Genomic DNA, 72,089 nt, shown 5'->3' on the forward strand with positions numbered 1-72,089 from the left:
TATGATACTTTTTACGCATGTGTCCTTTTCAAATCTAATGTGATCTTGTTTGTCGTTTTCCGGAGATCCGTGAATAAGACCGCGTCCTTGTCAGTGCATTATCTGCTCATCGAGCATGTTGCAGTGAGTCCCGCCACAATCGAGACCTGGTTCGAAGACGCTGTAGTGAGTCCCGGCTCTATTGAATCCAACAGATCGATGCGGTGAGATTTTAATCTAAATATTTTAATATTCGTCTGTTCTATATAAGGACTGACATGAAGTGATTTTATTGATTAGATTTATATATGATTTAACATCAATTTTTATTCTAAAATCATCTTTTCAAAATTGCAGTTTCCCACTGAAATAGGCCGCTGGACTCAGTGAACAGCCCAAGTGCTGGTTATGCCATGTTAATGGTCTTGGTAGCGAGATGCATTATTTACTAGAGTGTCCTTTCTTCAGTGAAAATGGGTCAAAGCTTATCCCAAAAAGATTCTATCAAAGGTATGATATTGTAAAATTTATAGCTCGTCTATCATGTACGTTCGGAACTACTTTAAAAAAATCTGGCCTCTTGATTGAACATTTCAAAAGATAAAAGGAATTTTCGTGTAAGTTAAATTATTTTCTTTTCTCAATGGCGTACAGACAGTCATGGCTAAAGTTTTGTTCTTGTTTTTATCATGAATGAAATAACAATGCGACGCAAATCATGATTTTTGTTATTCCATGAAATCACGCGGCTGTAATTCACATCAAAAGGCAATTTTAATGCGAATCTCTATACTTGTTTTCTTATGCTTTTTAATATTTGACAAAACTATTTACTGCAATACCCATATAACAAAAATATCTTTAAAGTTTATTTGTATTACATAATATTACTGTCGTTTTATCATATCCATTTGATTTGCACTTATTTACCGACTGACTTTGCTCACATGTTATTACATTATACTTGTAATCTGTGTCATTCCATAAAGTATATGTTCTGTTCTGTAGCTTTATTCATCAACAATTTTTGTTGTAAACAGTGTGCGCTTATTTAAAAAAATGTTCATTTGGACGGAGTCCGTCTGTTATTAGTTGGACTTCCTGTAAAATTAACAGGGAAGGACTGAAAACAAAAAGAATTTTCATTGGTTATTTTATAATTGCGAATCTCATTGGCCATTCTTAAAATAAAATGTTAAGGATAAATCTTACAAGTTAAAAATAAAATTTTGAGGATAGGTCTAAAATGAAACGTAAGGGATAGTTTTTTCTTCTATAAAACAAAATGTAAAGGAAAGTTTTATAATATAATGCACCAAATGAGGATAGTTCTTTATCTTTTTGGTGAATTTGTAATTAATTACAAAATTCAAAAGTCAAACGTAAAACAAGTTAAAGAGACACCTTAATAGAAGTTGTCCTACTTTGAAAAATTATCAATACTTATTAATATGCTATAATTTAATTTCAATGTTTACAAAATGGGCATTTTCTTAGCTACCAGAAACAATTATTATGTCATTGTTATGCAAGCACTGCTTACATTTCTTTTTGTAAAGAAAACTAAAATTACATAATTGAACGTGCTAACCAGTTTTACTTCGGTCGAGTATCTTCTTTAAAGATACTTCTTGTTTTTACTACATCCTAATATACAAGCTGCAAGTAAAGTAAATGTGGTAAGATTTAAAACGTTAACTATTACGAAACATTTCATTTTATCGAAGTAGGAAGGCACCTTAGGCCAGAGTAATGAATGCAATTTTTCCGAAGGCCGGTCTGTTTTCAGTTTGACTTCCTGTAAAATTTACAGAGTTATTAGAGTTTATTTTACACAAGATCTGGGTTGTTGATTTTATCAAAATAATGAGCATAATATCATGTACCCTATGTTTATGATTTACCATAAATGTCTAATATATTATATGATTACTGATGTGTTCAACTGATAAAATGTTTATATTTTTTATATATTTTTGCATGTTAATCAAGTTTTTTTATAAATTAATTGCCTTAAAAACTGCAAAAAACTGGGGGGCTATTGGACTGTGATGTTTGGCTGATCACTGCTCCACAAAAACAATCAAATGCATTAAATAGTGATGGATTATGAACAATTTTAGGCACAAAATGATAAATAATATGTTTTGAAGCTGTAGTAAAATTGTTAATTTAAAAAACTCTTTGGTTGGTTTAAACAATATTTTATTTCAGCAAATATATATATATATATATATATATATATATATATATATATATATATATATATATATATATATATATATATATATATATATATATATATATATATATATATATATACACACAATATATTACAATAAAATGCAAAAAAGGATTGAGTAGAAAGCTCTTTGGTTGCTGAATTATTATAGGAAATTGTATCTCAAAAAAGTGTTTTTTCTTTGTGTGGATTAATTTTTTATTGGATTTAGATATCTTCAGACAGTTTTGAGACATTCCCTAACCTGGAGTACTGTAAATGTGAAATTTAGTTCAATAAGTGTTATATAATCTGACAATCATAACATACATATATACATAAGTTTGATTATAACTAAAAAAGGACAATGAGCAGGAGTAGATCTAACAGTAAAGGGGTTACTGGTAAAAAGGACTTAGTTACATTCAGACACAGCTTGAGGGGTTGAATGTAAAAATGAACAATCTCAGGGGAGATCTCAAAGCTATGTTAAAAAGAAGAAATTGAAGTTTTAATCAAAAGTACCTTAACTGATATTATGTCAACTTTGAAAGAAAAACTCAAGGTCTACATACAAAATGCATTGACTCTTAAAACGAAACATCTTCATGACAAAATTGATAGCCTTGAATTTGAAAAGAAGGAACTTAAGGAAAAGCTGGTGAGTGTTGAGACAAATACCTTCAGAAAATCAAGAGCATGGAAGAGACTGTAATGAAAAATCATGATATCAGTAGAGATGCCAACAAGAGAGCAAACTTCAATGAGCAGTACTCTAGAAAGAATAATGTCAAGGTCATGGTGATCCCTGAGATCAGAGGAGAAACTGAGCAACAACTTACCAATTCAGTGAGAGATAAATTCAAAATGCAGGGAGTCTCACTTGAGGAAAAGGACATTATTGCCATTCACAGACTGCCCTCCAAAAAAATTCAATCAGGCCAGTTATCCTTAAACTCAAAAATAATAACATTAAAGCAACATTATTTAGAAAACGCAAGGAGATGAGAAATGCAGGCTATAAACTTGTTGATGATGTGACAATTTTGAATCAAGGACTTATAAGCAGACTGCTACTTCATCCAAACATAAAGAGTGCTTGGTTTTGTAATGGTTCCGTTTACGGACTCACTCATCATGAAGAAAGAATCAGGTTTGACATTTACGATAACATTGACACTATAATCCGTGACTTCCGTGAGAGGCGCAAATCCAAACAGTAATTGTGACCCGACACCCCGCAAGCAGAATGGTATGAATGGGAAAAATTAATTAATTTACTTGAAATGTAATTTGTTACCTCTTGTTTATGCATAGTATATTTTTATCATGAATTATGCATTACATATTACATAAGACACAGTAATTATTAAAGAGTGAATACCTTTCATTTGTTTTAAGTCACATTGAAATGCTTTCTTAAATTTTTGTCTTGCAAGATTACATACAAAATTAGTTAACCCTATTAAAAAGTATGTTTCCCTCCCCCAGGTAATAATGTAAATGTTAGATATCTTGCAAATTATTGACATATTTTATTACATTCAAGTCAAGTTGGATACATTTTTATATTTAGTAAATGGGATGCTAATATATGTATCTTCCTAAACTTAATCTTATGTTACAGTACATTGAGACATAAAAGTGAAAGTTCTTCACATGATTTGTTTTAATGCATTGACAAATGATACACTTTGCTATTTGAAACAAGTTAGAATTTGTGGGATTAATGTTTATATTTTGGAAATCCTATATATAGGTGCTTGGAATAAATATGAGGAATATACCTGTCTCTACGGTCAATGGAATGTTAACATTAGATGTGCTAAAGGCTGTTTTTATAAAAGTGACATATAAATTACATACATAATATATTATAAAACGGTTGTCTGAATAGTATGTGAAAGATAATGTAAACTTATGTATATGATTGTATGTGAATGTATTGGTGTGTATATGATTGTATTGATGTGTATATGGTTGAATTGACATGTACAGGATGTGTCTATGATTGTATTGATGTGTATATGATTGAATTGATAGGTCTGTGATTGTATTGATGTGTATATGATTGAATTGGTATGTCTATGATTCTATTGATGTGTATATGATTGAACTGATGTGTGTATGATTGAATTAACGTATATGATTGAAATGTTGTGACTATAATTGTATTGATGTGTATATGATTGATTTGATGTGTATATTATTTAAATAATGTGTCTATAATTGTATTGAAGTGTATATGATTGAAATAATGTGTCTATAATTGTATTGATGTATATGATTGAAATAATGTGTCTATAATTGTATTGATGTGTACAAGATTGAATTGATGTGTATATGATTGAAATAATGTGTCTATAATTGTATTGATTGTAATTGATTGTATTGTTGTAAATTATTGTTCTCATATATGATGGTATTGTTACGAACCTTGCCACATAATGCAACGTTTTTGTTTTCTTTTTTCATGTTTATTTTTTTCTTTTGTACAATAAATGTGTATTCATGTACTACATGTATTTTGTCTGCATTCTATGATTACAAATATAACATAAAGAACATAAAAATATTTTTAGGGCCAGTTTCTCATCTTATAATTAAAATGATATGTTATATTTATTATACAAATGACTGATGTAAAGTTCATTTCATACAATTGTCGAGGCCTAAATGATAACAAGAAAAGAGCAGATTTTTTTCAGTTTCTTAAAGAAAGAGATGCTAATATATATTGTTTGCAAGATGTTCACTTAGTTTCCAGTATGCAAAAAAATTTATATTTATTATGGAATGCTGAATGTTATTTTAGTTTTTTTTACATCAAATGCTCGAGGAGTAGCTATTCTTTTTAAAAGAAATCTAGATATTTTGGTTCATCAGAAATGCATTGATAGTGAAGGGAATTACATAGTTTTGGATCTTACAGTTAATTCTAAACGGTTCACTTTGATAAACATCTATGGTCTTAACTCAGATCAACCTGTGTTTTATGAAAATATTTTCAAAATTATTGATAGAGTTGGAAATGATTCACTTATATGGTGTGGAGATTTCAACTTGGTATTAAATACATAATTATATTATTTTAACTACAAATCAACGGCAAACAATAAAAATCAAGAAAAGTTCTTATAGATTACATTTCTAGTCAACATTTGTATGACCCATTCATGGGTGATTTTTAGAAAATTTTCATGGAGAAGAGCGAATCCTGTTCAACAAGCTCGATTAGATTTTTTCTTAGTTACTTCAGACGTATTGCCTCAAGTTAAGCTTTGTAATATTAGTCTTAGTTATAGATCAGACCATTCAATGGTCTTGTTAAATGTTGACTTTAGTAATACAACCCATGGTAAAGGACTATGGAAGTTTAATAACTCTCTTTGAAATGTATAAATGAAATGATTGAAGATGTAAAAGCACAATATTGCATGTCTACCTGTTTATAATCTCTAGAAACTTTGTCTAATACATGTATAAATAACGATGAAATTCAGTTTGTTATTAATGATCAACTATTCTTGGAAACTTTATTAATAGAAATAAGAGGTAAAACAATATCATATTCTAGTTATAAAAATAAACAAAAAAAAGTCTAAGGAAGATTTATTAATCACACAGATTGAAATTTAGAAAGTAGATCTTATGAAACAGAAAAAGAAACATTATTAAAACTGCAAGAAGAATTGACTAATTTAAGGCAAGATAAAATGAAAGGTCATTTTATAAGATCTAGAGCTAAGTGGATTGATTGTGGTGAAAAGCCAACCAACTATTTCTGTAATTTAGAAAAATTTCATTATACAAGTAAAATTATACCTTTTTTACAGAAAAATGATGGGTCAATAATAAATAATCAGAGAGATATTTTACAGGAGGCAGAGTCTTATTACAAGCAATTATATACAAAAGTAAAAATGACAGAGAACTATACAATACAAAACTTTCTTGAAAATAATACTGATATTCCTAAGTTAAGTACTGAGATTTCAGACTCTCTTGAAGGCCTAGTTACCTATAATGAAATTAGAGATACTTTAAATAATATGAAAAATGATAAAAGTCCTGGATCTGATGGTTTTTTTTTGCATTTTTTTAAAGATTTCTGGAATAAAATTGGTCATTTTATTGTTCTATCTATAAACTATGCATTTAATGAAGGTAATCTTTCAAAAACGCAAAATCAAGGAATCATTACTTGCATTCCAAAAGATAAAAAACCTAAACAGTTCTTAAAAAATTGGCGACCTATTTCACTCTTAAATACTATTTATAAACTAGCTTCTGGTTCTATAGCAAAAAGGTTGAAATCTATTTTAGATATTTTAATAAACAAGAATCAGACGGGTTTATAGGGGAAAATACACGTCTTTTAAATGATATTTAGAATTATACAGATGTAAACAAAATACCTGGTCTTCTTATGATGATTGACTTTGAAAAGGCATTTGACACTTTATCATCACAAACTTTTAGATTTTTTAAATTTTGGACCAATGATAATAAAATGGATTGAACTGTTTTATAAAGATGCTAAGACAGCTGTCCAGATGAATGGGTTTTTGTCAGATTTTTTTAGAATTAAACGCGGCTGTCGTCAAGGCGACCCAGTCAGTCCTTACATTTTTATACTATGTGCAGGGATCCTAGCTATAAAAATTAGAAATAACCCAGATGTAAAAGGTATTTGTATTAATGGTACTGAGTATAAAATATCACAATTTGCCGATGACACTTCATTATTGTTAGATGGCTCAGAAAAATCATTGCATAGTGCTTTGAAAATTTTGGAACATTTTGCTGTATTATCTGGTCTAAAAGTTAATTTTGAGAAAACACATGTTGTTTGGATAGGTTCTTTAAAGTACAGCATAAGGTCCATCAAAACAAAATGGAAATTGAACTGAGGCAGTACACAATTCAAACTACTTGGATTATATTTTGATGTTAACTTGGATGCAATGATATCTTTAAACTTTGATAAAAAACTTGAAAACATTAAAAATTGTATACAATATTGGAAAAAGAGAGAACTGACACCATTAGGACGTATAACTTTAATTAAGTCTTTATTATTGCCCATGTTAACTCAGTTATTTATATCTCTTCCTAACCCAAATAGTCACTGGATAAATAATATAAATAAAATGCTTTTTGACTTCATATGGAATGGTCCATCTAAAATAAACAATAGCATTGTCATTAAGTATAATACAGAAGGTGGTTTGAAAATGACTGATGTATTATCATATATGAATAGTTTAAAACTGACCTGGCTTAGAAGGCTTTTAATAGGAGGTGATAATAAATGTTATGCATTAGCTAATGTTATTATAAATACTGAAAAATTGTTCAATTGTGGAAGATTGTATGCAGAAATAGTATATAGAAACTTAAACTGGAAAGATGTTGTTAAATGTTAACATTTCCCAATTGATAGTATGGACAAATTCTGTAGTATGCCATTGTTTTATAATCATAACTTTATAATGGATCATAAACATGTGTTCTTTAAGGATTTGTATGTAAAGGGGATTAGATATGTCAGAGATTTATTAGATGCTAGCGGTAATTTTATAACAAAGAATGAATTTGATATAAAAACTGATTTAAATACAAATTTCTTACAATTTGAAGGATTCATTAGAAGCATCAAATACTTTTTAAAAGGCAGAACAGAATTAATCAGTGACAAATCTATTCCCCACCTCCCCTTGATACAAAGTTATTTTAAACCTATATTACTATGTAAACAAGGTACTTCTATTATTTACAATATGTTAACAACCAATGATGAAAAGCCTACCTCCCAAGCTGCATGGTGTAGTGTTTTTGATATAGCTCCTTTGGAGTGGAAACATTTATACAGTTGGATTTTTAAACTAATAAATGAAACTTATTTGAAATGGTTTCTAACTAGGCTTTTGCATAGAATTTTAGCTACAAATATTTCGTTAAAAAAATGAATATAGTGACTGATGAAAAATGTTTTTTTCTGAACAAGTGAGAATGAAACACTGCTTCACTTGTTTTGAGAATGTGATAAAATAAAATCATTTATAGCAGATATTACTAAACATGTCAAAACATTCAATGTAAACTTTAAGATAGATTGCAAAACTTTTATTTTGGGAAAGCACAGGAAAAATTTTGAAAGTTATAACATATTTTGCCTAGAAATCAAAATATATTTTTATTTATGTAAGAGAAAATGTATTGTTTCAAATCTGAATGTGCTGAAAGGAAGCATTAAAGTAGCCTTATCAATTGTTAAAAATACAAACATTTTGGAAAACAAACTGTCGAATTGGTCCATGGTAAATTTACTATGTGAAATATAATTATAATTACCAATGATTTGCTTATGATTAAATTTAAGATTGTTCAAAGTGGATTGGTCTACAATTCTGAATTGGCACATATTATTATTATTTTTCTTAAATAAATATTTAAAAACTTTAAAAAAAAACAACAGTATAACACAAAAAACACTAGAAATGTATCATTTGGATATTCTTATAAAGTATTGCTAGAAGTTAATAAAATACAAATTGATTCAGAATGAACATTTAAATATTTAAATATGTTGTATTTCATTGTAAGCCAATTCACTTAAAAAATACAAAATGATGTTGCAGTATTTGTATATTAAAATTGTTCTGTTAAATTGCATTGCAGTAACAACTTTTTTCTGAATTGTACAATACATTGACGTTACATGTATATGGCATGCATTTGTAAATTTGTAATAAAACAAAAATAAACTAGAAATGTGTCCATAGGACACGGATGCCCCCACACATCACTGTTCTGTCAATCTTATAACTCTAGGTCAAATATTTTTTGGACTACATGTGCCACAAGTTGAAAACTAAAAATCAACAAAAGGCCATAATTCTGTTAAATTTGGTCGCAGCAAAAATTCCTTCCTTAACTACCATCTACACATTAAGGTTGTTAATCCCTGGAAGTTTAAGCAAAATCTGCCATCCGGTTTAAGAGGAGTTGCGTTCACAAAATTTCTACATAGTATATAATGAAAAAATCAACAAAGGGCCATAATTCTGTTAAATTTGGTTGCAGCAAAAATTCCTTCCTTTACTGCCATCTACACATTAAGGTTGTTCATCCCTGGAAGTTTAAGCAAAATCTGCCATCCGGTTTAAGAGGAGTTGCGTTCACAAAATTTCTACATAGTATATAGTGAAACTAGAAATGTGTCCATAGGACACGGATGCCCCCACACGCCACTGTTCTGTCAATCTTATGACTCTAGGTCAAATATTTTTTGGACTACATGTGCCACAAGTTGAAAACTAAAAATCAACAAAGGGCCATAATTCTGTTAAATTTGGTCGCAGCAAAAATTCCTTCCTTTACTGCCATCTACACATTAAGGTTGTTCATCCCTGGAAGTTTAAGCAAAATCTGCCATCCGGTTTAAGAGGAGTTGCGTTCACAAAATTTCTACATAGTATATAGTGAAAAAATCAACAAAGGGCCATAATTCTGTTAAATTTGGTCGCAGCAAAAATTCCTTCCTTTACTGCCATCTACACATTAAGGTTGTTCATCCCTGAAAGTTTAAGCAAAATCTGCCATCCGGTTTAAGAGGAGTTGCGTTCACAAAATTTCTACATAGTATATAGTGAAAAATCAACAAAGGGCCATAATTCTGTTAAATTTGGTTGCCGCAAAAATTCCTTCCTTTACTACCATCTACACAGTAAGGTTGTTCATCCCTGTAAGTTTAAGCAAAATCTGCCATCCGGTTTAAGAGGAGTTGCGTTCACAAAATTTCTACATAGTATCTAGTGAAAAAATCAACAAAGGGCCATAATTCTGTTAAATTTGGTCGCAGCGAAAATTCCTTCCTTTACTACCATCTACACATTAAGGTTGTTCATCCCTGTAAGTTTAAGCAAAATCTGCCATACGGTTTAAGAGGAGTTGCGTTCACAAGATTTCGGGACTGACGGACGGACTGACGGACGGACGGACTGACGGACGGACGGACAAGTGCAACGCTATATGCACCCACATTGTGGGGGCATAAAAAATTGCTTTACCGACTGCGTACATCTATGCTGGTGTTAGAAATTGGGAACACTTACCTAAACATGACAGGCTTGTTAAGGAACACATGCATCTTAAAGTGTTCCATTTTTCAAGAATAATAACCCTACAAGAAATAATGATGCCATTACTATGCACGATATGCTAAAATGTCTAAATGACTTTGCATGGAAAACTTACAACTAACATATGCAAGTAAACCAGTTTTTCTTTTGGCCGAGTATAAAGAAGTCGATTTATAAGTCTTACAGCTTTATTGACTACTGGCAGTTTCTTGTGAAGTATTCAGCAATGGTTTTTACTATATGCATATAGGGAAAATCATTGACCCCCTGGGGCGGGGCCAATTTTGACCCCAGGGCTTTTATTTGAACAAACTTGGTAGACACCCATAAGAAGATGTTTCATGCTAAATATCTTAGCTCTAGCTCTTTGGGTTCTTTAAAAGAAATTTTTTTAAGTTTTTACTAAATGCATATAGGGAAAATCAATGACCCCCAGGGGCGGGGCCAATTTTGACCCCAGGGCTTTTATTTGAACAATCTTGGTAGACACTCACTAGAAGATGTTTCATGCCAAATATCTAAGCTCTAGCTCTTTGGGTTTCTTAGAAGAAGATGTTTAAAGTGTTTTCTTTTGGTTGCCATGGCAACCAGAGTTCTGCATGGAATGGAATTCTTTGAAAAACTTTGTTAAGGCTTCACACAAGGAACATCCCTGTGAAGTTTCATTATGATCTGCCTTATGGTTTCAGAGGAGATGTCGTTTGAAAAGTGTGAACGGACAACGGACGACGTACGACGGACGACGTACGACGGACGAAGAGTGATCCTAAAAGCTCACCCTGAGCATATGCTCAGATGAGCTAAAAACCAAACAAAACACCATCCTACAGTATGATCTTTTACAGTCGTATGATGATATCTACATTTGTTTCAGAAATATTTCAATAAAAAAACCAGAAATAGTTCAATAATGAACCTTACCATATTTTAATCGCAAACCAATTTGCAACTTTTTCAAATTGACCAATATTTAGTTGTTATATCAAAAAAGAAAAACAAGTTTGAAAAAGACCTATCACAGTTTGATTTTGGTTGACGCAATTTGATATTATTGTCTCAGCTAGTGAACAAACAAACAAACTGTGATATACGTGAGTATATTGTTGAATATATTACTCCTATTATATAAAGAGTGCAACCACCTGACAATTTATTCCGGAAATTACTATAGATTGTAAATGCTACCTTTAGTATATCAAAATAAAGAAAACACATGTTTTTAACAATATTAGAGTTGATAGGATTTTTTTTCATAATTTGAGCCCAGGGGAACGGCACAAACTGGTTAATCACTACAGGCGATTTCTAGGAAACACTATAAACCAATGAGCTAATGCATTTCTGTATTTACATACATGTATGTTATTAAGTTACAAGGTTTATTGAACGTTTGTTGCGTTCATTGAACGACGCATTTCCTTGTTGATCATGTTTATCATATCTTAATTGAACCCGATATTTTATTCTTACAAATAATTTCACGTTTTCTACGCTTTCCTAACACCCCAGTTACACAGAGTCATCGGTGATTGATCGGTAGTTTTTTTAGCCAAATTATGGAGTGAACCGATGACAACGTATTTAACACCGATATCACCTATTGGTCACCTGTTTTCCACCTATCAACTGCTATTGGGGAAAGATAAGTTCCATCGGTGAAAAATTACCGATTGGGATTTTTAAACATGTTTAAAATTCTCGATCGGTGAAAATATTTTACAAATAACCCGCAGCAACCTATATCACGAGATATGCAAGCTCTTAATCACCGATATCGCCGATAGGACAATGATAACCAAATATGAATCAGCGGCCATATCTGACGGAAAGTGCTTGACCACTGATGACTAGCTATCAAACACCGATTAATCAGCGTTACGCCCGATTTAGCTCCGATTTACAAACACGATAAAAACCGATAGTATTTCAGCATTCTGATCACCGACCCAACCCCGTTTGAGTTTCCTTTCTGTTACCGATGACCGTTTACACAGAAAACCTGAAATAAAATCACGTATGACAACCGATCATAACAGCGAATAAATTTAAAATTAAATGACCGATTGGGGACCGACCGTCTGTGTAACTGGCCCCTAATTAAGAGTGTAGTTAAATTTGACTGCGATAACGTCATAATACTACTCAGTTGTAGTATAAAGATTCATTCTGTTCAGTTCTGTTCATTAAAAATATATTATGCTCAAGTTTGATTAGAAAATATTGATTGTTGCTACACAGTCTCTTTGTAAATATAAAATAAAAATGTTTTGACTTCACACAAAGTAGATATATTATGTTAAAAATTTTACATACCATAGGTGGTCACAATATGAATATATAGTGTCATGAAAAATCTGGCAGTTTTTTTTTGTTTTTTTAATATAGACCGCATCTTCCCGAACATAGATTATTTAAATTAGACATATTCAGAAAGAATTTTATAGATTTCAAAAAATTTCTGTGATTAAAATGTTTAAATGTAGGATGAGCGTAGTACATCTTTAAAAAAGAAGAACTAAATTGAGGTAACTTATCAATTTTATCGTTCAAATACTTAGAAATAACCCTATTTAAAAACGGCAACTGGAATAGATAACAAAAACACATAGCAAAAGACTCTCTATATGCACTTCATAACTAATTTATTATATATAACCAATTAAATCTCAATACAAAAAAATGCAACTTATTCGATAGTCTTGTAGTATCAATTTTGAATTATGGCTCAGAACTATCTGAATACCATAGTGCAAATGATATAGAAGTGATTCATAATAAATTCATATGGTGAACTAGGAAGGTATCCTATGATGATACAGCGTAAAATAAATTTAATTAGATTTTAGATACAAATATTAAAATCAGATGATAATGCATTAATTAAAATGACATACAATATGCTAAAAGATGATTTTAATAAAGGTAATAACTATTATGGTCTTAATTGGGTCGGACATGTTCAACAAAATTTCGATGAAATAGGTATGTCAAACATTTGCTATCCCAAAATGCTGACTTCGTATCTTTACAAACTATTAAACAAAGAATAATTGATATATATATAAACAATCATGGGATGCTAGTAAATTTAGAATAGCCCTGACAAGATTCCGACTATCGTCTCATGATCTAATGATTGAAAATTGAAGACATTTAAATATTCCCAGAAATGAAAGAATATGTTCAAATTGTAATATGAATGTTATAGAAAACGAGTACCACTTTCTTTTAGTATGCCCAAAATATACTTAAGAAAAACCTACTTCATTCCATATTTTTGCCATTGGCCTATTAAGCCAAAATTTATCACACTTATGAATTTAGACTCTGTTAAAAGTATTATTAATGTCAGCAAATTTATATACAAAGCTATCCATATGCAATAATTCTTCTTTATTCCAAAACGAATTTCATTACATTAACCTGATTTTCACTGTCTTGTTCTCTTTTCATCTTTGTAAGTATTTTAAGTTAATATAAATACAATGAAATTGATCTCCAACCGATCCATATTTGAATTGTTTGTATTCAATGAACACAAATATTGCTCGTATATATGCATATTCTTTGTAATATGTTTTAATATAGATATAACACAACAGATAAATGATAATAATGATGAGAAACATTGTTAAGGAATGACTTTAAAAATCAATCATGTTCATTTTTTTTTAAGATTAATTTGTAAAAATAATTTGTATAATTCTCTGTTAACCATGTACTAAATGTATTAAATATGTTTGTATTATAGACTGAAATGGCTATAAATGCTGTAACATTTAATGCTGAATAAATATTACGTTATGTTATTTATTATTTCATTTTAAAAGGTTGTGTCAAAAGCGCTTATTACCAGCATAACTAATGTCAATATTTGCAAGGTCGATGCTGACAAGAAAAAATGAAATATCCAGATCCGAATATCCGCTACCTTATCTGTGTTGCTATGCTGATAAACGTATTATACACGTCTTATACGTTAGCAAAGTTATGAAGTGGTTGATTGTCTTTGACATAGCACTTACATTTCAAACCCGCAAGAAATTATTTTTATTTTAGAATTATTCAAAAGTTCTAATTATGTAGATGATTGGCTTGTTTTAAATGGGGGTGAAAGAGAATGTACTGACATGTGTAACTAACTGTAAAATAGCTACAGTTAATAGAACAAACCCTTCAGATGAAAGGGTTATTAATGGTTTAATTGGTTTCGTTAAAAAATCATGAATTGGTCTATTTAAAAAAGGTGATCTTCAAAAATATAAAACATGACACAGAAAGTAATTAAGAAAGAGACTGTAATATTAGCCTAAAACTTTTCCTGGAATCTTTATATTTGTTCTTAGATCTGAAACATTTAAATATAAAGTGTAGAAAGAAAAATAAACATTCTAAATAAAAAAGATGAATAACAAAATACTCACACCTTAGAATACAATATTCGCTTCTTAGAAAAATATATCGGGAAACGCCCCCCTAGCAAATTACTTTTGCAAGCATCAAAATTTTGTTATTAGGATAAATGATAAGTATGACATTTATTTATTGTTTTGCTGTTGTAAAATTATTTTACAATTTGTCTGTAGTACAAAGAAACCAAATCAAATGATGGACATTTAACATGCTGAAATTTTGTAATTGGTTTGTCAAACCTTTGTTTTTGGAACAGTCAATTATATAGATGGCAATTCAAATTTAAAAGTTAGTGTGCCCTGGTTACCCAGCATGATTGCTCCAGCTGACACTTTATACCGGTGGCAATGGCTCATCACTTTCCAACAGGTTAAGGGTGAAACTGAGCTGTTTTGTCAAGTAAAACTTATTTGCTTGTGTCAATAAGTGGTAAATGCTTTCACTTTCCTTTTCCAACCTTTTTTTTGTTATTATTCCAGAATTTATTTAACTCTGTCAAACTAATGGCATTTATGTTTCATCTAATGAATTTCAGCTGAGCTGTGTTGATTATAATTTTTAAGGTTTTGTTGTTTTCTTTCTTTTTTTCCATTAGTAGAAGTAGGAATTTTGTCTAATCGGTCTTCTTTAGCAGATTTTCCAAAGGTTAAATTTTGACATGTTTTAAGAGGAGGTTTAAAACGAAATTAAAAATTAGAAGTAAATATTTTGATTCAGGTATAAGCTCATAAAGATATTTCTTCAACATATATATTTTAGGAGAACGAATGTATATCTACTTTAACCTGTTCCTTAGCTTAGGGCACAGAATAAAACAAATCACGCTTTAAAAAATCAAGTATTAGGAGTAATATTACGATCTTAAAAACAGAAAGTAACTAATGAATTAATTACGAAATTTGTATTGAAAACAACGTTAAAATAAGAAAAAGGACAAATATGTACTTTTCAAAAATAATTATTGTGAAAAATGATATTTAAACAATTGAAATGTTCTTATATATAAACATTATTGGAGAAAATTATTTTTAATAGAGTGCCAGTGATTCTCAAATACTGTTGTAAACAGTTTAAAATTTAATTACTATGCAACATAATGATAACTAGCTAGAAAGAAAATATATAGAATACGTTCTTGTATAAATTAGGTCAGTTTTCAGATGACTCACAACTTCGTTTAGATACAATCTTCGGCTAAAATCATTTTTGGCATCTGTATAAGTGGCATCTGAGACAAAATCATTTTTGTCCCAGATGGAACTGAGAAATATGTTAACCAACATAAGTCAAAGTAAAAAACAACAACATTTATTTCTCTCATTTTATGTAACAACATGACAAAAAAATGAGGTGAAAAACATGAATTAAAGTACAGTTGGGCTCAAATAGCAGTTAATTATCATAAAGTAAGGTGATACTAACGGCAAGCTATAGTTTTAAATAATTTGATATAAGATGTAAGGTTTGTATACTCACAAGCATCAACTACGGAGCCAAAACTATATTTATAAACATATGTGTAAAACTATATTCCCCAGATAACAAGAATTTGTAACAGAGTTACCAACGTCCCCCGCCGCAGGGAAGTTTTATATGAAGCATAAACTTGTGCTATTTCAAAAGATTGAGGTATGGATCTCAGGACGACTATCAGTACAAAATCATGATCAATGCTAGATCTGCAAATGCAACAATAAATTTATTAAAGAAATAAAATGAAATACGGAATTTAAAAATCTATAATGTTAACTTTTGACCTCTAAGTGTTACCTTGACCTTGTAGGTAGGGGTGCAGGCGTTGTGCATGATATATCGTCTTATTATTGTAACTATTTGTGCCAAGTATTTTCAAAATCCCTTGAACTACGAAGAAATTATAGATCGGACACAAAATATACCGTATAACAGACTACTAGTATGTTAATCTTTGACCTGTAAGTGTGACCTTGGAGGTAGGGACCTATGTTTTCCGCCTGACATATTGTCTTATTACTGTGACTATTTGTGCAAAGTATTTTTTTAAAATCCCTTGATCTTTGATAAAGTTATGGACTGGACACAAAATATATCCTATAACAGACTTTGTAAATCTTTGACCTCTAAGTGTGACCTTGACCTTTGAGGTAGGGACACAGGTGTTACACATGACATATCATCTTATTATTGTGACTATTTGTGCCAAGTATTTTCAAAAGCCCTTGATCAGTGAGGAAGTTATGGAAGGGACACAAAATATACCATAAAATAGACTCTGTTAACCTTTGACCTCTAAATGTGACATTGACCTTGAAGGTAGGGGTGCAGGTGTTTTACTCGAGATATTGTCTTATTATTGTGACTATTTGTGCCAAGCTATTTCAAAATCCCTTGAACTACGAAGAAGTTCTAGATCGGACACAAAATATACACCATAACCGACTATGTTAATTTTTGACCTCCAAGTGTGACCTTGACCTTGGAGGTAGGTGACCGGTTGTTGCGCATGACACATTGTCTCATTACAAAATCCCTTCAAAGATAAAAAAGTAATGGACCGGACACGACATAGACCCTCAAATAGACAATGCTGACCTTGAATGAGCAAGTGCGACCTTAACCCTGGAGGTAGGGGTCTGGTTGTTGACACATTACCTTATTACACATCGTCTTATTATTACACACATTTGTTCCAATTTATTTCAAATTCCTTTGATAAATGACAAAGTTATGGACCGGACACGAAAGTGTGACGGACGGACGGACGGACGTTCCTACTGGGTTGACATTATGGGTTTTTTCTTTGATCTTCTTTGATCTCTAAAACCCCATAAGCAACGTATTTGCACCCCATAAGCACCCTTTTTCCCCACAAGTACCGTCTGTACGGAATGAACATGGATATTCACCAAATAACGTCACTTGAGGTCGTACGGACAGACGGATGGACAGACGGACGGAGGTACTTATAAAACGGTACTTAACTGACTTTTTAAAAATCTTTTTAGCCATTTTTAGTCACACAAGCCTTAATAAAAGACACACAAGTAAAAACGGAATGAATAGGATCAAAGAGAATCTACTTTTACTTATTGTTCTCCAAGTCACACAAGTGCCTCTAGGTTTGTCCGGATAGACGGACGGACAGACGGACGGAGCCTAAGATACGAAATGTGGAGTTGATAATTCAGTTGTGAGTTAAAATCGCTTGCCAAATAGATGATTCCGAATTTGCCATAATATGAGCCATGTTAAAGATGGAAAATAAGAAAGTTGCCACAACGGTTTTCCCTGTTTATATCGCTTCCAGAGTAACAAAGATAAATAATTATTTCCTTTATTGCACTCTTTTAATTATTTCTATCCGAAAGTAAACATTTTAGTCAGCAGAATATTGTACTCATTAAAAGATAACAAATACACGTTACATCACTTAATAAACCCCAGGAAATCGTTCTAAATGGAAGTACGAGTTGTTCGGATTCGATTATGTTTAGTTTAGTTAATAATGCAAATTCCATAAGGCCACATGGCCTTAGAGGATATACAATACAATATACATATATGGCAAGGCAGTGTGCAAAAATAAATTTCAAATTTTTTTTAAACAACAACGGAGAAGGTTTACATTAATTTGCATGTTGAAATATCATAGCATTAATAATCCATTTCTAATAATATCTAAATGTTTACAAAATTATGTATGTGGTGTATTCTATAAACTACCCTGCTCTTCCTTGTCACAAAATAACTATGTGGGTTAGATATATGAGTCTTTACATAATAGTCGTTTCCTGATCTTGTCAAAACGAAACACAAGACCAACATATGATTCTTTAACATTTAAGGTAGGAATTTGCATACTATAAGTATCCTGATCTTATTGAAAAGAAAACACAAAAACAAACAAATATCCTCTATATCTTAATCAGCTAATTTCTGTGAAAAAAATACAACATTTTTGTTCACTTTCGTTTCTTTGTGCAATATCTTACACAATAAAATGTGCAAGTCATTGTCAAGAACCGAAATATTCTACATTGTATTTCGGAAATGACACAGTCTCCTTTCTGATGATATTACGAAATTAATGGAAGAATCCATTATTGAATGGAGAAATCAACTTCACTGTAGCTCTCAAATTTGTGCTATTCTGATTGACTCTGTTTTGAATAAACATTCACATTCAACAACCTTTTCATCTTTCTAAAGCTTTAGCAGAAAAATCTTCATAACAATGAGACAAAATATTCAAGATACACTATCTCAATTTATCCCTACAAAGAAAGTCTATATAACCTTGCAATAAAAAAACCTTTAACCCCAAAAACAGAGACTAATTTTCAACTCTAGACCATAATTTCAATATACTTTGTAGAAACCAACAAGCTAATGCCTTGTGAGAAATATCTAAGCTCTAGCCCTTTCCATTTTGAAGTATAAGAACTTTTAAGATTTTTCTTTAAGTTGCCATAGCAACCAGAGTTAAGCATGGAATGGCATTCTTTGAACAATATTGATAGAGCTTCATACAAAGAGTATTCCTGCCAAATTTCATTAATATTCGCCAAGTGGTATTATAGAAGATGTTGTTTGAATAAAATGTGGACGGACGCCGGTCGACGGACGCATTTGATTAGCCATCCTAAAAGCGCACCTGCACTAAGTGCAAGGTGAGCTAAAAACATTTAAAAGATTATTATACGCCCTAAGAGCTTGCTCATGTAGTGCTTTTACTGCATTTAAAAGAGTACCAGTATAAGTAAACTTGATTCCAAGATAACAAAATTGTCAACAATTTCAATATTTTCGTTATCTATATAGAAGTCAGGATATACAGTTTTTTTTTTCTTTTCACATATTTTAGTTTTATTCACATTTATTTTCAAACCCCATTTCTTAGAATAATGTTGCACAGTATAAATTTAAGCATGTAGGCTATTTGGATATGTTGTAAATGATACAATATCATCAGCAAATAAAATCATATACCTAGACAAAAGTTCAAAGTCCTTTTCGGTCAAAGCATTAAAGTCCAAATTGTCAGTAATATCATTGATGAAAAGTAGAAAAAGTAGAGGAGACAAAAGTTCTCCCTGCTTTAATCCTATTGTTACATTAAAGAAGTATGACTGACAATTTCACACAAGCTTGAACCTTTAACCCTTTCACTGCCATAGGGACGGCTTATGCCGTCCTTGTTATTTTCGGCGTATTTGCCATATGGACGGCTTTTGCTGTTTCTATAATAATAATAATAATATTATTATTATAATAATAATAATAAATTAATAATAATATTAACAAGAGCTGTCGGTAGGACAGCAACGCTCGACTATTCTTAGTGCTTGATAGTAAAAAAAATGCTTGATAGAGTTACCTCCTCCTGTTTACAGGTTGGGGTCATGATGGTGAACAAGTGTGCAAAGTTTCAAAGCCATATGTCAATGGACTTTGAAAATATTTGAAACTATTACAAAAACTTTAACGTAAATTCTAAGTCGAAAAAGGGGCATAATTCTGTCAAAATGCTTGATAGAGTTACCTCCACCTGTTTCCAGGTTGGGTCATGATGGTGAACAAGTGTGCAAAGTTTCAAAGCCATATGTCAATGGACTTTAAAAATATTTGAACTATTACAAAAACTTTAACGTAAATTCTAAGTCGAAAAAGGGGCATAATTCTGTCAAAATGCTTGATAGAGTTACCTCCTCCTGTTTACAGGTTGGGGTCATGATGGTGAACAAGTGTGCAAAGTTTCAAAGCCATATGTCAATGGACTTTGAAAATATTTGAACTATTACAAAAACTTTAACGTAAATTCTAAGTCGAAAAAGGGGCATAATTCTGTCAAAATGCTTAATAGAGTTACCTCCTCCTGTTTACAGGTTGGGGTCATGATGGTGAACAAGTGTGCAAAGTTTCAAAGCCATATGTCAATGGACTTTGAAAATATTTGAACTATTACAAAAACTTTAACGTAAATTCTAAGTCGAAAAAGGGGCATAATTCTGTCAAAATGCTTGATAGAGTTACCTCCACCTGTTTCCAGGTTGGGGTCATGATGGTGAACAAGTGTGCAAAGTTTCAAAGCCATATGTCAATGGACTTTGAAAATATTTGAACTATTACAAAAACTTTAACGTAAATTCTAAGTCGAAAAAGGGGTATAATTCTGTCAAAATGCTTGATAGAGTTACCTTCTCCTGTTTACAGGTTGGGGTCATGATGTTGAACAAGTGTGCAAAGTTTCAAAGCCATATGTCAATGGACTTTGAAAATATTTGAACTATTACAAAAACTTTAACGTAAATTCTAAGTCGAAAAAGGGGCATAATTCTGTCAAAATGCTTGATAGATAAAGTTACCTCCTCCTGTCTACAGGTTGGGGTCATGATGGTGAACAAGTGTGCAAAGTTTCAAAGCCATATGTCTATGGACTTTGAAAATATTTTACAAAACTATTACAAAAACTTTAACATAAGTGGTTACGCCGACGCCGACGCTCGGGTGACTGCAATAGCTCTACTTATTCTTATCGAATAGTCGAGCTAAAAATAATAATAAATATAAAGAAAATTATACCATCGACAATAATTATTATTATACTAGCAGATTTGGAAACATATATAATTATTATAACACTAATAACAAATAATAATAATAATAATAATTAATAATAGAATAAATTCATAGAAAACCCTCTGGCAAATAGGTGATCAATAAAACAATAACCCTCTGGCAGCGAAAGGGTATATAATTATACATTTGATCATATTTGTCATTTTACAGCCAATTCCTGATTGTAACAGTTTAGTCCATAATTTTTCTCTACAAACAGTATCAAATGCTCTTTGGTAATCAATAAAAATACACCAAAGTTTTGTTTTGATAGAACCTTCTGTATAATAGCATGAAGTAGGAAAATAGCATCTGACATATTTGGTCTTTTCCAATGGTAAGTAGGTATTAAACGTTTTCTTATGTCACTGTAGATTATTCCAATAAAAATTAAATTCGTCCTCTAGGACGTTACAACAAACACAAGTTTTTTTCATTAAATGGTGTACTATGGTGTTTAGTCCATCTACCAGTCTCAATATGAATTCTATGAGATGATACTCTTAACCTAGTTACACTACTACAGGAGGAATAAAATTAAGATACGATTGAAATTTTAAGTCGGGTATTCGCTTACAAGATAGATAGATGGATAGGATAGGATAGAATAGATAGATAGATAAAACGGGCAAATGATAACAAAATGATATTCGTCCACTTTATCGTTTCTGTTACAAAGAAAGCTTTTCTTTGATTGCGGTCTATTCTATTTGGCACATATCGGCCTGTTTCAATTTATGTGATGATAAACGCAGTCTGGATGTAGCAATTCTAAACTTTTTAGGTAAAATGTCTATATAAGATTCAAATTCAAAAATAGTTTTAATATATCCATACGTTACTTCACTGGTAGATATTTATTTTCATTTGTATGCAATATCTTTAACCAAAATTTTACAATATTATAATAACGTACCGATTTTAATGATATTCTACCTGGTTCACCATACACAAAATCAATTTGAGTGAAGAAATTACCAAATATTTGTGATAATGATTAACGGACTAATAGTGTTTTAGATATAAGGCATACTTGACTGCTTTTTTTTCTAATAGACCTACAAGGTCAAAACCCAATACTGATGGCATAGAGTGACTGGCTGTCCTTGATCTTTCTAGCCTGCCTATAAGCTCAACAGGTAGAGCGCTGGACTGTGAATCGGGCGACCCAGGTTCGATTCCCGAACGGTGCAGTTGATTAATATGAAATCATTTCTACGGCCATTCGTACTATACAAGTGCTCTGGCACGTACGGAAGTTATATTACATGTTTCATCAAAACCTCTGTTTAGGTTTGCTTCATGGTATTTCCACGATTTTCAAAATATAAGGTGGGGATTTATTCATATATAAACAAAGCCTGGATTTATCTATTATAAGAACACTTCATATTATTTCCAGGATATATTGCAGGAAAACTATACAGATGATGGTGAAAAGAAAGTGACAGTCTAAAACAGGTTTTTACATGCCTTTGGGGTCTTTGGATAAAAAGAAACACAACACAAGTGACTGACTGACAATGTTAATATGAAAGACACACTAGTAGGTAAATACAAAAATTAAACATACAACATGTGAATTCTATTATAAAAATCATACATCTTGTATCTATTCTTTTATGCAACGTTCTTTCTTCACAAACATAATTACATAAATTCATAAGATAGAATCCAACCAGCTATTTGATTCATACGTTCTATGCAGTATACTATTTTACAAAACAATTATGTAAAAAGAAGGAACAACACCAGCAAATTTAAATGGCAAATAATAATTCGTTAAATATCCACCAAGGCCGTTCACTTAAGCATTACAAAGTTGAATTTATAAAATGGAGCTGTCCTGCGTAGAATCGGGAAAAGTTCGAAATTAATTTAAAGGAATTAAAAATATTCTAATGAATCAAACTCTTTGTGAAACAAGTTTATCTTTTGCCGCCCGTATAGATCCCGGTAAACCTGCTGATACGTCCAGACGTGCCAGGATCTCCCAACTATCAACTGATCAATTTTTATGTATAATAAGACTGTCCTGAAACTGGAAGCAGGACAAGCCCATTAGAAAAATCATCAAATTAAGGATCAAGTAACCTACACAAAAATCTGATGAGAAATATTATTTTACAGAATAATTAAAGTGACCACGCCGCAGCTTAAAAAAGAAACATAACAATCTACAAAACAAATAGGGGGTGGGTTTCAGTCAATTCTATTGATTATGTAGCTTTTCATCTGTATTGGTAAACTGACATAATATTATATGAAATCAACTGAGGTTCACAATATAAGCCAGTAACATGACATGCCGTTGATAAAAATAAATAACGAAAAATAAAAAAATGAATTCTTTCTATAGACTATATGAATCAAGTAGAAAAGATACAGATATAATCCATTATAAAGTTCAGGTTGAATCAATATGAAATCAAAAGCATAATGTTACATTTTTCGAAAAAAAATCAAAACAAAACAACAACAAAAACACTTAAGATTTGTTTTAGATACCATAGGACAACTTGCTTAAAATTCACAAAATGAAACCCTTGCTAACCATTTAAGAGACATTAATTTATTGTTCTTATATCTCTTAAATATTATAGTAGGTATTATCAGGTTTACGTCCTTTTAAAATATATAATTTTTTTTATATGTATTTAGTATAACAACAAGAATTAAAAATTTTTTTACTTGTACTTCCACACAAAATATTTTCTTTTAAGCAATTGCAAACAGAAAAATTGCACCCTTTCTCAGATTTTTAAAGGTGGTAAAATAGGGAACCTGAAGGTGACTCAACATAGCAAAGTTGAAACTATTGCAAACCCATTTCGCTTGAACCTGTTCCAAACCCTAACAATGGCTTTAGCAGAATTAATTCTGATTTTAAACCTTTTATTTTTGAAGGAGAAGAATTTGAAGTATTTCCCCATCTTATATAACATATTCAATCAATAGTGTAAATACTTAATATTATACATAAGAAATAAGACAGTTCTCATCTAATCAGTACTCTTTTTTTGTACATCATTTAGTGCATAAATATGCAAATTAATCAGTTACACAGTTGTTCAGTCTATATTTATTTAGAAATAACAGTAAAAATGTATTTGAGCCGTGTCACGACAAAACCAGCATAATGGGTTTGCGACCAGCATGGATCCAGACCAGCCTGCACATCCGCGCATTCTGATCAGGATCCATGCTGTTCGCTTACCAACCCTATTACAAGTTGAGAAACTGATAGTGAACAGTATGGATCCTGATCAGACTGCGCGGATGCGCAGGCTGGTCTGGATCCATGCTGGTCACAAATGCACTATGTTGGTTTTGTCGTGACACGGCTCATTTGTTATGACAATGGAAAAGTAGTCATGGGGTATGTTTGAAAAATACAAAAAGATTAAAGAATGAATGAAAACCTATGTATTAAGAACAGATTTAATCCTTTACTCCGCTGGAAATTAAAGTGATTACACTTGGGCACTAGTATAAAGCCAGGCCAGTTTGTACAGCTTTGCAACCTGACCAGGCCTCAAAATGAAATAGGTATAGAACAATTTTGCAAGAAAAACATTTCTCTACAATTATTATACTCCTTATGGAATTTGTTTTCCTAAGTGAGTATGTCAAAGTACTATCTTTATGAGCTAATCCCTGTTTCAACATATTTTCTTCTAATTTCCAATCTCATTTAAAACATAACCTTATCTTAAAACATATCAACCTCTGAAGAATTTATTCAAGAAGGCCAATTAAGAAAAAAAACTACTTACGAAAAAAGAAAAATAATAACAAATAAAAAAAAACAAACAAAAAAAACATAAGAATAGTAATCAACACAGCTCTGCTGAAATTTTTTAAATGTAACATACGAGGGATGTCCGGAAAGTTCATTAACTTCTTCATTTTTTATACTATAACAATACATATGTTGTACAAATTTTGTCAGCACAATTATACATATCTAGCGAACACATTTATAAAAGATTACTGAACTGTGAGTTACATTTGTATTTTAACAGTAGTTACATACAACATATATACATCGTCATGGAGCACTTTGACAACGTCAACGGCGTCAAATTAACTTCACGTTTACAGATTATTCAATTTCTTCCGTTTTCAACAGCCATGGTACCTGTATGGCGTATACTTAATACATGTTTGTTTCTTTGCCATTACTTTATGAATTTCATATACTCAAATTAATTTAAAAACAAAGATGTCACTGGTTCCCATACAGTGTGTGTGAGATGTCTGTCTTTTTCAAAGAATTTTATAACGCAATCTATGATATTTTGGCCATGCTACTTATGGTCATCTGGAGCGCTCTTTAACCTAATTCTGTCATTACTGCTTCTTAATCTTGTTTGACATTTGAACACAAGATGCATTTAACAATGTACGATTAATTTTGTTTTTTAAGTAAAGATTAAAATCTCAGTTGGTGTCATACTTGCGTTGCTATGCAGTTAAATAACATTACGTTGCTCCGTCTTTGAATTATTGCAACACAAAATTTACGCACTGTCATTGCCTCTTTCTGTCGTAAACAAGCTGTTTATGTGCCCATGACGTCATAATTTTCATTAAATATCATGCAATAGTATCATTTGATGTAATGAGTTTAAACGAGAGTTTGCGTTAAAATGGCAATTTTTAGCAACTTATCATTCGAGTAGCTATATTAAAGAAATCAAAGTGCTCCGTGATTCGTTGATCATGGTGCCATGATGAATGGCACTTTGCGAAACTATCTTTTATCATGTTGTTTTTTAATTTAGAAATATGTAGCAGATAAATACTTAAGCAAACTTTTCAATCATCATATTCATATGACTGCTTATTATAATTTTATAGCCTTGTCTACTAACTTTCCGGGCAGCCCTCGTATATGCCATAAATTTGAAAGAGTTTAATAAATACTGTGGAAAATAACATAAAAAGATAGGAAAAAACGAAATTAGAAGCATTTACCCCTCATTGACACAAGCAAATAAGTTTTACTTGACAAAACCGCTCAGTTCCACCCTTAACCTGTTGGAACTGAAAGTGATGAGTCACTGGCACCGGTATAGAACCAGGCCAGCTGGAGCAGTCATGCTTGGGTAACCAGACTCTATACTGTTTACCGGTATAAAGCCGGACCTGGTGGAAGAGTTGAGCTGGCTGACCAGGCTCTATACTGTTTGCAAACTAACTCTTTATAACTGACAGTTCCAGTTTGACACAGCCATTACAGAAATTCAGCAGGTTAAATGTTCTTCATTTGATTTGATTTATTAGTTTCACAGACAAATTGTAAAATATACAACAAAACAATGAATAAATAGCATACTTATTTACAATCATTTATCCTAAATAACAAAAAAATTCAGTGTAAAAATTTACAAGTGCATGCAAAAGTTATTCCATTAACTGTTATTATCCAATATGGAAATAATAGCAATGAAGTTGGGGGGGGGGGGACTGTTTTACTATTTTAAGCCGCAAAAAAGACACACTGATATGTTACTATTCATGAACAGAAACACGTTTTATTTTATAAAAAAAAAAGACAGCAATGAACTTAAAATACCAATGTACAAAAGCTTTTTTCTTTGTTTTAATTAACTTCTAAAAGAGCATTTCAAAAGTTTATTTATATTTTTGAATATGATTATTTAACTCTTCTTGAATCAGAACAAAAAACCCTTGAGAATATTTTTAAGGGTAACATGGAAACATGTTGCTGAGAAAAAGTTTTTACAATAATGAGCATCACCATTACAGTACAGCCTCTACAGAACAACCCTCTCTCTTTACAACAAGCCAGACTAAAAAAAAGTCGGATCATTACATTAAATTTCGTTTCTGGTATACACCGAACAAGGTGTTTGAATGATTAAATGCTAAAATCTCGCCTTTTCACCTGCCAAAATGTACATTTAGATGTCTATTCTATATTTTCACACTGATTTATGTACTAAAATAAATGAAAACTGTAAGAATCACCTAAAAATGCAATATTTTTCTACTTTTTTTATTTCATGATGTCTGCCAGCATCTAGAGGTACTGCTTCAACATTGTAATGGGTTTACTCCCTTTACAACAGTTATAGCAGTTCTTCACAGAGAAACAATACAGATAACATTATAACCTCTCTAGAGCTAACACCTCTCTGTAACAACCAAAATATTTGTCTAACAAAGGGGGTTGCTGTGCAGGGGTTACACTATACTCACAGAAAATATAAAAGCATTCAAAACCCCTTGTAATACAAAAACAACTTTTTAAAAATTGTTTTATATAAAATATAACAATTTATCAAAATTCACCAAGACTTAAAATTTTTACATTCTATTTTTGCAACAGGAGAAAAACCATTGCATTAAAAAAAGAATATAAATTTTTCATAAGCACTAACTTATTGCACATTGTTCAATACATACACTACATACAATTCAGCTTAATTTCTATACAATAACATTTTTTACATTTACATTTTATGTCATTCCTTATTAAATGGAACTTAAAACTTAGAACAGGTATTCATACTTAAATACTAGTTGTACTTTAAACCATTATCTAATTGAGGGATTACTCAGAACTTAAATTCAAACTGTACACACATGAAAGAAAGTAGCAGAGACCTCAAAATGTCAAATTATTATATAACAGAGTTTAGCTTTGAGCTCTCTCTCAATAAACATGATGAATTAAGAGTTTTGCATGCAGCTCTGAAAAAAAAAAACCCAAGAAAATGTAAGTTCACTGGTCCATTAAGCACAACAACTATCACAACATCCATTATCTTACTCATAAAACAAAACAAAAAAACACAAAAAAAAACAAACAAGAGCACCACGTACAGTGTTATCGCTTGCCTTATAAATTACATGTAACATCAGTGCTATGGCTAACTCTTTCAAAAAATGTCTTTATAACTTATGAAAAATATGTTTCTGATATTGTAAAATATAAACAGAACATTCGCTACTCAAGAAAATATGTTTTTTTCTATGTTTTAAAACTGAAAGGATCAGAACTGTGATGAAAATGTGATAAAAGTGATGTATTGTTCTTGTATCAGAAGAATTTAGATCTGCATCCATGTTCACAGTTCATCCCTCCATATTTCAATACAATTAAAGATAACACAGCATATATTCAAGATGACATGAATACAGATTTAAACAATTACACATATGCAACCCTGTCATTACACATTGTGCATTATCAGTCCACATCTTGTCACCTTAATGCAATAACAGGTTAAGTCCTTCTAAATTTAATAGTAGTTAACCAATTGTTGCACTAAGGTGACAAATTCTGTTCATTTCAATGCTGAGAAGGTCTGTTTTTAAGTGTTTACAAATTGAAGTTTTAACAAACAAAAAATTTAAAAAAAAGATCAAAAATCGAGAAAATCCTTCAACAATGTTAATCTCCTTTTTTCAGCAATATCCATCTGATTTTCAAGGTCCTGAAACAAGAACAATTACTATTATTACATTTTTGTTGTTGGGGTTTTACATTACACAATCACAGTATAGGTTATATGGCGACTTACTTTTAAGCTTTACTGGGAGGAAAAGACCTCAAATGCCCCTCTGTGTATTTCTTAAAGCATGAATAGTTACTTAAGTAGAACCAAGTGGAACCACCAACTAAAGATGTTAGCTGAATGGCTTTCTTTACAACTTAGCAAATAAAGTCCCTGGTGGGATCAACCCATTGCAGTGAGGGGCAAGTGATTTAAAGGTCAACCACCTTAACCTTAATTGGTCACAGGCGACCTCACAAAAACAAATAGAATAATCCAAACATTACCATGAACATCTACACATACCTTTTTTTCAGCCTATGCTATCAGAGTGTCTACTCTTAACAGTACATTGCTTTGTTTTTTTGTTTGTTTTTTTTTCTCAATAAATGTCAATCACCGTTTTGGAAACATGTGCCTTCCAACATGCCAGATGACAGTTTCCTGTCTTGGTGTTATAAAAAGTAATCACATTGGTGTGGATTGTGGAATAACAGAATCTCATGAATTCTCAAATGTAAATTAAGCAACAAAATTTTTTTTATCTCACCCCTCTATCAGTTATCTCAGCTCTCTCAACTTTCCATGACAGATTCTCAACCTCAGCTTCTAGTTGGGCTTGCTGGTACTCAAACTATAAATAGAAAAAAAGAGTCATTTTTGCTGGTAACCAAATTTTAATACAAACAAAAAAAGCAAACAAAAACAACCACCTGTCATTTTTGCTGGTACACAACCTTTAAATAGAACTAAAAAAACCAGCTTTTTACTTTGCAGTAACAATTTCTATATATAAATGAAAGAAACAAATAAACCATTTTGTTCGTTCTTTACCAGTAAGAACTAGTTCCTTTTGTCGCAGACCAAGGTCATTTTTCAATAAATCAAAGTAAAACTTGTACCCAAATGTGTGGTGTAGCAGAAGGAAACTATTGAATAAAAAAACAATACATTTGGCTAAGATTAAAGTTGTCTCCAGATAGACAGACCTAACACCATCTCTTCTTTTCGTTTGGTTTTACAATGCACCAACACAATACAGTCTAACTTGCCCATGCGACCACGTGTATTAAGCGACTTTTGTCTTAAACGACCACTTTAAATTCCCCCCGATCATTTTCTCTCTATATTTTTAATGTATTAAGCGACTTTTGCTCAACGCGACCAGCGACCGCTAATTAGTCACATAATTGAGAACAATCTTTTCATTAAACGACCACTTTTACCTGTCAAGTAATTGTGTTTTTAGAGAACGCCGCATCGTAATTTCACAAGTGTCAACAATCAAAACACAACAAATAAATGTGTGAAAAACTCTATTTCCCAAACCGTTTTAGCGTAAGCAGTATACGCGTGACGTGTATTATCCAATAATATCGATTAAACAATTTAACGCTCCGCCCCTACTGATGTGGTGTATACGCTTCGCTTGTTGACAATTAGACTGCATTGAATTGACCTTGAACTTGATCAGCAATTAAATTAGATGTATTTTGTTTATTTCGAATGAAAAATGCACGACAGAAAAAACATCCTCACTAATAGGGTTTTCGTGTTGGAGACAAGGAGAAGCAACGGAGAAGTTAAAAAATCTGGAAAAAATGTCAAAACATGTACGTAATGGATCAAAACTGTTTTGTAAATAAATAACAGAAAGTTATTTTTTACAGACTATCGAGCGTACTAATTATTCACCATTTATATAAAAATGAAGTTGTTAAACATTCCCACCGCATAAGAAAGATGTCATTTCTAAATTTTGACTTTTATGTCATGCTTTGTGTTAAGAGACCGTTTCATTAAGCGACCATTTTGGGTGTTTCCCTTGCACGGTCGCTTAATACAAGTTTGACTGTATACATGATATGGTGAAGAATCGGGGAAGATTTTTTTGGTTAACCTTGTGTGTTACAAACCTAAAACAAAACCAGGGGGCAAAACCAGTTCACCTGCTGAAGCTTAGAGATGCATCGACTCCAGTAATTTCGAACTCATGTAGCGGCCTCTTACAATCATGCAGAAAACTGTGGCTAATATGCTGATGTCTTGACCCTAAGAGGCAACTGGGGGTTTTATGATCTACCATTGAAATTCATTAAAATAACATACGTGCAACATATTGGCACAAAAATAGCAACAAGCCATTTTTAGGATATTAAAAATCTTGAAGTTGTACCCACCAGCTGTTTTCTTGCACACTTTTCCATGTAATATGCGTAGGGGTAAGTATACTGGAGTGTATATCTGCACTGAAAACAAAAAGCAACATAAAATGAGTCAAGTGTTTTTGTTTTTTGGTTGGGTTTTATGTCGCCCCAAAACAGTATAGGTCATATGGCGTCTTTCCAGCTTTTCGGGTAGAGGAACACCTCAGGGTACCAGAGTAGAACCAGAGCTAAACCACCAATGTTCGGTAAGCTAGCTGAATAAAATGAGTCAAGAAACTAGCAGTTTGAGAATAGATGGGACAATAAGACAACAAATATATCTAAAGAATAAGTTCATCCCTATCCATATCTCATTTCAAAAATACAGAAACAAAGAAGAATTTTAAAACCAGAATAATTCTACTATTTGCACATTTTTCAGCTTTCATACCTATTTGTAGGAGAACAGGACTTCCCCTTCACAAGGTCATAATGCCCCCTATTTGCAACTTTTCTGTGAAAATCTGTTTATATCTAATAGGTAGAATTATACTAACTTTTTTGAGAAGGTATGCAGCATCTAACAGGTACTGCCAATCTATCCATGTGCCCATACTGTTCATGACTTTCTCTTGTATACGTGATGTGATTGACTCTAATGTCTGTTCTTCCAGCTTCAAACTTTTGGCATGATTCTCCCACTACCATTATCAAATGATTAAAACATTATTATTTTCATGATCTGCGTTATCATGTGGACAAAAACATAACAATTCTTTTCATGATCTGCATTACCATTTGGACAAAAACATATCAATGTTAGACTTAAAAACATTGACACTATAAAGGTCATCTAGATATGGTGAAAGTTGGTACCAAAGTAGAATTAATGCTTTAAAAAATACTAGCTCTAGATTGCTTCCTCAAATGGAAGATTCAAACCCATGTTGGTGTGGGTTAAGAAATTTAGTGTCAAGGAACACTAGTCCCAGAGGCTCTCCGATGTTAATTATGATATAGTTTGTTACAGATAATTAAACAAACCTTTAATTATTACTTACTAATAAAACTATTTTTTTATCTAAGCAAAAAAAAATATTATGTTTTACTGACAATCTAAAAGAAGCAGAACCCACTTACCCTCTCAAAATAAAACAGGTACTTCTTCAGTGCTTCTCTAGCTTGAGCATGGACTGATTCATTGGCAATATTGGGGTTTTCCTGTAAAGATAATTTATGGTCAGATATTTTTTGCAAAAAAAAAAAAAAAAAAAAAAAATATCAACAACAAACATTAAACAAGAAACATCACAACATTTTCTTATTTCTTAAGTTGAACACATTAAAGGAAGAATATTACAGAAATAAAAGTGAACACCTACAAAACATATTTTTGGGTACCAAAAAAAAAAAAAAAAAAAAAAAATCATAATTGACCTTGACAGTCAAAATTATAAAAGGTCAAGGTCACTTTTGAATTAATCATCATGTCCATTTTGTTAATGTATGATTCAAATCTGTAAATATATAACAAAGTAAAAAATATCATTGTATACTCAACTTCTTTAAAACATCGGGGAATTTTTGTTTGTTTTGTTTTGGGTTTTACGTCACATCGACACAGTATAGGCCATATCGCGACGTTCCAGCTTTATTGGTGGAGGAAGATCTCAGGTGACCCTCCGTGCAATATTTCAGGCACGAACGGGCACCTGAGTAGAACCACCGACGTTCTGTAAGCTAGCTGGATAGCTTCCTCACATGAAAGAATCGAAAGTCCCCGTCGGGATTCGAACCCACAGCGGTGAGTGGCAAGTGGTTTGAAGTCAACGACCTTAACCACTCGGCCACGGACGCCCGGGATTAAAACTATGAATAATAAACTGTCAATACATACACCAGACTTGTCGTCAATAAATTTTGTAGAATTACATTTCAATGTCAAACTGCCTTTTAGACATTAACAAACAAAGAATATCAGAAAACAAACAAACATGATTAGTTTATATTTTTTCCAAAATAACTATTTACAAGCCCTAAAACAAGTCCAAAGTTTCAATTAAAATAGACATACCTTATATCTGCTGCATTCATAGTATTCACTACCATGGGCCTTCCAATCCCCTAAACACATCCAGCAAAAGTCATATTTACATTTGGAACATTGCTGAAATATTACATGAAATTTCATATTATTTAACTATTTATGCTTGTGTTATCAATTTCAAATCTGCTGTTATCAATTTCAAATCTGCTGTTATCAATTTCAAATCTGCAATCTGCCCATCATCAATTCTGGAGGACAATATTTAAAGCTTATCACTTTTGGTTCCGATAGGGTATAATAATAAGGGGTGTGATATTTGTCAGTTTCAACAACTTTGGCAGATTTTTAGCCAAAAATCCAGTTAGAAAATTCAATCACTGGTATCTGAGGTTAGTGTAAGACAATAGCCAAAGAAGTTAAAGAAATTTTTCTATATTACCTATGTTTTCCTATGACAAGATATGAATTTTTTTTTTTTAATTTATTGTGGTTGTAGTGGATAATAATTTCTCTTGTAATCTTGTCAAACACATTAAAATATGAACTAAATGTCATATCATGTCATAGAGAAACAAAGATCATATTCAAAATTAGAGTTCATTTTGTATGGTTGATTAAACGTTCAAGATGGTTATAAGGTCACCATTTAAACGGTTAGCATTTTTACTTACATAATGTACACCACTAATAATAAATTATAACAAAAGCATGGCATGCGGTGCTAACACTCATCTGTTAATGGCAAAAACAACATACATAACCAAATTTTGAAAATTTTCTAAGTTATAAAGGGGCATAACTCATAACTTAAATAAATTAAAAATTGTATCTTTGAGCTATTCTTAGCCTGAATTTATAAAAAAAAAAAACATTGCAAAACTTTTAAATTTTGGGTCATTTTTTACAATTAGAAAAATAATTCTTGAAAAAATGGCGTGGGCAAATGATCTATATATTGTATATAAACATGCTAACATGTTACCCTCAGTGATTTTTCTCACTTAATTGGGAAGAGGCCTGAGTCTCTTGATTTTGGGCAAAATTATCGCTAAAATTGCTGATTTGGGAAGTAAAAAAGCTGGTTTAAGTTCAGATTTTTGGGAAAACTGCATGATTTTAAAGAAAATTTCAATTGGGAAGAGGCCTTTTTTCGGAGTCTGTTATATAAGTAGGAAAATCACTGACCCTAACTATATATTAGTAAAGTCCATCCCATGAACCCAAAGAATAATTCTGCAAATAAACTTTGACAGTAAACAATTATATTTTCATTATCAATGACAACATGTTTACCGCAAATTGTATATAAACATGCTAACAACCCTAACTACATATTAGTAAAGTCCATCCCATGAACCCAAAGAATAATTCTGCAAATAAACTTTGACAGTAAACAATTATATTTTCATTATCAATGACAACATGTTTACCGCAAATTGTATATAAACATGCTAACAACCCTAACTACATATTAGTAAAGTCCATCCCATGAACCCAAAGAATAATTCTGCAAATACACTTTGACAATAAACAATTATATTCTCATTATCATTGACAACATGGTTACAGCAAAATAGTATATTAACATGCTAACAATCCTAACTACATACAGTAGAACTTCGGTAAGTCGAAGTTGAAGGGACTTGCGTAAAAACTTCGACACATCGGGACTTCGACTCATGAATCGCTCTCAATTCCATGACAAAATTTCGACCCGTGACTAGTCCTAATTATAAGCTCTATAACGAAACATATTTCATGTTTTTCCATCATTAATCTTATCTTTAAATTTTACAATGATAAATATAGCATGTCAAATTACGTTTTTCACGACTACCCAAAGATTTACAAAAGGCGTATGATTACGGAAGGGCTATAACTAAACCAGCTTATAGTAAATATTTCGCGTGTTATTCTCACGCGACACCGGGTCAAGGATGTTTTCAAATGAAAGTAGTGAAGTAGTTCTTACTGTTTACTTTCAAATACCACTACGGCAATTAAAAAAGTTACGATTAAAGCATTTTATCACATATTTTATCGCAAACAAAGGCTGCTTGAACACACGGCTGTGTTATTAACACCTATCACACAAGTTGATTGGAAATCGTCTTCGCAGCCAGATAAGGTGTGAAAAATGTCTCGAGGTCAAAGGTGTCAAAACAATCCAACGACTTCGACTTATTTGTGGTAAATTGCACTAGATTTACTTTATACGGACCACGAAAAAACCTCGACACATCGAAAAATTCGACACATAAAATTTCGACTCATAAATAGGTTTTTATAAGGAATATATAGGGGGGAGAGTCGGGACTTTCATTTTTATTCGACACATCGAGAAAATCGACTAATCGAAGTTCGACTCATAGAAGTTCTACTGTATTAGTAAAGTTTATTCTTATATCGACTTAAAGGAACCAAGAGCTGTCACAGGAGACGGCAAAGCTCGACTAATAAAATACTGGATGCAGTTAGGAGGACAAAACTATGAAAGAAAAATCAAGTATGTATCAATTATGTATAATTATGTATTAAGTTATAGTAAAAAATCACATTTGTTCACATAAATTCCAAGATCAAGGGGAATAATTCTAGAAAAAGTCACGCTAGAGTTATGAACCTTGTCACACAACATGTGTGTAATGATAAGAAATATATATTTGAAGTTTGAAGTAGATACCTTAAAAAGTAAAGAAGTTACAATATTTCTTCAAAAAATCCTAAGTTCAAAGAGAGATAAATCTGTAAATATTGCTTCAAGAGTTATGAACATTGTCACATAAAATGTAATTGATGATAAGGAATAAGTATTTCAAGTTTGAGGTAGTTACCTTTAAAACTAAAAAGTTATAGTAAAAAATAATATTTTTCTAGTAAAAAAAATCTAAGGTTATGGGGAGATAATTCTTGCAATATTGGTGCTAGAGTTATGAACCTTGTCACATAAGATGTGGATGATGATAAGGTTCATATATTTGAAGTATGAAGTTGATCCCTTTAGAATTAAATAAGTAACAGTAAAAAATAATATTTTCTAAGGAAAATTCTAAGTTCAAGGGGAGATAAATCTGAAAATATCGGTGCTAGAGTTATGAACCTTATCACATAAGATGGGGATGATGATAAGGTACAAATATTTGAAGTATGAGGTTGATCCCTTATGAAATAAAGAAGTAACAGTAAAAAATAGTATTTTTTAAGGAAAATTCTAAGTTCAAGGGGAGATAAATCTGAAAATATTGGTGCTCGAGTCATGAACCTTGTCACAATGTGGTTGATGATAAGGAACATATATTTGAAGTTTGAAGTTGATATCTTGATATTTTACTGCACCAAAACTTTAACACGGACGCCGGGGCGAGTAGGACAGCTCTCCATATACTTCGTATAGTCGAGCTAAAAATAATTTCTGTCGGATGTTGTACAATTTAAGACATTTTGTCCGCCAATGACGTTGTTATACCCATAACAGTTGCCAAGGATACGCAACGTCGTCGTGTTAAAAAATGGGCTTTGATGGTCAACTTTGACGTCGTGTGTACAAAAATTGGCTAAAATTAATGGAATAGAATTAACAGAATCTAATCATTAATATGGGCCAATTTTTAAGACACTACTCTAAAGTTCGCAAAGTGTCGCGTTCTACCTAAATAACACTTTTCCCCCAGTACAGAGCCTGGCAAGCCTACACATATGTGGATAGTCTAACAAGATTCTATACTGTTGATAGCTCAGTTTTTAAATTTTGATATTGAAATCACCTTAAAATTTAAATGGACTGTTCCAAGATCAAAGTTAGACACATTGGGACAGTAGGTGGACAGGACAGACAAGGACAGATGTATATTACCCCTAAGCAATATACCCATCCCCCACCCTAGGTAGTAGAGGGCTTAAACATTTAGCAAAATAAGGGTAAATATACCCAACCCCCACCCTAGGCTAAGTAGTAGAGGAATAGATCACCCTCGGGTTTGGATTTCCCTATCCTCTATCTAACCAGATGATAGATTCTAGTAATCTATTTTTGTAAAGAACCACTAAATGATCATTCCTAATGAGTTTCATCAAAAAACGCAGGGGTCATGGTGAAAATGTTGTTAAAATGTTTATTTTTAGCTCTCACAGACATCCAGTTCAGCAGACCTGAACAAAAGATCATTCCAGTAGTGTATGAGCAAAACTAGCCAACAAGTTTTAGAAGAAGATGCTGATGGAAACAAAAATTGTCACCAGATAAAAGTTGATCTTAATACCTAATATGCTTGCGCTAAAAATAACTCACCATGTGATTACAGCCACCATTCTTCTCTATACAGACATGGCACTTTGGACACTGAAATATATACACAACAATTCTCTTTAAACAATTAAGTTCATTTTTGCACACATCAAAGACAAAATAATTAAAATTGAATTTGTTTATTATATAAGTAGATCAATATAGCTCAGCTTTCAAAAGTTACTGTAAAATCAAGGCCTTGTATTGAAGCAGTTTTTCATGTACTCCATTTTCTAGTAAAATCAAGTCTAACAGTGTTTGTCTTTTACAAAAGCTTTTGCTTAGTTCAATAGGAAATCCCTTGAATTTTTTTACACAAGGAAGTTTAAAAAAGCTTCCATTCTTTTCTCTTTTTCATTACCTGTTTCAATGTTCCTATACCCCGGCCCCAATTTGGACAGTGCTGGTGGCATTCATACAAAATATTAAGAAAATAAGGCCTGCATTTTAATCATTATGTTTGGATTAATAAAAATTGAGCCGCGTCACGACAAAACCAACATAGTGCGTTTGCGACCAGCATGGATCCAGACCAGCCTGAGCATCTGCTCAGTCTGATCGGGATCCATGCTGTTCGCTTACCAACCCTATTACAAGTAGAGAAACTGATAGCGAACAGCATGGATCCTGATCAGACTGTGCAGATGTGCAGGCTGGTCTGGATCCATGCTGGTCGCAAACACATTATGTTGGTTTTGTCGTGACGCGACTAAAATGTTTTAACAAAACACTGAAAAATCTAACTTAAACTTAATGTTTGGCCAGATATGCAATATGCAAGGTGGTCAGTACACATACTGATTTCATAAACCTTTTATTATCACAAAAAGTAGAACAAAATTAAAGTTATACTAAGTAAGGCCATTTTTTTTTTATATTTTGGTTTTCTGATTTTTTCCAAAAAAAGGTAGGGTCGGAGGAGGAAAAAAAAAAAAAAAAAAAAAAAAGGAGAAGAAAAAAGTTTTCATAATTATCTTCATGTCTGGAAGGTGAGATACTATATAAGTATCCCTTCTCTTATGATTAGTCCATTCCCATTCTGATAAATGTGATGCGTATGTTGTACTTACGAGAGAAATTAAATGACCGACCGACTGTCTAAATTCCACAGTGCTTATAAATACACAAAACAACAAAATAGCATCCACAAATTGATAAAATATCATGTTGCTATTATTTAATATACACACGAGATGACCTCGCCGACCCTTCAAAAGAGTCGGTAAATCTTTGATGTTCACACACATGTAGTCCCAGTTGTTTAATCCGAATCATCAAAGGTGCCGAAACTCAACTGACTTGCACTCATTTATTTATATAACAGAAGTTTAAAAACCTAGGTGTCAAGAAAAGATTACACATGTTAAATTATTGTCCAAGTCAGAGACATAGACATAATCAAGTTGAAAAATATTTCTATCGGAAAATTAGCGGTCAATTACTGACATGTAAATTATTAATAGTAAGTGCATTTTTTTATTTTGTTTGAAAGGAAACCCGTATCTAATCTCCTTTTAAAGACTATTGTTTTTGTTAAATCTGTAAATAGTGATCTTGTCACTATATTTCTTTTTAAATTTAATTTAATCTGATTCTCGTTGAATAAGATTTCTCTCGCTGTATCCATGAAAGTGATAACTTGCGTATTTTGGCTTTTTTTTATTTTTTTTTTGTAGTTGTTTTTCTTGACATTTCTACACAATTGGACCTTCAAAACATATGATTTTATACATACATACATGAATTATATTTTAAATATATAGATATTAACCTAATTAATTTGGCGAGAATGGTTTAACTCATTTTGCAGACATTTTTCTTCATGCAAAATACATCGCCGTCAAAAATTATCTCCACGTTTCTTTGACAAGTCTAATAAGTAATAAGTTGGACTTCTATAAATCTCCCATAGAACATTTAGATCTAAATTTGATTAGCGCATATTTTGAGTACTTTTTTTTCGGGACAGATTTTTTTTTTTTTTTCATTTTCCCAAAAAATGGATGCGGCGGGTCAGTAAACCGAAATATCAAAAAATAATGGCCTAAAGCATATGTAATAAGCATTTAAAGAGATTAAAGTGTACTACTCACATCTTTGGTATTAGCCGAAATATAATTGGCCGTCTCCGAGTCGTCTGCGCATTTTGTCAACCATTTTTTGATCACATCGCAGTCAGTTGGAGCATGATACTCAATACCACATTTGAAACTGTAAATACAGAAATACAACCTTTACAAATACATGTACACTTACACAAAGTTTAAGTAATACTGGTTTTCTATATTGCTGTTTGTTTATAATATATGAAATTTGAAAGAATTAAAAAAAATTATTTGTTAAAATAATCAGATTCTGTTAAATGCACATTATACCTGAAAAATTCATTTATTTTTTATTTTTAAGAACTGTCAAACAATTGTTTAATGTTTAAAATGTTTAAATAGTGGATTCAGAGCATGATAGATGTTTAACAACTGAAGAGAATAGCACTGAACATGCAGTAATGATTTGTAAAGGTAGCAAAATGTAAACAAAGAAGTATTTTGACTTCCATTCAAAATACTAATTTACTATAATTATACCAATTACTAACAGAGCAACAGAAGCTGAAAGAAGTTCACATATATGGCAAATGAGCATTTTTTTTTAAACTGTAACAAGATAACAAAAATAAAATGTTTTAAAGCATTAGAATGATAGCATGTATGAGTCATACTGGGTCTTTAAAATAATCTGATTCTGGTTTTCTTTATTGATGTTTTTTTTTCTATATTGATGTTTGTTTATAATACTAGAAATTGAGTGTGTTCAAATATTTCTTATTGTCAAAATAATCTGATTAAAGATATACTATGCTCAAATTTGATATAAAAATATTCATAACTTCAACACAATCTCCTTGTAGATATAAAATAATCATGTTTTGATTAACACAGAGTAGGTATGTTATGTTTAAAACTCAGTCACAATATGAATATGTGCCGCGTCACGACAAAACCAACATAGTGCGTTTGCGACCAGCATGGATCGAGACCAGCCTGCGCAGTCTGATCAGGATCCATGCTGTTCGCTATCAGTTACTTTACTTGTAATAGAGTTGGTAAGCGAACAGCATGCATTCTGATCAGACTGCGCAGAAGCGCAGGCTGGTCTGGATCCATGCTCGTCGCATTTGCACTATGTTGGTTTTGTCGTGACGCGGCTCATATATAGTGTATACAGCCAGGCCAGCCTGAACATCCAGACATTCTGGCCAGGCACTATACTGCTGGTAGCTCAATTACTGTGCTTTGATATTGAAATGCCTTAACTTAATAGGACTGTTCCAAAAACAAAACAGGGAAATTCCATTACACAGTTTACAAGGGTTAGTAGTTACTCTACTACATCTAATTAATCAAATATCACTCAAACTTTATATTTTTACATCATCACTATGACTTACTAGCTTTAGCAAATATCGACCTGTATTTGTTTGACAGACCTGTTTTGAATTTAAATCATTTGTCGTTAGTTTGTAGGATTTCAGTACCAAATTAAACCAATATCAAGATTTGAACAACAAACAGTATAGAGCCTGGTCAAATTTCATCAAGTTTCAGGCTGGCCTGGCTATATACTGGTTGCATAAAGAAGTAAAATGAAATTCTAAACCTTCTCATACATCTTGTTCACATACCCTGAATATTTTTTTTTTGTATAATCTTTTCTCTTTAGAGTACCTTATCTAAAATGGAGATCTTTTGATAGTAATCAAATTACAATTACAGAATCAGAATTAAGCAGTTAGTTAATTGGATTTGCTTGTATGATATGGAAGACGCTGAGGGCAATAAGTGTGTATGATGTTTTGTTCAAAGACCTGCAGGATAGTGACAGCGATGTAAGCATAAGAATGTGTGACAAACACTGATGTACAGGATGTCTTAACTTCCTTAGAACAATTCATCCTAGCTGTTGCAGGAGCATATAATTATTATGTTTTTGTAAACCTGCATGCTTGTAACAATGATTTTTATTGGATAATGTGATGTTTCTATTATCTATATACAAAAAGGGAAAAGAGTCAACTCGGCCCTATACCAACTCGGCACGGGTCAACTCGGCCCACTTTACAAAAATATATATAACGTATTAACTTTGCTTTGCATGTTGTTAATGTAAATGAATAATAAGAAATATCTTATTATTATATAATTATACATTGTACTTCTTCTGAAATAAAGTATATTTAGAAAAAATGTTATTTATCTGTCTTGCAGATTCAATAAAATTAATATAGATCTAGATTCTAATAAAATGTGTTTCCTTAGATGCATTTTGTTTGTAAAGTAATATTAAAAAAATATGAAACAAAAACATGTTTACTTAATATCATAAGCTTCTAATTAAATCTTCCGTATAAGCGCATTGATTGCTGCAGAAATTCATTTACACGTGTCATACGTTTTTTTTCTTCTATCAAATAGAAAGACCTTGTCTGTGCATTATCTAGTTAAAGTTATAAAGAACATAACAGAAGTTAAATATGTAGAAATACAGTGAGATACGCAATCGGTTATCTTTACTCACAATTCTACTGATAAGAAAAGCTTGTCTGCTGCTAGTTCGAAACTGTCAATCCGTGCAGGTATATATATTAATATACGTACCTGGTCCGTGTATTATAAATAATTACAATAAATAGTGTTAACACAAACCTAAATATTAATAATTGAAAAGTGGGCCGAGTTGACCCGTGCCGAGTTGGAATAGGGCCGAGCTGACTCGGGGGCCCCGAGTACGTTTTAGGGCCGAGCTGACCCGGATTCTACAAAAAGCTTCTGTAGATATATGAATTATATTTTATTATTATTTTCCTACAAAGCAATTGTGAATAATTATAAATTCATATTTAAGATAAAGGAAAGGTTTAATACCTGTGTATAATGGCATGACTGACAAAAAACCATCACCAAAGTTTTAGGTGATATAATATCATATAATTCACTTTTTATTAGAATAGCATGTTAGAATGGAAACAGATATTCAATTTTTCTTACATTACAGTATAATAATTCCCAGTTTATTGTACAAATGTTTCGTAATTATTCACTCAGGCCAATCGGCCTTCCTGATTATATTCCTACACATTTGAACTCGATCAGTGCATTTTTCTACAACAATGCACTCAAAATTGATATCTATTTCTTTAACATAAAATCCATATGCACTTGGTCATATAAGTAACCCTGGACCTATCGAATAATCTTCACAACTAATTACATAAATGGACCACTTACCAAAAGCAAGACTTGCAAGTGTCACAAGATATCTTTTTGGCCTTTATTTCCTTAGACTTCACAATGATTGGACAATTTGGACCGGGACAAAATCGTAGAGCAGGATGGCTCTGAAACCAATCAGAAACAAAGGATCCAAAATATATCAATACAAAACACATAAATGACCTTAAAAAATTCTATACAAATACTTATATCTTATAAAGAATTTATGTCAAAAAGGATGAATTCAAAGTGATAGAACATTTTTCAACCCTTTCTCTACTACAGAAATGAATCCTACTAGATACTGATAGATAGGAAGAGCAAATTCATGCATGTACCCAGTCAATAAACTTTTATTAAGATCATAAATAATGTAATTACAAGTTAATTAATTTAGTTAATTAATTTTTTTCAAATCTTCTTTTTTTTATGTTATCCTTGAAAAATTTCTTTTGACATGAACTTTTTATAAAAGCCTAAGTGTTCCTAATGCTTCATCAGTCAATCATATACTTACTTTTACATATTCCAGGAAAGAGAACTGGGAATAGCGATCTCTGAGATCAGGTTTACTTAAAACACTGTAGAGAAAATCCTCTGGTACCATCACTTCACAGTCTTTAGCCATGCATGATATACCTGATAAAAGATGTGTAAAAACTTTGATGAAAACATAATGCTTCAGGATAAACATGATAATAATACACGTGTTCATTCTTTGTACATGTATTAGATAAAATATAAAATGATACCATTCATCATTTACTCTATCAAGATGGGTCAGAAATTTGTATTAAATATTTTAGAATGCCTCATTAAAAAGTATTAAAAGAATAATTCCAGTAAGACAGAATTTCTTGTTGACACTAACCCTTGATGACTAATCGAGGGTAACTCAAACCTTAGATGACTTAAAGGGGGTAACTCAAACCTTTACTGACTTAACAAGTTGATCAATTATAGAAGGTAACTCTAAACTTTGACAACCTACCCAAGGTAACTCAAACCTTTGATGACTTACCGCAGATAATTCAAACTTTGACGACAAACAAGTGGTAACTCAAAACTTTTGATGATTAACAGAGGGTAACTCAAACTTTTCATGATTTACAGAGGGTAACTCAAACCTTTCATGACATACCCAGGGTAACTAAAAAACCTTCGATGACTAATCAAGGGTAACTAGAACCTTTGATGACTTACCGAGGGTAACTCCTTGCTGAATCTGAACCTGACAATAATGATCCCAGCATTCGCCACAGAACATGTGACCACATGAAAGATCGTGCATCTCATCCCGAGATATCTGCATTAAACAGACAGTGCACACAGTTGTAGAACCAACAATCGGTTGCTGCAAAGAAAAAAAAAATCTATTTATTTTAAGTACAACACAGCTTCCCATTCATTATAGATAGATTCTTAATCTATAACTAACTGTTTAACTTTACTGGAGAAGTTAGGTAAAATGCCTGCTTCTGCCAGCACTTCAGGACTGATAGAGTATCACGGTATCTTTAAAGCTGGAACAAAAATTTATAAACATGTTGTACAGCAAAGTTACATATCGCCTTGCACATCTTACTATAGGACACTTTCAGATTCTGTACATTTTGTGAATTGTGAAAATTTAATTTTAATGATAACAATTACTCATGTAGAGAAATATTATGCTGTCATGATTAAACATTTTTAAAATAAGAACCTTCGGGATCTACGATACCAAAATGTTTAGTGTTTAAGATTGAATAAAGCTTATGGAGTGAAAACTACATCACTGCTTGAGCTAAGAGATGCATAGACACCAGTTATTTTAAACCCATTTAGTTACTTCTTACGATCACATGCACAGATAAACGGTGACTGCAATTCTGATGCCCCAACCCCTCAGCCACAAGAGCACTTTTACATTAGTTTTCATGAACAGACTCAATCAAACAGAGTCTGCACTTTTTATATAATATTGCCGCTGTCTCATTGTTTCTGAGGATCATCACTTTTCCAGATATAAGTTTTAATTTATGGCCTAGCCTTGTTCTAGTGCTACAGTGAGTTGCACTAAGGGTATTAAAGAATCTAATGCTAATTTAAACCTCATCCTGCAGGATCTTGAGGAGATCTGATAAGCCTTTTTTTATCAGGATAGAGCCAGACCTGCTTACATGTGCATGCAGTTTGGCCAGGCTAGACACTATTAGTAGCTCAAGTTTCAGGGCCTTTTCCAGCAAATTTTGAAAAATTATTCAACATTTCTGAAATTCAAGCACTTGGAAAATCTAGCACAAACATCACTTACAAGTGTTTTTTTTCTCTATTTTTTTTTTAATGTGTATAAGTCAACAGTTGAATTTTTTGGGAACAGTTGGTAAATTAGGAAAAAGAGGCTATTTAGGATTGGGAATGAGGCCTTATTTCCGCACCTGGTAATAATATGAAAATGCCCTGACTATTCAGATCTCTTTTAACTTGAAAGTACTGTTCCAAAGTCATAGCTGGACAGATCCTTAAAATATATTCCACAGGTGATGGGTTCAAATGCAATTATACCAGTATGAGGCGGATGGTTTAGAAGGCAATATATGTTGGAATTCTACAAACCTGATGTTTAACTTTTGGAATTACATTAGACTCTATCAACAACTTTGTAGGATTTTTGGAATGGCTGAAATCAAAAGAACAAAAGTAATTAAATCCATTAACAAATATATCAATGTTTATATCTCGAACAAATATCGCCAATGAAATAACCTCACCTATCGGTTTTGTCTTCAGGACTTCTTCAAATGGCAAAATTGTATTGCAATTGCTATTATAAAATACCATTTTTTGTGGAATAATTTATTTCTTCAGTAACAAAAGCAATATGATTGATAACAATCTTTAATTCTAGTATTATTATGTATATCAAACATAATTCTAATCTGAAATACCATTAACTACAAAATACAACTAGTGCAATTTTTCTTACTATTTTAAGAGAAAAGAAGAAATTAAACTTTTGAATATGGAATGCGACCAATCATTGGCCTTTCACCCATCCCAATATCACTATAACCATAAAGTCATAACAGTCGTCTCTTATTTTACCTCATTCAATAAAAAATCTTATAATGAAAAATAGTTTTGTCCAGATTAAAAGACGGGCAAGTTTACTTAAATTAAGTAATTTAGTCTGATAAGGGTAAAATATATAATTATATAAAATGTGTACAAGTTTAATAAACATACCATTCAATGACATATTCTTTCCTCCAATTGTGAGCATGTAATAGCATCTTAGCCAGTGACGGTTTGAGCTGAAGTATAAAGTTTATAATAAAAATTTAGTGAATTATGACCAAAGTCAAAAGCTGTAAAATCTACAATATAATATGCAATATATTTGACAGAAATGTGTATTATTTATCTTTATAATCAAATATATCTACAGGGCTTTTTTTCCTTCTTTAACAGGGGCTGTTACAGGTCTGCTTCTCCAAAGAAAAATTCTTTAAAATCAAGCAGTTTTCCCCAAAAATTGAATTTACATCAAGTTTTTTCTTCCCCTTTTGCAAATATACAGTGTAATTTATCCCCAAAATTAAGGGCAGGGCTGCTTCCCCAACCTGTAAAAAAAGCACTGATCTATTTTTGAGTGTGTATGTTACATAGCAAGTTTTAATGGGAGAGTGAGGCTGATATATGAGGCTGATATATGAGGCTTATAATAGGTGGCTTCTGAATTGAAATTACAGAAAATCTTAATATTACTATTCCCAAAAGTTTATCACAGAATTTCCTAAAATAATGTCTTGTGTTAATGAAATTCTTGAGATTAAAAATGAAACAACAAAAATTCATTATCTACTCTAGATGTTCTAATGACGATCAAAGCAAACACAATCCCCAAATAATACGTATATAAACTATAAGGATTGTCAGATTGTTGACCTGCTTATATAAGGCCTTTAAGGATAGGCAACAGCCTTTGTAATTAATGTGATATCATAGCACTGAATAAAAAGAATTTTGTTTTTAGTATGATTTTTTTTGTCTGTCATTAAAGCATTGTATTGCACTTGAATTTTCCAACATAAAAAGGCTATGGCCTTTTCCCAGTTTCTATGAAAAAAAAAACCATGGTCAAGGCTTGATGAATTTCATTCTGAAATATTTCAATATTCTTACAAATTACAATCAGGTTTTCAGGCATCGAAAAATATTTTCAAAGTCACACATCCTGCAGGTTGAGTAGCTTCTAAATCCAATGTGCAGGCAATATTTTTCTACTCGCCCTGCATCAAGTTCTCTTAAATTCTACTCGTAATTTTGAGCGGACAAGAGGAATTTTTGATCTCTGGGTTTTGTTCCACTTGAATGGTAAGTGGGTTAGGGGAAAACTTCCATTGATGTAAAATGTTCATAAATTCATAACGATATACAAAATGACATTATGTCAAGCTCTCACCTTTTGTGAACTACACACTACTTCAACCTCTTCATTTAGGAATCTCTCAACGTCCTCTAACTGTAACAACTCGTACTCAAAATATTCTGGATCATCACTCTTTTTTGGTTTATCTATGTCAAGGTCATCTGTGTCGTTGTCATAGTAACCACAATAATCATCATCATCATCCATATGGTCCGAATCATGGTCATAGTCCGAATCATGATCAGAGTCTTGACTTTTCATGTCATCTGACATGATTATACTTGTTTATAACTATTTCTTCCTTCTAAGATCTTGATTCTACAATTGCAAAAAGAACAGTCAATTTTGTACAATCACAGAACAATTGATATATTTATCATCATTTCAAGTGAAGATTTTGACTTGACATAACATCTTGCATAATTGCATAATTAATTAAATTTGCTTTCTGCATGCTCTATTATTTATCATAAACATGTTGTTTTTTCTTAGCTTTTTAGTCACACTTTCAAAGTATATATATATGATATGGATACTTTCAGCTTTACTCAGTCAAGACCTAAAGGCACTTTTGTACATTATTTCAGGTAAAAATGGATACCTTAGCACCAATGTTTATGTAGCTAGCTAGATAGCTTCCTACATGAAAGAATTCAAAGTGTGAGTCCCTGTCAGAATTGTGGTGAGGGCAAGTGGTTTGAAGTCAAGGACCTTAACCACTCTGCCACAGAAGCTCCTTTATAAATAAAATGCACACTGAACAACAATCTAATCAATATTGCTCATAAATCCATATATCAGAATACAAAAAAAATGTCTTATATCTTGCCTTTATAGGTTAATCAATATTTTATGACAAGACCAACGCCATGCATGAGAAAACAACCCTGAATGTCATGTATTCATTTTGTTTTTGTTAACATAGTGACTTTTTAACAATATTCAGTTTAGTTGTTCTTGAAATAATATAAAAACTATATCATCAACTTCACCGTACCTATTCATATGTACCTTCAACATCTAAAATTTCTAAATGGTAAATAACTCTTCCATTTTTAGCATCAATTACTGTATGTAAACTTGTTAAGACATTATTTGTTTAATGACATTAAGGGTTATTTTCTTATGCCAGCAGTCAAATTTAATAACTGTAAAATTATTAAAATAAATTTATTATTAAATTATCATATTACTTCTTTAATTGCATGCTCTATTATTGCTAAAAAATTCTTGAATATAATATATTAAATCTATTTAAAATGAAATTATACGAAATCTATTTAAAATGAAACTAGAACTATCACTAAATGTGATTAATACCCCCACAAGACTGCTTCGGAAATGAGGATGTTACTAGTAACAGAATACCTTGTAAAAGAATTGAAATAGAGTTATGGTTGAGGGCAATTAAAGATAGTTGTGGTTCTTGTATGTTGCATTTCCTTTCAATGTGGTTGGTCTTATTGATGATGTTTTATTGAATTGCTCTGTAATAAGTCCAGAAAGACAAGGAAAAGGAACAAAGGACAATAACAATAAATACTGAAGATGGGGTTATGGTTATTGTACACTGCACTTCCTCTCATTGCACTTGACCATTGTATGAAGTTGTATTGAATTCCAACTACAAGTTTTCAAGTTATGCACAGGACAAAAAAGTAACAAAGGGCAATAACTGTAATTAGTCCAAATAGAGTTATGGTTCTTGTGCACTGCACTTCATCTCACTGCCCTTGACCATTGTATAAAGTTTCATTGAATTCCAATCATTAATTTTCAAGTTATGCACTGGACAATAAAAAGTAACAAAGGGCAAAAGCTTTTAAATGAGTCAAGAAAGAGTTATGATTTCTGTACACTGTGCTTCCTCTTAATATACTTGACCATTGTATATTCCAACTAGAAAATAGAGAAAAACTGAATCCCTAAAGAAAGTCCAACACGACAAAATTGAAAATGTTGCAGGCTCGGTTTGATTGAGCCTGTTCATGGACGGTACTGAAAAGTGCATGTTACCGTCCACGCCCCCTAGCACCGGCTTTTCAAGTTTTCAAGTTATGCTCTGGACAAGAAACAAGAGCGATCAGTAATCACATGTGTCGCCTCATGATGGCCAATTTCATGTTGGGACAAATTTTGAGACAGACGGACAGTGCACAACTAGACTTGGTACTGATCATTCCTGTAAAGTTTGGATAAAATTGCACCAGTAGTTTATGAGGAGTAGTCCGGACAAGCTTTTGCGTATCTGGCAACACACAGAAAAAAACACCTTTTTATCAAAGGGCCATAACTCGGCCAAAAATCATTCAACCGGAAAACCCATGCAATATGCGCAAAAACTTGAGCTACAGATCAATCCTGTAAAGTTTCATTGAAATTACATTAGTGGTATAAGAGAAGTAGTCCGGACAAACTTTAAAATTAAAAATTGTTAAAGGGCCATAACTCTGACAAAAATCATTGAACCGGAAAATGCTGACAACATGCACAACGAGACTTGGTACTGATCATTCCTGTAAAGTTTGGATGAAATTGCACCAGTAGTTTATGAGGAGTAGTCCTGACAAGTTTTGTGACGGACGGACAGACAATGGAGAAGTGATCCCTATATGTCGCCACTACTCCGTAGAGGCGACACAAAAAGCAATGGAAAAGTAACATTAAGGCAATAACACTATAATTACTCTGGACAGAGTTATTGTTCTTGTGTACTGCACTGCCTCTTACTGTACTTGATCATGGTATGAAATTATTTTGAATTCCAACCAGTTAGTTTTAAGTTATGCTCGGGACAAGGAAAAGTATCAAAGGGCAATAACTTTGTAATTTTCAAAATTGAGTTATGGTTCTTGTGCACTGCATTTCCTCTTAATGTGCTTGACAAATGTATGAAGTTGTATTGAATTCCAACCAGTAGTTTTCAAGTAATGGTCCGGACAAGGAAAAGTAACAAAGGGCAATAACTTTGTAATTAGTCAAGATAGAGTTATGGTTCTTGTGCGATGCACTTCCTCTCAATGTGCTTGACCATTGTATGAAATTATACTGAATTCCAACAATTGGTCTTCAAGTCATGCTCCGGACAAAACAAGCAATGTTTAAGTTACAAAGGGCAATAACTCTGTAATAAGTCAAGATGGAGTTATGGTTCTTGTGACCTGCACTTCCCCTTATTGTGCTTGACAATTGTATGAATTTGTTTTGAATTCCAACCAGTAGTTTTCAAGTTAATATGCTCCGGACAAGGAAAAGTAACAAAGGGCAGTAACTCTGTAATTAGTCAAGATGGAGTTATGGTTCTTGTGCACTGCACTTCCTCTCAATGTGCTTAACCATTGTATGAGGTTATATTGAATTCCAACCATTAGTCTTCAAGTTATGGTCCGGACAAAAGAAGGCAATGGAAAAGTAACAAAGGGCAACCAGTAGTTTTTAAGTTATGCTCCTGACAAGGAAAAGTAACAAAGGGCAATAACTCTGTAATTAGTCAAGTTATGGTTCTTGTGCACTGCAATTCCTCTCAATGTGCTTGACCATATTATGAAACTATACTGAATTCCAACCATTAGTCTTCAAGTTATAGTCCGGACAAAAGAAAGCCATGGAAAAGTAACAAAGGGCAATAACTCTGTAATAAGCCAAGATGGAGTTATTGTTCTTGTGCACTGCATTCCCCTTATTGTGCTTAACAATTGTATGAAGTTGTTTTGAATTCCAACCAGTAGTTTTCAAGTTATGCTCCTGACAAGGAAAAGTAACAAAAGGCAATAACTCTGTAATTATTCAAGAGGGAGTTATGGTTCTTGTGCACTTCACTTCCTCTCAATGTGCTTGACCACTGTATGAAGTTATATTGAATTCCAACCATTAGTCTTCAAGTTATGCTCCGGACAAGGAAAATGCAACGGACCGCTGGACCGACCGACCACTGGGTGACTCCTATATACCCCCCAAACTTCGTTTCGGAGGTATGATAAAAACAATGCTTTGCAACTTTTTTATCTTTCTTTCTTTCTATCAAAAAAAAGGCACATACAGAGTAAATTATCAACAAAAACAGGCTTAACATAAATGTGTGGACATCCTTCTTTATTGGACCCTGGAGCCTTGCTGAGCTGCCTGTCATAAAATTCTTTTAAGCTAAAACACTGCAATCCTTGAGGCAACATGTGTTAGAATATATACATTTGTATACTCATTAATTAGACAAATATACAGTAACTTCAGAGTAGATTATTTGAAAATATTAAAATTGAGCCGCATCACGACAAAACCAACATAATGGGTTTGCGACCAGCATGGATCCAGACCAGCCTGCGCATCTGGGCAGTCTGATCAGGATCCATGCTGTGCGCTTACCAACCCTATTACAAGTAGAAAATGATAGCAACAGCATGGATCTTGATCTGACTGCACGGATGAGCAGGCTAGTCTGGTTCCATGCTGGTCGCAAACGCACTATGTTGGTTTTGTCGTGACGCGTCTCAAATCATTCATTTAAAACAAATGCTATCTAAACCATTCATCTGAACAACTTGTCACTCAAGTATTTTTGGATCACTCGAAACAGATACAGCATGCTCACTCTTATAATTTCAAATGTGTAAGGGTACCCCCTGTAATAGAAAATTGGGGGTACATTTAAAAAATTTGGGGGTACACATAAGTTATTACATGTTTTTGTTGGTGATGTACATAATAATTATCATTATGCAATTAAAAACAACTATTTATGTTCTTGTTTTGTTCTTGATGATCAACAGGAGATTATTTTCTGATAATTAAATAATTATGGGTAAGACAAATAAGCAGATTGCCCGAGGCCCGCCCCTGTGGTAAATTTTCACAAATGTTCCTATATTTCTTGCATAATACAGTATTCACATAAACCACATAAATGTGTTCCTCAAGTTCTGAAGATTTTAGATTTACCAGTACCAGAGAGAATTCTTATAAATATAAATTTCTTTGTAAAACTTGAACTGAGAGTGTGAAAATCTGTGTCAATAAATTAGGGGCGTCACTGTTACAAAAAACCGACCCTACAAATAAAATCCTTAGATTTTCAACAATAACTTTGTAACTTTATGACAAGATTAATATGCATTTTGTTCATATTTTGTTATACTCAAAATAATTAGATCTACGATACATATCCAAATTAAAAAGAGTTATTTTTGCTATGTATTTGTCTCATTGCTGTGCTTGTTTTTATTACCTTGTATCAGGCTTACACTCAATATGATTATTGTAGCCATAATTACTCTTTTAGCTTTAGTTCTCTACTTTATGTGCTTTTATTGTGCTAGATTTGTTTCTGTTTAGTTTTATGTGCTATGTATCATCTTTTATATACATGTATAATTTGATGGTTTGTGTATATGTTAATGTTAGGGTTGTTGTTCATTTTCTTAAACTCAGTTTAACTTAAAGTTTATTTTCTTACAACATCTGAACTGTCCATTTCAATGGAATGAATAAAAAATATATAGCCGGCTAAGTCAAATTATTTTATTAATATTAATTCATTTTCTCATTATATAATCTATATTTTACACAAAAAAAATGAATACTGCTATATTTCAGTATTTCGTGCTGCCGCCAGTTTTTAGCTAAAAACTGACTGTACATACCCATTTAGAAGTGACACCCCTACAACAAATAGTGCTGCATGATAGATGAAGCATGGCTTTTTTAAACTGTAGAACCTTGTTTAGCTGAGCCCAGTATGCCCAGAGGTTTTGCTGTTTCTGACTTCCAAATTTTGAAACTTAATAAAAGCCCCGAGTTATTCTGAATTTTATTGCAGCTTGAAAATACGCATGTAAAAAAGCAGGGGCGAAGTGGCAGCAGCTGTATCAGGGAATAGACCCTGGTGTCTAAAAGAGAGTATGTATATAAGGTTCAATCCGTAACTTGCTTTTCTTTCTTATACACAAGGAATCCGGGTCAGCTAGGCCCTAAAACGTACTCGGCCCCCGAGTCAGCTCGGCCCTATTCCAACTCGGCCCACTTTTCAATTAATAATATTTAGGTTTGTGTTATTACTATTTATTGTAATTATTGTAATTATTTATAATACATGGATTGACAGTTTCCGAACTAGCAGCAGACAGGCTTTCTTATCAGTAGAATAGTGAGTAAAGATAACCGATTGCGTATCTCACTGTATTTCTGACTCGTGGTAGGTTTAACCGTAAATTTAAATACCTTCAGTGTCCAACTAACTCATTCATTCAAATTTGATTAGTGACCACCTGCAATTAATTAGAAGCTTATGATATTAAGTGAGCACGTTTTTGTTTCTTATTTTTTGAATAGAACTTTTAATACAAACAAAATGCATCTAAAGAAACACATTTTCATTAGATCTATATTAATTTTATCGAATCTGCAAGACAAATAAATAACTTTTTTTTTTCTAAATATACTTTATTTCCGTAGAAGTAGATCTACAATGTAAAATTATATAATAATAAGATATTTCTCATTATTCATTTACCTTAACAACATGCAAAGCAAAGTTAATACGTTATATACATTTTTGCAAAGTGGGCCGAGTTGACCCGTGCCGAGTTGGTATAGGGCCGAGTTGACTCTTTTCCTACACAAGTACAGAAGTTTTACTCATGAAATATACACAGCAGCCCCAATAATTTAAGAAAGTGCTTTTATTGTTTATCTGTTTATCTTCTGTGGTCTATACTAGATTTGTTTCCAAACCGTCTGAGATAGTTCATTGATCATAACAGTTAAAGTTTTAAACACAATCATGCAAAAACAAAAGTCGAAGATTTTTTTTGTGTTGTAGATCTATGTTTGTAAACAAAAAAATATCTAAGAGAAAAATTTGAAGATGTCATTTTCAATAAGATACACCAATTTTACAATACCTGAGAAAAAAATCTTTAAATCTGTTGACTTTTTTTGACAAAAGTTCTCCAACCAGCGTGCAAAATAACAAAATTATTCTTTGTGTGTCATCTCTATTTGTCTCACAAAGGGGGTCATCTGCAGGATATGACGTTTGTCCTATTTTTTACTTCCGGTTTCGACTAAGGGCATTACACCACTAAATGGTAAGTTATAGCTATTCGGCCAACAAACGATTCGCCCCATTTTAGTGGCGATCTCATTCTGGACCATATTGGCGACAATAAGGCCCATACAATAATATGCTTAAACATGTTTTTAATCGATTACTTTGATAATATATTTATGTTTGTGATATATATGGATATATATGGTAAGCTTAGCAATCCAAAATTTATAGCAACGTACATTAGGACACGGAGTTTAATAGAGTATATATATACATAATGTATTAGGATAAAATTATGTTCAGATTGGTTACTTGACAATTAATTATCTATCCACTTTGGCAAGACAGAATGAAGCTCTTTAATTGGTACGGAATCAAAACTACAATATCTACAAAATATCTCTATTCTATTGAAAGCCACATAATAAAGACTATCTTTGAAATAAAATATCGTTTTTTTTTCAAAGGTAAATTAAATTTATATTCTGATACAAATTAAAAATATTTAAGCTGGTTATTGGAGGATATAGTTAAATGGTTTGTCCCTTTTGTTAAGTAACTTGTGATTATTCTTCATTTTTTTGTTGTATGGATGACTAACTAAGTCACTTTTAAAGCACAAACTGCCAAACTTCTTAAATGATTTTATGTCAGCAAGAGAAATCCACTGATGAGATAAAAAAAAGTGCATTATAAAAAATAGTTCTTAATTATTTAAGTTTTGTCTACCATATCAAAGGAAACAGATATTTGTGATCTAGGAATATTTTAATCTTATTTTTTTACATAATGATTCTCTAGTTTAACACACATTTTTCTATAACATTTTAATGAAAGATTTTAAAGAGACTTGAATTCTTTGCCAGACAATATAACTCAATCAAAAACATCTTTAGATTTCAAACAAATTTAAGATTAAAAACAAAATGGAAATGACAACAAAGTGAACAAATTGTAGAAATGATATCGGTCTCAGCGGTGTTTATCGGAGCTATTTATTAATTAATTAATACTGAATAAATGTCAAAGTTTATACATTCTGATAACGTTGGTGACAAGATATATTGTTATGTGTGTCAGGGACAATAAATAAAGACACACCAAACTAAAAAATAAATTCCGGTGTAGCTTTCGGAACTTCAATGTACCTTAATTTATTTAATGATTGTCAATTAGCAACTAAAATGTCGACATGTTAGTTGATATTGAAATCCAACGAATTTATAGTGGCGAGCTCTTTGAAAATGGCAAATAAAATTAATGTGATACTACCCGAGGTAGTGCTTAATATTTAAATGTGTCTACTGGTAGTGGTACCTTTAGCGGTAGTGGTGGTGAAGTAATACGTACATTGAGGGAAAGGAGCAGGCAGTGAAGCAATTAAAAATGGATAAATCTTTTTAAAATGTTCTACATCAGACATTGACACCAATTCTTTATGTATTTTAATGTCATGCTAAGGAACCCATTAGAAACTTGTGAATTCGATGCTCGCATACGGAGGAGACTGATACCTTTCACTCTACACATTAATTTAAACGGGTATTGCTAGCACTAAATTGTTTACAATATATGTCTTAAACATAGATTTGCTTTTTAGATATTTTATATGACCATCCCTGTAAACAAATGGACTGGTTGCTCTGAAACTGAAACAAATCTAAAAAAGGCAAATTGGCGGTCTCCATGTATCTTTGTGAGTTATTTGTCACTCGTTATTCCACTTTCAGTCATGTCATTATGTTAGGTTTAAAATAAATATTTCTTGCACAGAATTTATTATGCTTTAGATAGTAAACATACTGTATTTTTCTTCACGAAAACTAGAAGAAAGCATTAGCAATTATGAATATAACTTTTCTAATAGAATTTCAGTGATTTTTTTGCTATGAAACAGGGGATAATTGTCAGGCCAAAAACATATTATGTACTATGCTTTTTTACAGCACAATTTATCGGGACTTTCTTGTTATAGTACTGCAGAGATTCACAAGATTCCAGCAATATAAGACGCCATAAAAATCATATTTTATTGGCGTTACAAGATAATACCCATCCAGGTTATTTACCGTGGGTTACGAAGATGGAAGAAACCCAAAGCCTTAAGGCATAGTCTTTTCTATGCTTTCAGCACTCTAAAAATTTGTATGTTAACAGTATCATTTCAATTCCTTTCGAATCATCAACTTTTAAATTATATCATCGAATTTCAAAACAACTTAATTTCCAAACGGGATCTTAAATGTTTAATTACAAACAATAGGAAAATGTGCTCTTACTGTCTGAAATAGTAATATTTTTGGAACGTGTGTTTAAGATACTATAGCGGGTCTTGAAATTTCCGAAACTAACTATCGTTTTCTGGATTTTTTTTGTTGTTTTTATTTGGTTTTACCGCGCACCAATAAAGTCACATTGCACCGAAACAGGAAAGATGATTTTGGCAATTTTCAGGAAAATATAAAAAATATAAAGAAGCATTTAAAAAGACGATTTATTTATATGATCAGATAAAGCTTAGAATAACGGGTTCCCTGCGCTATATTTCTAGAATTTTCATCAAGTAACAGTAAAGTTATCAGTAAACATCTTACTTGAGTGTGGCACAAATCCCAAAAGTCACGTGGGTTGGCCACCTTGGTGATTCAGGATTGCAAGCCGCGTTGGTTGAAACTGCGTCAAAGGCATTCATTCTCTCATTGCTAAGTTTATTAACAACAGGTAATGACGTACATTCCTTGATGTACGTTTTTAACAGTTTTGTATTTTTTCCTCTAACGTAGCGTGACAGAAAATCGCCAAGGTAGGCAACATCTGTAAACAAGAGTACTGCAGAGGCGGAGCAATATATATCCGAATGTAAATTTCTTTGAGTAATTAAAATAATATTTCAGTTAGAATAGAAACCAAATCTAGAATCTTGTCTGAAAAATGTTTTATATTTATTTATGATCCTTATGTTGCTACATGACGTCCAAAGTGGAGGCTTTATTTTAACCCAAGTACATAATTCATAGAAAAATAAAGTGGTGTACTAGGCAATGTAAATGACAAATATAGAGACATAAATAAATGTATCCACAAAAAGGTAAGATATGTTTCCTACAACTTAGTGTACGTAAAGCAAGTGACTCCGGGGGCCTGACCAATTTTGACATGGTAAATATAACTTGTAGAAACCTACATATTGATGCTACGTGTCAACTATACGAGCTCTGGACTTTGTAGTTTCACACAATATGACTTAAATGTATTTTCCTATGCAAGTTTATATAAATCAAGTGACCCCGGAGCGGGCCAACATTGACCCCAGGAATATGATTAATATCAGTTTTGCAAAGGTTCACAAGGTAATATATAAAGCTAAATGTTTACTATCTTATTTTTTAGCATTGTAGTTTCACAAAATAAGACTGGCAGAAATGTCAATTAATAAGTCTCAGATTTGTTTTTCCAATGTAAGTCTATACAAATCAAGTGACCCTTCGGGATTGGCCAATATTGAACCAAGGAGTATAATTCATATCAGTTTTGTAAAGGTCAATAAGGCAACGCTATATGCTAAATATTTAAGCTGTAGACATTGTAGTTTCAAACTTAAATGTGTTTTCCTATGTAAGACTTTATCAACCAAGTAATCACCGGGACTGGTCAATTTTAATCTCAGGAAGCCCAAACCTGTGTTCTGCACATCGTGCCATTAATTTATAAGTAATATTTCTGCGGAAAAGTTTTAATTCCTTTCTGTCGGCTCAAAGATACAGAGCGGATACGAGATTTTGTAATTGATACAAAATGACTCAGTGTTCCTTTGAACTTGACCTGAAGATGGTCAAACCTGCGCTCTGCAAATCGGCTTATTATGGTTAACACTCCTGTCGAGTAATTTCAATTTCCTTCCATCGGCTCAAAAGATTCAAAGCAGACAAACATATTTGAAATAAATACAAAATGACAAAGTGTAACCTTAAATAAAAGATACAGACCGTACACGATATCTTGGACTGACGATCAGGTGCAAATCAGGTACGCCGTATAAAAATCTTTGATTCAAATTTCATTGCCTTTTTGAAGTTAATGATTATCATAGAGAAATATTGTGACTGATTTGACGAATTTTTCAAGATTTGTTGACAATATAGCAAATTACATGTGCAGTGTAACTTCCGCAATCCGGAACTTTTAAAATCCGCCGAAAATTTTCGTTTAGTTTTCTCCTCTGAATTCTGAAACTTTCTGATCGATATTGTTTTGTGTGTGTAAGATTTGGGTAAAAATATCTTATTTGGTTACATTCATGCAGTGCTAAAATTTTTATTTACAGATGTTATCGGTCTTCTATATGTATGAAAATTTTACTGGTTTTAACCCCTCTCCTACTATGAAAAGTATATTTAGCAACATAAAACATTTACAAATAGTAAGAAAAGGAATCTGCACATGTCAGTCTGTGTACTTGTATGAGAAAAATTATATGAGGGAAATTAAAATATATATGGGGAATTGTATGAGACATAACCATTAAAAACAATAATACAAGGGAGATAAACTCTTCTTTAGATCATTTAAGTGTGCATGATGCGATGTTGCCCCTTTGTTTAAAATGGTTAGACGTTCGTAAAAACATTTGTCATAACATTGCAAACCTATTATGAAATTATATGATGCACAGTAGTCAGATGGATAATAAACCTGCAATAATAGGGGCTACAGAAACACTGGCTCTGCCTTAGCAACACCCTTTACATACAATATATCACACATCAACAGGTGCACCGCCTTGGGGAATTATGTGCTATTGCTGAAAGTTTGTACCCCACATTCTCCGGACAAAATGACCTATTTTTACCGAGCATGTAGTTCAATAGTATTTTATTTCAGTGTTGCAACATTTTGTTCCGGTCCTTAAGGATCATTTATTCCAGTAACTTTAAGCGTAGAGGATTGGATAAAGTTTAAGACGGTTACAGCTAGGGTGTCTGAGGGATGATGCACTAGTCAACATCTCTCATTTAAACGATTCAGTAAAACCGAGTCGGGGATTTGTTTTTGTTTTCATTGTTCTTGAGGGATCTCATCTAACTAAGTAAAAATCAGTTACAAGCTATTTTATCACAATTATGTCAAAACGTGTGTAAACTTTGAAAAAAATCACTTATTTAGTACAAGTTCGTTTGTTTGAGTTTATTTGAATCTCTGTTTTCACATATATAAACGGCGATTGTCAACGCTGGTTGTCAAGTAAACCAAACTGCTGCTTTTTGTCAGTCCGGTGTTCGTAAAACACTCGTATGATAACTACTGGAATATACGAGGGTATCCAAAGAAGAGAAACGAAAAAGAAAAAAATCCCTCTATACACATGGGATACGAGCGAGTATTTCCTTTAGACGTGTGTACTTATGCATAAGAGTATATTTATCTTCACAAACATTGACCTGCCTGACATATGTAGAAAGTTTGTTTTTGTTGTACTAATTAAAAATACTTAATATATTTGTGTTCGCTAATTTCCAAGAAAATCGGAAGGCAAATGAGTGATTGCATTGCTTAACCATTAGGTAAATAGCAGTTAAATGTTTTTGTTTTGTTCATTTTTGACTTTTTATAGAAAAATCTTAATGTTATTCATTCACTTATTATAATTTTTGTGGGCACGACCTTTCAAATATGAAGGACAGTTTTTGTATTTTTTTCGACAATTATGGCTTTAAGACCTTTATATTAAATATAGTAAAAAAAAATGTGATGGATAATTTACTCAATAAGATTCTTTATGATAATTCGTGTGTTCCCAATACCTGTCACTTCTTGTTTTAATGGATATGTAAATTATCTTAAAATGGATGCAAATTAATTCTTTGACTTCAATAACAACGACGCCATATCTTATTCTTTGTGTTGTTTAAAAGGGGGATTTGGTTTAGGATTTACCTATAGCTTTTAAGGTTATAATTGATATATCAAAATACCATCTCTAAGATAGCCTTAATATTTTTATAATTTAAGAACATTTCTGACAGTGACCTAATATACGTCATAGGACTTGTAATTAAAATCCAATCATGTAACAAAGGCATCTTTGATAGAGCCATTATTTCAAGCATATTTTTTTTACTTCCCGCCAAATTTATCACATGTAGAGATTATTTAGTTTTAAAGACGTCTTAAAAAGGACATGATAATAAGGAAACTGCAAAAATATTTACGAATGACGTTAAAAAACCCCCAAAAAACAATCAAACAAACAACAAACCAATAATGAAAACAATAACGATTATATTTTACAGCGATAGCCGAAATGCAAAGCAGATTTTGTAAAGGATCAAGTTATAGAAGAGGAAAAGAAAACTTAAGACGACAAAAACGAAACTTAAAAAAGTAATGATAACGATAAAATGGTTTTTAATACTAGATTATTATTATAAAGGGTGTCCTGTTCAAATGTAGTCAACATCATTCCATTATACATGTAATATACATTATACGACTTTTTCATCAATCATTTCGGAAATGGAAAATTATATACATATTAACTGTGACGGTATTTTTGCTTAAGGATAATTCAATTAGGACATAGCACATATTATTACAGAGAAAAAAGGAAAGTTTATGTTACAATTAATTCTTTCATTTTATTTGGTCCATCAAGTTTGTGATACAGTCCCGTATTGATGAGAAAAAAATGGAATGCAAAATATATCCATCGATGTCCAAATAAATCATTTAACCTAAACTTATCGACTTTGTGTAATGGAATTGCTAGTTAATTCAAAGTATTAGGGATTTCAATATCAAAAGGTTTTGTTTTTCCAACAGTATCGAGCTTGAGCAGACATTATAGGCCTGGTTCTTTACTCGTACTAGTGGCAAAGGCTTATCAATTTTAGTACCACGATATTATGGATTAAATAGTTATAAGAAGGCAGATAAAGGTAAATCAAATGAATCAAATATTTGCTGCGTTTTGCCTCCAAATGCAAGGTACTCAGCAAAATATATTAAAAAGTTTATTCTTTTTAGATACTAGTACATGATTGCACTGGCATTTTTAACACTTACTATCATGTTTCTATAATGTTTTTGTTTTTTTCAAACACGTATTTTATCATTTGCTTAGAAAACTTAATTTCTTTCAAAATACTTTATAGCAGTTTACATTAAGAATGGAAATCGATGTTATTATAATCAATACTCCTTAAGTTACCTTTTTATTTATGAAGATCATGAACGATAAGCACACATTAATTAACTATGACCACTCGATCATTCACAGTGATCACAAGATCATTAACTTTGACTACAAGATCATTAGCTGTGATCACAAGGTTATTAACTATGACCACACTTTTATGAACCTTAAGTCAAGTTATGCTTTAACAAGATCATAACTAGTAAAACAAAATGAGTTAACAAAGTGCAAGTTATTATGTGATGGTAACCATGTGTGGCAGCTGTAAAAAGTTGCCCCGTACTTCACTTCAGTGTTGTTATATTTTTCTGGTCCTTCGGGATCATTGATGCCAACACTATTGAGTGTTGAGAATTGAGTACCGCTCATGCCGGTGCTAGGGGGCGTGAGGGATGTTGCACGTATTCATTATCCCTCATAAACAGACTCAATCAAACCGATTCTGCAATTCCCTTGTAATTTTGTTGTGATAAATGCTTCCGAGGAATCACTTTGTTTCCAGATTTTTGTACTTCACAACAGCAGGTGTCAAGTGCTGTGTGGCAGCTGTAAAAAGTTGCCCCGTACTTCACTTCAGTGTTGTTATATTTTTCTGGTCCTTCGGGATCATTGATGCCAACACTATTGAGTGTTGAAAATTGAGTACAGCTCATGCCGGTGCTAGGGGGCGTGAGGGATGATGCACGTACTCATTATCCCTCATGTTCAGTTTCAATCAAACCGAGTCTGCAATCCTCTTGTAATTTTGTTGTGATTAATGCTTCCGAGGGATCACTTTGTTTCTAGATTTTAATATCATATCGTTCTATTACAAAAGGTTCAGCACAATGCTAGATTTACAGAATATGACAATTAACACATACCAGGAAGCGTCTTCATTGAAAAGTGTGAAACTGAATCTTAATAATGTTAATTGTAAATTTACGCTTGATTTATCAGCTGTATTTACTGAATATAGATATCAACCCAAATCAGGTTCAAAGGGCTTTAAAAATGTAACAACTTCATAGGAAAGTGTGAAACTATAACTTGATAATGTAAACTGTATATTTTCGGGGTTTATGGCAAATTGTGTGAGTGACAAAGTTTTTGCATATTGTTGTCATTTTGACAATATCAGAGATAAAAAATATAATGAATTCAAGCTCAAAAGTATCACAATAAGTTGACACCTCCATCAACCCTCATCATCTTTTCACGTCTTACAGCGACATTTACTATGAACGTTTTACCATAATCAGTATTCACTTAAGTGGTGAAACATACATTCATTTTGTCTCATACTTATTGATTCATCGGTATTAACGCCTATAAATTACTTATGAATGATGTTAAGCAATTTATAGTGATTATATTTAAGAAATGTTAGCCGGTGCTAGGAAGAGTTAAATGTGCTAGGTTAACCAATACAGCGCATAATACGAATCACAATACATGTCTTATAATGAATCAATTCTACCAAGTCCAACATATGCAATTCGTGTATTTTCACAGTTCTCTCATGATGATCTGAGAGTCCACAATTTTAAGCGATAGTTAGACAATATGTATCTATATTTAGGAAGCTTTGTTTGTAAATGTTTCGAAATCTTATTCATCATTGTCATACGAGCGTATACTCAAATATCTTTAAAAGCTAATGGATAAATGTTTTTCTAATATGATAATTTCTCTCATCTTACCCGTGTACATTTGTAAGGAATAAAAATTGAGAAAAAGTAAGGAAGGTTGTCAACATTACAATGTGAATGTACTCTTTAAATACTTAATGAGTCTGTGTTAGGAAACGAGCAAATAAGATTATAAAATAATAAAACAGTCCATGTTAAGGATTAGCCACGTTGAATCTAACTGTTAATTCTGTTCCTATTCTGTTTCAATCTCATCAGTCACAAGGTAACAAAGCGTACTTACGCGCATTTCGTTTTGTAAACTGTACTGGACGAAGAATTTACAACAATGTAATTCGCCGGTTGCTTGTAACTTATTATTTTACAGTAAAAAGATATTTATCTATTATTGATTTACAAAAAAGAAATTTCAATCTAGGTTATGTCAAACAAACGTCATAAAGATCGCCCACGTTGTCTATAATCATTTCAATATGGTTCTTATTTTCTCCTTTGCAAGTACAACATTTGGTATTAAATTGACTTATATTTCATATGTGTGTTAAAATACAATCATAACTCCAGCTTATTTAATTTTCCATTGTAAATGCAATAACAACCAAACAAACATAAAACTGTCTAGAATTCTATCTTAATTTGGAAAAAACCAAAATGGACGGTTTATAAAAAGGTGTTTTTTTATATTTAAACAAGTATGAACAATGGGGTGTGTATATTTACTTGTATACAGATTTACAGAACAGTTGATGTCGATACTTATCATATCGAAATTTATTGTAATAATGGAATACCGCCTCCGTGGTCGAGGGGTTAGAGTCGATGACTTCTAATCCAGTTACCTCTCTGGCGTGAGTTCGATCCCCGGGAGATGCTTTGGTAGTTTAGCGCGGAGGAAGGTAGTCTAGTACTGGTGTAACTCTCAGGAAACTACCCGCCTATATGACTGAAATACTGTTGAAAAAGGCGTAAAATGAAACAAACAAACAAACAAATAATAATGAAATGTTATTACAATAATTTTTGCTGTGTACAAGAAACAAAATTGTTCCTTTACAAGGTGGATTAAAAAAAAGGAACTGTTACACAAACGATAACCATACATGTTCTTACCTTTGCCTGCTCTAGACAGCATGCCTAATGAGAAGTGCTGCAAATCATATTTGTCTCGTGCACAAGTATAAATCTCCAAAGAACGTTGCTTGTTTATTCCATAAATGTTCAGGGTAATAACGGACCGAGGGAGAATCAACATATTTGGATTTTATTATATTCCGTCCAGGAATTATGCATATATATTCTCATATTTGACTCAGATAAACAATTTGCGAGGAATGATAAAAAATCAATAATTTTATAATCTTGTAATCCTTTAAATGCATATGGTGTGTGCGTAAGTTTCATTTTACTCATACAGAATGTTGAATGGTCGATCATCAGAAAACATGATACTTTGACAATATGACACTAAAATAACACGACACTAAATAACCCGACACATAACACAACACGGCACTAACACGACACCAACATTAATAATTATGACAATGAAATATCACGACATTAATAGAACAAGACACTTAAATAGCATGGTACAAAATAACATAACACTTAAATAAAATAGTATCACACCACTTGAATATAACATTGAAATAAATTGGCACTTAAATAACACTAAAATGACTCCTCATAATAGGAAATATAATGGGTAAATAGGGAATTGTTAAGGGAACAAACACATTAGATCCTTCGTAGATGAAGAACTAGATGTGAATCACACACCATACAAGTCAATTATTTCTATTCAGATGAGATGCCTTTTAATTCCTGAAATACAGCACGGATGAGCACCTGATGTCTTCCTTTATCAGTCAAGCTGGTATGTCCACAACATGACCTTTTAATGTTGGTGCAACGTTGTCATTTACTAGAGAAGTATACAAGAAACGGTACATAAAGCTTCAAAATAATACAAAAATAATCACAGACCAAACAAACAAGAACGTGTGAATTGTACCAATTCGAACGTTGTGTGATATTGTGTACGATAATTTCCCTAATACAATCCTCAAGTTAAAGTGCAATAGTCTACAGAATTACATTTATCATATCAAACAAAGGTCTTAAAAGTTCTGTTTAAGCTCAGCCATAGATGCAATTGTCACGCTATATTCCTATCTATTCAGTGTGTTTGATTTCGGATCAACTTTAAAAAATCAAACAATGTGCTTTTAGCTGGATAAAATATCTGCACACACAGAGAGGGAGAATTTAGACATCAGAAGTTTTGAACTGATAAACAAATGAAACGAGGGCAATTTTGAAAATCAGAAGAATTAGAATCGATAAATGAATTTAGAGAGGCAACTTTTGATTTCATAAAGGCATAACAAACACTATATCAAATATAATTTCTTTAACTTTTACTATTCAAGAAATATAAAAGCAGTATTTTATGCTTTTCAGTGGATTACTGATTTATCCGTGAAAATTATATATTGATAATTTCACAGTGAAAATTATCAAAATATAATTTTACACTTTTCAGTGGTGATACTACTTGTTTAAGACTTTCCCCATGCGGTACCTCAATTTTATTATTGTTGACAATTCTAACATTGTCAGGGTTGTTTAGAGAAAAGCAAAGCTGAAACTGATAAATAACTTAAAATTCAAAAGTAATAAAAAGAATAAAACTTACTTCAATTCATTCAAATTACCAATCACCAAATATCGTCTCTAATTTTTTTACAGTCTGAAAAATACAATTCTTTCAACATGCAAAACTGCTCTTGATGACATTCGGGTATATTTAAGTATCATACGAGCAATTACTGCATAATAACTTGTTAGCAATGACAGACATCAGCCCGAAGAATAAGCAAATAACCCAGCGTTCGTAAGTTCGTAAGGCAGCCTTTCAAAAGTTCCTTATTTCCAATTTCCTAGCCGCTTTTTGAATGTTTACACATTTGTCAACACTTATTTATTGTGTAACAATCCTCAAATAAGCTTTCTTTCTTCTTAAAAGATGTATGACTATAAATCCAAATGATATCCCTCTGAATCAAACAGAATTATTTTCCTCCCATGAAATACACAACTTTTAAAAATGGCGGCCGCTTAAATTTCACAGAGCCAAGTCTAATATAATATAAAGTAACAGAAACATGGATAGATGGATTGACTTTTTCTCCTACTAGAATTGTTTGTTTTTATAATTAAAACAAGCGATCATTCATATTATTTGAATAAAATGAATAATATCATCGCCAATTTACGTTGATTGTCGAACTTATTTTCAGCCCAATACTTCTTTGTATTTTATAATAAATTCGACTAATATAGGCTACCAGTGGGGAAACAGATTTTTAAATTATTAAAATTAATATCAAGGAAATTTCGTTTTAACTTTTTTTCAAGCATAAAATAAAAAGAAAATTTGTTTGTTTGTGGTGTACATGTTCTTATCTTTACCTGCTCTAGACAGTATGGCCAGTGAGATAAAAGTGTTGCAAATCATAGTCTTAATGAAATAGCATTACACTACTTGATACGAAATAAATTGGCACTTAAATAAAACTTACATGACTCCTCATGATAGGAAATATAATGGGTAAATAGGGAATTGTTAAGGAATCAAACACATATTATCCTTTTTTGATGAAGAACCAGATGTTAATAACACATCGTACAAATATTCCTTTTCAGATGAGATGCCCTTAAGTTCCTGAAATACAGCACGAATGGGCACCTGAGGTCTTCTTGCATCAGTCAAGCTGCTAGTAAGTCACCATATATGACCTTTGTTTGTGCGACGTTATCATTCACTAGAGAAGTATACAATAAAGGGTACATAAAACTTCAAAATAATACTGAAATAATTACAGAAAGTTTCAATTGTACTAATTCGAACGTGTTTTGATATTGTGTAAGACCATTTCCCTAATACAGTTGTCACGTTTTAGTGCTATAGTCTACAAAATTACATTTATCATATCATACAAAGGTTTTAAGCCCAGACATAGATGCATTTGTCAAGGTAAGTCTTATCTATTCGGTGTGTTTGACTTCAAAACTTTAAAAAAAATCAAAACATTGTGCCTTTAGCTGGATAAAATATCTTCATACACAGGGTTATTTTAGATATCAGAAGTTAAAAATTGATAAACAAATGAAGCGAGGGCAAGATCAGCAGTTAAAAATCGATATATGAATTAAGAGGCGCAACTTTTGATATCAAAAGGGCTTAACAAACACTATATCAAATATAATTTCTTTAACTATTACTATTAAAGAAATATAAAAGCAGTATATGTACAGATATTCTTTAACTTTCAATTTGACATGTAAGTGCCTTACCCTGGAAAGCGGCGTATGGTCCAAAGTAAAATAATATATGTGCCTGAAACGAGAAAACTATCATAATGGGCGAAACTAAATAGAAAAACATTTTTGAAAGGGGATCAGAGTTTATGAAGCCTGCATATCACGGACAAGATGTCAAAAGACAAATTTAAATAGCAGACAACATACGATATCCTAATGGTGATTTAACAATATTCAAGTAAGGAATACTGAAACCAACTTACTAGAAAGAAGCCAAAAAGAAATAAATAAAAGTTCCAAATACACAGTAATATATTTTCCTCAATTTGTAGATGTCTGAATATCTTTTAAGTCAACTGAATCTTTTGCATAATGCTATATTATAAGACTAGACAGAAGTAAATAAAAAAATCTATAACCGCAATTAGAGATTTTAGCTTGTCAAACATAATAAATGGAATATTGTTTAATGATTTGTTGTATTCTTTTTTTAAATTTTACTAATGGACTAATTATTTTGCTTTCTCATTGTCAGGTCTAGACAGAATCAGTTTAATGATGAGTTTCAAAGACATGTTTGTTATATCACGAAAATACTCTTTTAAGGCCTTTTATTGATAAAATGCATTTATTAAGCATGTTTTCTATGCAGATAAAATACTTTATAACATGTAGTTATGTAAAGCGCAATTCTTCATTTGTGAAAAACTGTTCAGCTTAACTTCTCCGATAAAAGATATACATCAATGTGTTTGGTCTACTCCTGCTTAAGCTTTCAGTTGTCAAGGAGGAAGTTGTCTGAATTAGCATTTCTGAAAGGAACATTCCGACATCATGTTGAAACGATGAATAGTTTTGTTTCGTGATTCCAAGATAAAATTAATGTCTGGGCGATATGTCGAATAGTGTAAAAGCTGTGTGATATACTACCATGCTTATTTCTAAAAGCGTTTAAAAAAGTAACTGCCTGAATCACCGAAATTGGTTTCACCCACAGACTATTTGCGGATCTAATGAATCTATAAGTAAGAGGTCACGGAATAAGTCTTTCCAATATCATGGACATTCTGAGAAAGAACTAACTTTGTAAACATGTATCTTTCTGTGTTCTGGTATGACATAATATTGTTAATAAAAGGAAACAGACAACTTAAGTGAACTTTTTTGCCACATTTTTTTGTATCAAAATGCGTAACAAGTCTTCATATATTAGTCAAACAACATAAATTGTAAAGGATTGTATTATTAGATATTTCCTAGACCAGGTAAGTATCTTAATACCAGGAAAACTCATATTTGACAATAGAAAAATACATTTTTAAATTGCATGCACCTGCTACTATACGAGTTAAAATGCTTGATTTAAGGTCCCTTGTTGGTGTTTAAGGTTGACAACGGTGCTGATACTTCGTTTATTGATGATTTTACTGCGATCAAAAAATAACCTCAAGACTTTGCAGGTCCAGGCAGTGCAAGTTGAACACGATAACGGTAAAACATTTCGGTATAATGACATATACAAGTTAATTAATTACATGTATAACAGTAGGCCACCAGAATGAAAGTGGGTTGATTATAATCCTTAACACGTGCTGGCTGATTTATTTCGGACGCATGTATATAGCGATGGAACTATAAGGTATATTCCTTGTAAACATATGCACTTGTGCGCTGTGTTAAAGTTCAAAAACGCGTATCTTACTAGGAAGGCAATAAGAGCGGCATGTGCTTTGTTGTGAAATAAAGCACGCTGCTGACATTCTCTGTTAATATAGAAAAAATTCTGACAGTGTTAAAATTTATAGCATTGCAATGTAACAGCTCTTACGCAGATGCGTTTTGTCCAATGCAAAACAGAGCCCTTTTAGGTGGAGACAACGTGCAAGATTTAATTTTAGCCTGGTTCCACTTTATCAAGTCTCGTTTAACTACCCTCATTACATGAAATCAGACAGCTGTATAGTGCATTATTTGTATACGGGGATAAAATAACATTTTCCATTTGACAATAATGTTACAAAAAATGTTTTTTTTCAAATAAAGCAAGAAATTTAAAATGCGTCCCGATGTGTAAACCTATTTTAAGTGTATGTTTTTGATGTACTCAATTTTTATTGAGGACTCGCAAATTGAACCGTATACCTCCACAGAAAATCATACGACTCATTCAAATCATATCAGACTGGACAGCTTCGCTGCCGAATAAAGGTAATGTATTAGATATTTACTTCCGTTGTGTATATCAATGTAAAATATTCAGTTTTATCTAATACACATAATGAAATTCATTTTTTTTTAAAAATTGATCTGCAGTGTCATTTTATAATATTAACAATTATGTTTCATTTATGTTTTATACATAGACGTATTTTATGATTTGCTTATATACCTTTTTTCTTTCATTATGCTTTATAGCAGTGAAGAAAAAATACGCTATTACTAATCCTTAAATAATCTTCTAATGAAGATCATGAACGATAACTACAAGATCATTTACAATGACCACTCAATAGTAAACTATGATCACCCGATCATGAACTATTAGAGATTAGAGTTTCGAGATGAACTATGGCTACAGGACCACGAACAATGACTACAATACTATGAACTATAATCACAGGATCATTAACTATGATCACAAGATTATGAACTATGGCCACGGGATCATTAACAAAGACCAAACATTATGAACTATGACAAAGAATCATTATATATGACCACAATTTCATATTACTTATCTGTTGGTGACCGTTCTTTTAACCATGAATAAATATCCTGTGTTTTTTTTTGCAAAAAAAGGCTAGGACAATGCTTGATGTACAGAATATGAGAATTTACTCAAATCAAGGGTTTAAAAAACGTATCTCCTTCAAGAAAAAATGTGATACCACAACATAATAAAATTGAAAATCCCTAAAGAAAGTCCAAAAAAGGGAAAAATTGAAAATGTTGCAGGCTCGGTTGGATTGAGCCTGTTCATGACCGGTACTGTCAAGTGCAAACTACCGTCTACGCCCCCCAGCACCGGCTTAAGCAGTATTTAAAATTCAAACATGTAATGGTAAAATTTTGAAATTAGAAACATCCGCAGATGTGTTAATACGGCGGTAATCATCGAACATTCAATGTGACTCTTTTGTGCCATTCCATGAATAGCGGCGTATGATCCCAAAGTAAAAGAAAGCGTAAACTGTAAATTGACGGGGTTTATGACAAATTTTATGAGTGACAGAATTTCTGCACATTATTTTAATGTTGAGTATACTATTTATAGATACAAGTATAAAAAAATTCAAGCTCAAAGGTATCAAAAGAAGAAGTCAACACCTCCATTAACCCTCAACACCTTTTTACTACTTACAGTGACATTTACTTCGGACGTTTCACGATATACCAGTATTCACTTTAGTGGTGACACATTCATTCATTATACCTCATAGTTATCATAGGCATTAACGCATATTAATCATATTAATTACTTATGAATGATGTTAAGTACTTAATTGTGATTAGGTTTCAGAAAGTTTAGCCGGTGCTTGGGAGAGTTAAATGTACTAGGTATAATACAACTTATATAATGAATCAATCCAAATTCAATCAAAATATTCATTTTGAGTATTTCCATAATATCAAACAAAAAAGTGAACAATACTTATCTATATTTGGGAAGCTTTGTTTGTTATTTGTTTACTGTATGAATAAAATGAAGCTTACGCACACACCCTATGTGTGGATTAAAAGATTTTAAATTTTTTCGATTTTTTTTATTCCTCCTCACAAATTGTTTATCTTAGACAGTTATGAGAATACATATTTATAATTCGTGAACGGAAAATAATGAAGTCCACATATGTTGATTCTTCCCCAGTCCTTTTAACCGACCCGTTATTACCCTGACCATTTATGGAAGAAGCAAGCAACGTCCTTTGGAGATTTATGCTTGTGCACGAGACGAATATGTTTTGCAACACTTTTATCTCATTGGCCATGCTGTCTAGAGCAGGCAAAGGTAAGAACATGTAAGGTAATCGTCTCTTGTACACATCAATAACTATTGTGATAACATTCTTTCCATATTAAAGATAACGAAATCAGTTGTTATGTTAATCTGTATACAAAGAGGAAGCTTGATTTGTACCAAAGCGAACGTCGTGTGATATTGTGTAAGATGATTTTCTTAACACAAGTGTCAAGTTATAGTGCAATATCATTTATCATATCATACATAGGTCTTAAAAGTTCTGTTTAAGCTCAGACATAGATGCAATTGTCACGCTATATTCCTATCTATTCAGTGTGTTTTATTTCGCAACAACTTTAAAATAACCCATCAACACATGTGCTTTTAGCTGGATAAAATATCTGCACACATCCAGAGGGGAAAACTTTAGACACCAGAAGTTTTGAACTGATAAATGAATTGAGGGCAATTTAGAAAATCAAAGTTTAGAATCGAAAAATGAATTAAGAAAGGCAAATTTTGATATTAAAAGTGCATAACTGATAAAATGACTTGAACTCTATAAACACTAGATATCAAATTTTATTCCTTTAATTTTTACAAGTATAGTTATATGAAAGCACGTTTCTGCTAAGAAATAAGATCACATAAAATGTATCAATTGTTCTAAAATGTAAAGCATGTAAATAATTGTATGAAAAGTATCTTCATATAAGGAAAACTCTTAAAAGTTATCCTGCAAAGGTTGCAGGCAAGTAACATTAGGTAAATTTGTTTAACAGAATATAGAAGAAATATATCCCTTAAGTATTAAGATAAAGAATACAATAAATTCAGTCCAAGCTGACCAGAGAGCCTTTCTCCTTAGGGCATATACGAAACTTA

The 72,089-nt window shown here is 32.0% G+C and overlaps 1 protein-coding gene across 2 annotated transcripts; it reads right to left on the minus strand.

The window, feature by feature from the left end:
- Positions 1–26,907: 26,907 nt before the first annotated feature.
- Positions 26,908–54,102, minus strand: LOC132747634 (potential E3 ubiquitin-protein ligase ariadne-2-like). Of its 2 annotated transcripts, none has more exons than XM_060737069.1 (15): positions 53,946–54,102; positions 47,083–47,367; positions 45,864–45,931; positions 45,234–45,297; positions 43,839–43,989; positions 43,153–43,274; positions 42,651–42,760; positions 39,459–39,576; positions 37,369–37,419; positions 33,108–33,200; positions 32,174–32,254; positions 31,591–31,734; positions 31,067–31,135; positions 29,437–29,520; positions 26,908–28,826 (listed from the first exon to the last, which is right to left on the minus strand). In XM_060737069.1, exons 2-15 carry the CDS (start codon positions 47,320–47,322, stop codon positions 28,755–28,757), a joined length of 1,467 nt encoding a protein of 488 aa, XP_060593052.1. In that variant the 5' UTR covers positions 47,323–47,367; positions 53,946–54,102; the 3' UTR covers positions 26,908–28,754. The 2 variants fall into 2 exon arrangements, with proteins under 2 accessions (XP_060593052.1, XP_060593053.1); XM_060737070.1 differs by having other exon boundaries at positions 53,999–54,095.
- Between the last annotated feature and the right edge of the window lie 17,987 nt (positions 54,103–72,089).

The sequence above is a fragment of the Ruditapes philippinarum genome, unplaced genomic scaffold, assembly GCF_026571515.1.
Source record: "Ruditapes philippinarum isolate M1 unplaced genomic scaffold, ASM2657151v2 ctg3195_1_1_1_1, whole genome shotgun sequence".
Taxonomy (NCBI): domain Eukaryota; kingdom Metazoa; phylum Mollusca; class Bivalvia; order Venerida; family Veneridae; genus Ruditapes; species Ruditapes philippinarum.

Bases quoted from the DNA above. Each gene is read 5' to 3' on its own strand.
- LOC132747634 (XM_060737069.1), bottom strand. From the start codon at position 47,322: ATGTCAGATGACATGAAAAGTCAAGACTCTGATCATGATTCGGACTAT. The intron at 43,990-45,233 runs GTTTGTAGAATT...TTTTCTTTGCAG, and splicing joins TTCCAAAAGTTAAACATCAG to CAACCGATTGTTGGTTCTAC. The intron at 29,521-31,066 runs GTGGGTACAACT...TTCTATTTATAG, and splicing joins AGTGTGCAAGAAAACAGCTG to TTTGAGTACCAGCAAGCCCA.